Here is a 60,948-nt window from a genome sequence, read left to right as displayed (position 1 = left end):
CATTAAAATGTAACGAGCTCTTTTGGGTTTCAGAGAAAATGTAGGGAGTAAAAAGTACATTGTTTTTAGGAACGTAGTAAAGTAAAAGTTGTCAAAAATATAAATAGTAAATAAAATAAAGTACAGATTCCCTAAAAAACTACTTAAGTAGTACTTTAAAGAATGTTTTACTTAAGTACTTTACACCCCTGGAGAGAATGACATCACTCAACGGGGTCAAACACAGTCTACTAGCCTTGCTGCTGAACCTGACATCTGGGCTGAGCTGAGAGTCGTGGTGGAACAGAGGCCAGACAGAGACAGCGAGGGGGAGAATGCAGGTAATTGGCATGTTCTAAATGTGGAAGTTGATTTTTAGGTCATTATAAGGTCAGTATACTTAAGCAATGAAGCCAGAGGAGGTGTGGTATATGGCCAATATACCACGGCTAAGGCTGTTTTTATGCACAACGCGGAGTGCCAGGATACAGCCCTTAGCCGTGGTATATTGGCCATATACCAAAAAACCCAGAGGTGTCGTATTGCTATCATAAACTGTTTACCTAATTAGTAAAAAATGTTCTGTCATACCCGTGGTATACGGCCTGATATACCATGGCTGTCAGCCAATCAGCATTTATGGCTTAAACCACCCAGTTTAGAATGGAAAAATAAGCACAAGGAGCTTAACTGTCAGCCATGGGTGCCAGAGAACAAGGTAGAGGAGCTGGAGAGATAGAATGCAGGTAAATTTCACAGAAATATCAGTTTAAATTATACATTTATTTGAGTAATGCTTGATATGGTTTAACGTTGTTCAGTACTAACATGTTCTTTCCTGTTATGTCCAATGTAACCTAAAAATATCCACAGCACTGAGAACATTTGAACATCATGTGCACATGTGGCAAACCGGCTGTGCGCCGGTTTTGTCCGGGTTTGCGTTCCGTGGAAACAGCGCCGCTCAAAGTGAATGGCACAGATCCATATATGGCAATGGCTATTTGCATACTGCAGCTGTGATTGGTTATGGCACGAACTGAGTCGTGCCTGTGAAAGCAACAGTCCTACTCCAATGCGCTCTGCCTACAAGAACATATCTTGCACTGTTAGTTTTGCATACTGAAACAAACAGCATCGTTTTGTTTCGGGATATTACATTGAAAATGTATAATATTGCGTTGATTCGATCACAATTCCCACAGTAAAGCGAAACCTCGATAGGGTTAACTAAAAGGGAAAACGGTAGAAAGTTCAATCTTGTGCTTCTCTGCTTGGGCTCATATTTATTCTGGTCAGCTGTCCAAGTGAAGCACATGCGAAGTTTAGAGGGAGCATTGGTTATGTCAGCCCTGGAAGCTAGGGACAGCCAACATTCGGTTTCCAGGTGTTTGATGCTATTCCATTCGCTCCGTTTCAGCCATTATGAGCAGTCCTCCCCTTAACAGCCTCCACTGCGGCCAGTGAGAGGGAGAATGCAGGTAACTGATGCAGACCTTTCCCCATGTTAGTGTTTCCAGATTTCTGTGAAATATGACCACTAATTAATTACAAGTAGTTTTCCTTCCAAAAAGTGGTAATTCACACCGCTGATTTACTGCAGGAGAGACTGGTGCACTTTACAAAATAGATGGCTTCATGAGGAAGGACAATTGTGAATATATTGAAGATCATCTCAAGACATCAGTCACGAAGTTAAAGCTTGGTCGCCAATGGGTCATGACCCCAAGCATACTTCCAAAGTTGTGGCAAAATAACAAGGTCAAGGTATTGGTGTGGCCATCAAAGCCCTGACCTCAATCCCATAGAAAATTGGTGGGCAGAACTGAGCAAGGAGGCCTCCAAACCTGACTCAGTTACACTAGCTCTGTCAGGAGAAATGTGCCAAAATTCACCCAACTTATTGGGGAAGGCTACCCAAGACTTTTGACCCAAGTTAAACAATTTAAAGGCAATACACTCAATTAGTATTTGGTAGCATGTAAACTTCTGACCCACTGGGAATGCGATGAAAGAAGTAAATCCTTCTCTACTATCATTCTTAATGAAGACTGGGAATTTTTACACACCTTTAACCAATATATTTAAACTTCCATCTTCAACTGTATAGTACACGCTTGTAGGTAAATTTTTTTTATATATAAACAGAATCAATTAATAGTATTGTATCATCAAGGGGGGGGCAATCCACAAGAAAGAAATTGCACAGACCAACATTTTATTGATGACTTCAGCATTACAAGAGCTGGTGTGTGTGTGTGTGTGTGGGGTTCAGTATCAAATGATAAATAACAGTACTCAGGGTTGGACAGTGCTCGACAAGTGCCTAAAGGCTTCTCTAGATCACAGGAACATTCTAGAACTCTGCATTTGAGTTCTAGAACATTCTATAAACACAGCCATTCTAGAATGCCTCTGTTCCGGAACATTCTAAATTAGAAGAACACAGTTCTAGAAGACCAGGCCGAGCATGCGCTCAGTGGGAGGTCCCTAGTCTTCTGACTCTCCAGGGCTTCTGATGTCGTCTATCTTCAGGATCATTTTGACTACCTGTGTGGCCAGAGAGATCTGCTGCTTCTTCCCATGAAGAGTCTCAATAACATGCTGCTGCTTCATGTCTGGGGGAGAGAAGAGGGTCAACATCAATAACATTTATTTAGGAAAAGATCTAATGCTTTATATCAAGGATGTCAAACTCATTCCATGAAGGGCCTAGTGTCTGCTGGTTTTTCCCTGTCAATTGAAGAGAACCAGGTGAGTTCCTTACTCACTAGTAACCTTAACTCATCAAAGTACAAGGAATGAGCAAAAACCCAGACACTTGGCCCTCTGTGGAATGAGTTTGACACATGCTTTATATTAAGTGTTTGGTATATCCAAATATTTTATTACATTTCCCACATTGTGATTCTATCCTTACCGTTGGTGTTGAGGTGCAGACAGTCGATGCCCAGGGCTGGGTTGGACTCCGTGACCTGCCTAGCACGGACCTCAGTCATGGTCTGGATGGAGTTGAGCCCGCTGTTCTCTGCCAGGGCCATGGGGATCACCTCCAGGGCATCAGCAAACGAACGCATGGCATACTGCTCCAGAGATGGGCACTGCAGAAAGAGTAGAGGGAGAGATGAGCACACGGCTTTGTTTCAGATAACTGATCAGGCTATTACTGTTACAGAGTCACGCTACAATACAAGGTTTTAGCTTTCAGAAACTATTCATACCCTTTGAATTTTTTCAACAACAAAAAAAATTGTTACAGCCTGGATTTAAAATGGATTAAAATGTAGACGTGTCACTGGCCTAGACCCAAAACCCCACAATGTCAAAGTGGAATTATATTTTTCTACATTTGTACAAATGAAATAGAAATGACAAGCTGAAATGTATTGAGTCGATAAGTAGGCAAGCCTAAATAAGTTCAAGTCACATAAGTGTGCAATAAGTGTTTAACAAAATTTGAATGACTCATCCATCTCATCCCGATACCCCACACACACACAATTATCTGTAAAGTCCAGATTCACCCACAAAGACCAGGCATTTTTCAATGCCTTGCAAAGGGTACATATTGGTAGATGGGTAAACATAAAAACAGAATGAGCATGTTGAAGTAACACCATCCGAAGTTAATCAATACAATTTGCCCCAAACATACAACACCACTGAGAACCACTCTCCATATTTTCAAGCATAGTGGTGGCTGTGTCATGTTATGGGTATGCTTGTAATTGTTAAGGACTGGGAAGAAAGGATAGAAAGAATGATTACTAAGAGTTAGTTTTTGTTTGAAAATGGCTGTCTAGTCATGAACAATAACACCTTCACATAGCTTGAATATTTTATTTATTAGGGGCAAATGTTGCACAATCCAAATGCAACTTACCCAGAAAGACTCACAGCTGTAATCGCTGCCAAAGGGGATTCTAACATGTATTGTCTCAGGGGTTTGAATACTTATCTAAATTAAGATTTTCCACTTTTTTTTTGTAAATGTAAAATGTAAAAAATAAAATAAAAAAGATCACTGACAAAAACAAGACAAACCCATTTATTCCCACTTTGTAACAACAAAATGTGGAAAATGTTTAGGGCTGTGAATACTTTCTAAAAGGTACTGTAGATGTTTGACCGGTGTGTTAATGGTGTACACTGTACCTTGTCAGCGGCCTGGTTGACGGCGAGGGCACAGGCGATCTCAGAGGCTCCGCCCCCGTACACGATGCGGTTGTCCCTGACCAGGTTACGGATGACACACAGTGCGTCATGCAACGCGCGCTTAGCCTCCTCAATGATCTGACAGGGAAAATAAATAAATAAATGGGACAGTTAATGCTGGGCTGCAATTAAAGCACACCGACAGCTCTCCAGGACCAGAATTGTCCACCCGAAAGAGATACCAATGATTGGGAATCTCTGAACTGTCTACATAAACCGATTATCAGTCCCCTTAGCATCATCTCCAACAGTCAACACTAGCAGTCCACCCACCATCTTGTTTCCTCCGCGGATGAAGATGGTGACTGCCCTGGAGTTCTTGCACTCCTCGATGACCAGCATGCGGTCCTTGGTGGTGCCGAAGCAGATCTCCTTGACGACACCGGCTGAACCCAGCTTCTCGGCGGTCAGCTCAGAGAACCGTGGCACGATGCGGCCTCCTGTCGCTATGGCAATCAGCTGAGGCAGGGTGAAACGGAGGTTAGCAACACAGGAATACACGGAGGGAAAATAAACTAAAATTTTGCAGCTGAATGGCATGATGTCCGCGTGTCTCACCTCGATCTCAGGCCCCCCGACCCAGCGGATGGCGGGCAGCTCATTCTGCAGCAGCAGGTGGTTAGCCTCGTCGTCGAAGCCCCACTGGCAGATGGCCAGGTTAGCGCCAGTATCCTTGATCTGGAAGAGGTTACAATGACATATTTTCACTTTTATTTATGACATTCAGTTAGTTTAGATTATATTTAATTAAACGAGGGTCCTTCATATACACATCTTCCAGTTAGTATGTTCCTGTCATTCAGTCAGCCTATCTCTACAACACAGCTGCTAAAGGTAAGTTATAAAAAGGTTGTGTGACTGACCTGTTTGATCATCTCCAGGAACTTGTCCTTCTCGTACTTCTGCAGGGCCTTGTATTCCTCCACACAGGTCACGTCCAGCTTGTGCTTGGTCTTGGGCTTAGGGGGCTCAAACGGGCAGGTCAGGATGGCCATCTTTGTGTCTTTCAGGAGCTGAGGGGAGAAGGAGTAAAGGAGATGGTTGTAGAAGATAAACTGGATGATTTACCTTGCTAAATACAAAAGGGAGTGCTTCAGACTTGGATGGGCTAAAATAATTGTTCCTAGGCCGTCATTGAAAATAAAGAATGTGTTCTTAACTGACCTGCCTAGTTAAATAAAGGTAAAATAAAATGTAAAAAATAAAATCTACAGAAATTGTCAGCTCTCTCACAAGCCCCATGTAAGACGAAGATCCTAGATGAGAGGTGAGAGAGCCGTGGTGCTGTATCCCCTGTCAATGTCAGACCACTCCACAGGGGACAGAGTGTCTGGTGTAAGGGAGGGGAAGAGGAGTAACACACTGCATCCTAGGTTTACATCGGAGGTGACAGCATAGGCGTGCTAACACTATGGCTGAGGCACCGCTGCCGTCTTGTTGTGTACCTTGGGCATCTGAGGGTGGCTGAACTCCTTGTCTATGATGACTCCCTTGATGAGCTGGGTGTCCTCCAGTTTGCCTCCCACCTTGCCCTCCATCTTGATCAGCTCAAAGTCCACGTCCTTACGGTTCATGTCCGCCACCGTTAGGACGGCGTTCACCGCGATCTCCGCCATCTGTCTGTGGCAGCGGTTGATCCTGAAAGAAGGAAGATGGGGAGAGAAATGTGTTTGAGACCTAATGAAACCAACAGTCAGGTTCATAAATTATACACGTATGCCATCACATCTGGGCCAAACCAATTTGTGCAAAGAGCTCAAAACGCTACACCACGTTGCCATGCCAATAGCTAGCTGGACCATAACTGACATTTCTGAAAGTTGTCATGAAAACCACACACACAAAAAAAAAGCACCAACTTCCAGTGAAACTCACACTTTGGAACCTAGTGTGGTCATGGCGGTCTGGATGAGCGGCTCTGTGTTGCTGGGGTCGTAAGGAAAAGTCTCGCTAATCTTGTCCAGCTGCGCGATGGCAATCTTGGCAGCCTGGTCGTAACCGTCAGAGATACGGATGGGGTGGATGCCCCTGTCCAGCAGCTGCTCTGCCTCCTCCAGGAGAGCACCAGCCAGCACTGGAGAGGGAGGAGGGGGAGTTTGTTTGGATGAGTGTACCAATATGATTCTGCATTGATTAACAATTGTATCATAGAAAGAATTGCAGGTAATGTGCATGGCCTTCAGAAATTGTCAGCTCTCTCACAAGCCCCATGTAAGACAAAGATCCTAGATGAGAGGTGAGAGAGCCGTGGTGCTGTATCCCCTGTCAATGTCAGACCACTCCACTGGGGACAGAGTGACTGTTGTAAGGGAGGGGAAGAGGAGCACTCTGCAATTTTAATCCTATGTCTGGATTGGCAGAAAAAAAACGTAACCAGGAGTAGTCTACCATCCAATGTTTTTTTTTTTTAACTAGACAAGTCAGTTAAGATCAAATTCTTATTTACAATGACAGCCTACTAACAGGGTAGAGATGCAATAGACCCCAATTGTTTAATTAATAAGCTAATGAGTCAAAGATCAATCTGGGAGACTCAAATATATAGGGGACCATACCAACGACTCCGGTGGTCCCGTCTCCGATCTCGTCGTCCTGAGACTTGGAGAGCTCCACCATGAGCTTGGCGATCTGGTGGTCCACATCCATCATGCTGAGGATGGTGGCTCCGTCGTTGGTGACAGTCACCTCCCCATCCCTGTCAACCATCATCTTGTCAAGGCCTAATGAAAGAGGAAAAGTGAAGGTGGGAGGTTAAATGTACTTCCAAGATGAATGTGTAGCCGTAGGTAGCTGTTACTGTGTTAAGTAACCAGAGTTGTAGAGCACACAAAAATACTAGCAGTGGCTTTATCACAGCGCTGTGAATGAATAAGCTTCGGTGTGGCTGTTTGGGTTTACCGTTTGGTCCTAGTGACGTCCTCAGCGTCGAGGCAACCGCCTTTGCTGCCATGATGTGAGACTGCAAAACACAAAAGCAAATCTGGTGGATTTCTTCACTGCGGCTGAGGGAGGGATGCTGCGGGAATGATCAACTAGGTAGATGGCCAAGTCCGTGCAAATTAATATTTGACAACTTGACGTTGGTCAAACTCTCAGTCAAGAAGCAACTGACAAACCTTTCATCTAGATTAGACCGCTAACTGTGGCTAAGCTACTTAGCTAGCGAACTAGTTAACGTTAGCTGCATGACAGCATACGCACGTTCAGCAAAACCAAACTATGAATTGCACTTTATTTATTATTCATCATAACTAAGTGAGAAAACACATAACGTATGATAACATTAACTAGTTAAATGATTCCATTGTTTATTTGACAACCAGCCGCGACTCACTGGCCTCTTCAGAAAATAAGCACATGGGCAGACTTAGCATGCCGTAGCTAATCGGCTAACTAGCTAACTTGTACAACATAAATTAAAGATACCATTTGATTGGCTCAGAATGTTAACTATAAATCCATAACAACTAAACGTACTTGTTAGCCAACTAAACTAAGTGGGTCTGAAGTTGCAAAGTGTTTTGCAAATGTGGCTTGGTAAGATGCTGAACCATTAATGAAGTGCCATGCTAGCTAACGGGACCTGCTAAATCCATTGTACCTTCAGTGCATCAAGGCCCGATAAGCGAGTCTTCTTATCCTGGTCTTTGATGATGATGAACGGCCGTCCATACTCATCGAACGCGAGCTGCCCCATAGCGGACATTTTGGGCTGAAAGACGGCGACACTTCAGAAGTGTCCAATGGCTGAAATTCAGACTATTATCGGTGAAAAAGTGGAGTGTTGCTGAGCACTTGGTCGCACGGGTCTGCCGGCGACTTCTGGAAGGATCTCAGGGCGGGGAGGGCGAGACAAAGTGGGGAGGGGGATGTTGATTAGATGTTTTTTTTTTTTACTATATTATGAACATAGATTTCAGTTGCCTTTTATACAATTAACGGTTTGAGAGAGATGTTGTGCATATAATGTTTTAATTTACTTTATTTTCCAAATCCCTCCTATTATCCCGTAGTTATTCCAGTCTCGCGATTCTATCACTCTAATCTCGCGGTGTAGTCGAGACGTCTTTGGTGCTAAAGTTGAAAAGTGTGTTGAAAATATTGTATCAAGGAGTTTAAAACTCCGTAACTGTATTTGTTTTATAATGTTTTGGGGTGAATACGTATATATTTTTAGCAAACTATCAGACAGCTAATTTTGCAGTTTCACTGGTATCGTCAAGCTCTTTCCCAGCTAGAGTAAATTGTCCAGAAAAGTGAAATCAATATGTGGCTTGTGAGCTAACGTTAGTTAGTGCCATTTTTGTCTGTCAGTTCCACCAAATAAATTATATCGGACTCCACCACTGAGTTTAGTAGCTGGTCAGTGTCCGGAGCTGGAAGACTGGCACTCAGGAGTTTTAACAGCTATCTTGCCTGTCAGTCCTGATAAGCAGAGAGATGTTCTCCAAAAGCATCCTCATATCAGAGAAAAGCAGTTCGTGTTATGTTAACCGTTAGATAAATAAATGGACACAAATCCACGTGCATTAGGACAGCCTGTTCCTTCCTGGTGTATGTCGTGCGTCACAAGTGACGTAACTTCTGGGTAGGATTTGTACAGTGCTGAACGTGTTCAAAGGTTTATACAATGTTACGAAAGGAATTCCACTGGGATCTGCTACGAGCTCTTCAACTTTCCGATCGTGTAGGTAAGACGCATGAAATGTACTCAGTCCTGGATGATCTATTATGGAATTCAGTTTTACTTGGCTCTGTTTTTAATCTGTTGTCGAGTTGAAATGGACGGATCAGTGTCAGTACGGATGATGCTTCTCAGTTTCTGCACAATGTTCCTATTGTCATCAACAAAACAATGTTGCCACAACAATTTATAGATTTGCTTGCAATAACGTAAAGTTTCACTGACTTTTGTTGTTTCCACTTGTCCAGCAGAATGCCTTGTGAGTTAAAGCCTCGGTTCCTGGTTCTGTACGGGTCTCAGAAAGGCCAGGCCCAGTCCATAGCCGAGGGGATAGCTGACGAGGCCGAGGAGAGGGGACTGTTTGCTGATATCTGCTGCTTGAGTGAAGGACACAAGGTAAAGTTATCAAAGACAAAATAGTGTCAACCTGCCCTTCATGGCATGCATTCCAATGCAGGCACAACACCTACAATGGGAAACATCGCCAACAATCGATCTGCTAAGGAAACTTAACTAGGCCTATGTATGAGTGTATTTGTGGTAGATGTTGTTACTGGCCTCTTCTATTCTCATGTGAATAACTGATCCTGTTTTGTGTATCCCACCCTCAGTTTAACTTGGAGAAGGAGAGTTCTCCTGTGGTGTTCGTTGTGTCGACCACAGGGGATGGGGACCCACCAGATACAGCCCAGAAGTTTGTCAAGAGAATCAAGAAAAAGACCCTGCCCCGTGACCTCTATGCACACCTCTGCTATGCTTTTTTAGGTAAAGAAGAATTGTGTGTCTCAGACGAAATGCCTAGTGCTGAGATAAATTGCTACTATGGCTTTAAAATAAGATTTATTTTTCTCTGCTCCAGCTCTGGGCGATACAAACTATGCAGATTTCTGCAAATGTGGGAAGACTATTGACAGCCGTCTACTGGATCTTGGTGCTAAACATTTCTATGCAACAGGACATGCAGACGACGGTGTAGGGTAAGGCCCAAGGTTTTTGAATTGGGAAAATAATACATATACTAAAATAATACTGCATGTCTACATGTTGATGTATGAGAATCACTTTAAATCCTGGCACTCACCTAAGAATCTACAGGAGGCACTCACCTAAGAATCTACATGTTGATGTATGAGAATCACTTTAAATCCTGGCACTCACCTAAGAATCTACAGGAGGCACTCACCTAAGAATCTACATGTTGATGTATGAGAATCACTTTAAATCCTGGCACTCACCTAAGAATCTACAGGAGGCACTCACCTAAGAATCTACATGTTGATGTATGAGAATCACTTTAAATCCTGGCACTCACCTAAGAATCTACAGGAGGCACTCACCTAAGAATCTACATGTTGATGTATGAGAATCACTTTAAATCCTGGCACTCGCCTAAGAATCTACAGGAGGCACTCACCTAAGAATCTACATGTTGATGTATGAGAATCACTTTAAATCCTGGCACTCACCTAAGAATCTACAGGAGGCACTCACCTAAGAATCTACATGTTGATGTATGAGAATCACTTTAAATCCTGGCACTCACCTAAGAATCTACAGGAGGCACTCACCTAAGAATCTACATGTTGATGTATGAGAATCACTTTAAATCCTGGCACTCACCTAAGAAGCTTTAAAGTAGGGTACAATGAAAGTGGCATGAATAGAGACAGACTTTTAATGTGCTTTCCCCACGTACCTCCTGTCACCTCGTTTGTGTTGTGTGGCACGTTATCTTTCGGTTCCATCACACTGCTTATCTCTGAGTCTGAATAGTCGTTGCTTTCTGTCCAGGCTTCAGTTGGTAGTGGCCTCTTAGGGGCTGTCTCATGTTAATAGTTTAGCTCTTAATCCAAACTGTGTGTGTGTGTGTGTGTGTGTGTGTGTGTGTCCAGGCTGGAGTTGGTGTTGGACCCCTGGCTTGAAGGACTGTGGGAGGCGATCAGAGGAGCGTTATCCAAGATGGCCGCCCCTCAGCCTGAGAGAGATGGCCATGTTAGGGACCAGAGAGTATCGTTGAACGAAACGCCTGAATCGTCAGCAACAGACATCAAACTCCACTTCCTGAGTCTCAACGAATCAGAATCCCAGATCACCAAATCCCTCACAACAGCAGCGAGTTCTAAGACTGATTCTTTGGCTGTTTTAGCATCAGAGACCGGGAGCTCAGTTACAGATCTCATAACGGTGTCAGCGACCGACAACACTGGGACTGCTCTTAAACTTGATAGTGTTGTCTCTGAACGCAAGTCAGTGTTGACGACACAGAGTGGACAGACTGAGGCTCCCCCTGCTGTTGTAGAGGCCTCTCTGACACGCTCCTTGCCTCCGCTGTCTGAGTTGGCCCTTAACATCCCAGCTCTGCCTCCACCCTACCTGGATGTCATGCTTCAGGAAGCCACCATAGAAGAAGAGGTGGGTTGTCTCTCAACTCATATTTGTTTGATTTTCTAACATCACTAACTCCTCATATCCTGTCCCTTCCCAGACCAATGCTCCGGTCAGTAAGGAGACTCTTCACGAGGTTCCCATCTCCAGGGCAGTCCAGCTGACCAGAGACGACTCAGTTAAAACAGCCCTTCTGATCGAGATGGACATCTCAGTGAGTGGCCGTCCCACTCTTACAACATGGTTTTTCATATAGAGACCAATAGATCGGTCAATAGATCGAAATGGTGGTTAAAGTAGTTTCTTTACTCCATCCTCTCCTTTGTGTACCCAGTCCCACCCTATGGCCTACCAGCCTGGGGACTCGCTTGAAGTGCTCTGCCCTAACAGAGCCTCCGAGGTGGGGGAGCTGCTCCGTAGACTGGGCCTAGAGGATCAGAAGAGCAACCGCATCCAGCTCTCACTACGAAAAGAAACCAAGAAGAAAAGTATGCTGTGCTTTTCTTATAGTCTCTATATACTATATAGCTCTAGTGATGACATTAAACAAATATATTACAACTCTATGTAACTACACACAGTATATGTAATTGACGTAAAATGTGACCCAGTGTTGTTTCCCTCCAGCTGCTCAGATCCCCTCCTACATCCCAGAGAACAGCACTCTGCGCTACCTGCTCACCTGGTGTCTGGAGATCAGGACTGTCCCTAAGAAGGTCCCTTCTCCTTTCACTTCCTATACCTGAACTAGCCAGTCCAGAACCTGTCTGTAAAAGTTTACTGCACTGCAGTAAGATAGACACTCTAGGTCCTTCTGAGCGTGTGTGGCAGACAGCTAAGGTTGCAGTGTTGGCAGGTACAGTATGGTGCAGGAATGATGCCTGGGTGCCAAGTCTGTCTCTGCCTCAGCCAACTTGCCATTGTCTTGTTTGTCAAGGTGTCAATGTAACATTGTAACAATGTAACAAGTTCCAGCAGTCCAGAGGAAACTACAAATATGAACTATTTTTTTTAAGTTACATTTTTTTAATACATTTTTTAATTAGGCAAGTCAGTTAGGGACAAATTCTTATTTACAATGACGGCCAAAACCGGGCGACGCTGGGCAAATTGTGCACCGCCCTATGGGACTCCCAATCACGGCCGGTTGTGATTCAGCCTGGATTCGAACCAGGGTGTCTGTAGTGATGCCTCTAGCACTGAGACGCAGTGCCTTAGACCGCTGCGCCCCTCGGGAGTCCAAACTATACTATCTGGGACAATAGGTTCTGTGCTATGTGGTGTATAATGCTACTTAGTATTTTCTCAGGCGTTCCTCCGTTCCCTGGTGGAGTGTACAGGAGACAGTGGTGAGAAGAGGAGACTACAGGAGCTGTGTAGTAAACAGGGATCAGCCGACTACAACCTCTATGTCAGAGACCACAACCTCGGCCTATTGGACCTGCTCACGGCTTTCCCCGCCTGCCAGCCCCCTCTCAGCCTCCTCATAGGTCAGAGCACACTCCCTCTCCTGTCGGTCATAATGTATGAGCTAATCAGAGGGCATTGTTTAGCTTTTACACGTCACAAAACATGTCTCTAGTTTCTAATGGTCAATACAGTGAGCGTATCTAAGTGGTGTACTGGTATTTCTCATCTAACCAGCAGAGGGCAGTATAGCCTCAGTGAATGCAGGTTCAATATAATTTTACATAGAGCGTTTTCCCTCAACTTACATCTTTCTTTTTTTCCCCCTTCTTTTTTGACCCAACTTGGATGTTTTACAAACATTTTACTGAATCCTAAATTACCAAACCAATGTTCCTGCATGGCTTCAATCAAGTCTTGATCTATAGGACTGCAAAAAGGAAATAGTTTTATTATATATTATATTAATTTTGCAACCCATCAGTGGTTCCATCTTGTCTCACCATTTGGTCACCCCTGACACACACAACTATTGGCTGTAGACAGTTAGACTTTATAGTGTCTCATGGCATAAAGCCTAGACTCGCGCTGAGGATTACTTATGTACATTTGTTTGAAGCCAGTTGGAAATGCCCTTTCCATCAGATCAATACATATTGTACATAAAAGTAATCTAATACTCATAAAAAATACTTAGACTAGAACTGTGTTATGTGTCCCATTTGCACTTGTAAGTTGCAATGTCCTCCTACAAAGAGGCTGTGTCACGACTTAATGTCCAGTGTTGTGACACAGCCCTTATGGTAACATATAAGTCTTTAGCTTATATCTCCCTCACTAACTTTAAGCATCTCCCTCACTAACTTCAAGCATCTCCCTCACTAACTTCAAGCATCTCCCTCACTAACTTCAAGCATCTCCCTCACTAACTTCAAGCATCTCCCTCACTAACTTCAAGCATCTCCCTCACTAACTTCAAGCATCTCCCTCACTAACTTCAAGCATCTCCCTCACTAACTTCAAGCATCTCCCTCACTAACTTCAAGCATCTCCCTCACTAACTTTAAGCATCTCCCTCACTAACTAAGCATCAGCTGTCAGAGCAGTTTACCGATCATTGCACCTGTACACAGCCCATCTGTAAATAGCCCACCCAACTACCTCATCCCCATATTGTTATTTATTTTTGCTATGTTGCACCCCGGTATCTCTATTTGCACATCATCATCTGCACATCTATCACTCCAGTGTTAATGCTAAATTGTAGTTACTTCGCTGCTATTGGCCTATTTATTGCCTTACCTCCCTAATCTTACAACATTTGCACACACTGTATATAGACTTTTTCTATTGTGTTATTGACTGTACGTTTGTTTATTCCATGTGTAACTCTGTTGTTTTTGTCGCACTGCTTTGCTTTATCTTGTAAAGGTGAAATAAAAAAACAGCAACACCTTTTCAGTAGAAGAACCGGGCGATGCAGAAATGTGGACATATTTAAATGGGGACATACGTACCCTGGTGAAGAATGTACTGGTGGAAGAGTTTTGGGTCCACTAGCTGTTGCTGGGATCCTGTCATAGACTATCCTACTATATTTCACAGGGGCATAGCTACGGAGCTGTGGAGGGCAGGGCAGGCCACAGGTTAACGATCGCTACATCTCTGACTGTGTCTGTGTTAAAACACATTTACTGGCCTCGTGGTGTCCCATTAGGTTTGACTGAGTGAGTTTAAGGTGGAGTAACACTCTTTGCCTAATTATTATCTTTCCTGTGGCATTGACTCTCCTAGCTACAGATGCTGTGGAATATAAAGGGTAAAGAGGTGATTTGTAATTGTAATCCACTTTGTGGTTATTATTTTTCCTCTTTGTGTAGTGGACAGAAATGAGATGTCACTCCGAGAGTGAAATATCTCCGACACTACTATAAAAGATGAAGGGAATATCTTGTGACATGCATCAGATTCCTTCTTCCAGTGATGTCATGTGACCCCCCCCCCCCCCCCCCCCCCCCCGTTGTCTGTGATAGAAAGTTTACTGTCAGAACTCGGAGGCCGGGCTGTAGACCATCAGGGAGGGAATGAGACGGTTAATGACCATGTTAAACCTGTAGATGAGAATGGCAGGGGGAGATTACAGCAGTGCCTGGGGGTTATGGGTACACCAGGTGTCAGTGATGCATCCTGACCCGTTTCCTGTAGTAGAGAAAAAAAAAGTCAAAAAAGTGCAAGAAAGGCAAGGGTGTTATCTTTCACTTTCGTGAGGACAACAACTAGTTTTCCCCTTGGTTATATTAGCCAGATGGTCAGCCCCATTATTATTCCTTTCAAACATTGGTCACTTGCGAGTACAGGAAGGCAGAGTTGTCTGCTGTCTTTCCTGTAGTAGAGTCAGTGATGCATCCTGACCCGTTTCCTGTAGTAGAGCCAGTGATACATCCTGACCCGTTTCCTGTAGTAGAGTCAGTGATCCATCCTGACCCGTTTCCTGTAGTAGAGCCAGTGATACATCCTGACCCGTTTCCTGTAGTAAAGCCAGTGATACATCCTGACCCGTTTCCTGTAGTAGAGCCAGTGATACATCCTGACCCGTTTCCTGTAGTAGAGCCAGTGATACATCCTGACCCGTTTCCTGTAGTAGAGCCAGTGATACATCCTGACCCGTTTCCTGTAGTAGAGCCAGTGATACATCCTGACCCGTTTCCTGTAGTAGAGTCAGTGATACATCCTGACCCGTTTCCTGTAGTAGAGCCCAGGTAGTCCAGCTGTTCTGGTTCTCTCTCCTCTCTAGTTGTATTGGTTACATTTTAGGGTTGAAGTGAATAATGGTTTGAGGGTATTTTAACACATAAAAACTGAGATTGTAGTAGATCTTCTTCACCCGCCCTAACCATTACATTTGACATATTTAGCAGACTCTTATCCAGAGTGACTTACTTTTTCATACTGGTCTCCAATACCCTGGTATTTCAAGCACCGTGCTCTACCAACTGAGCCACACCATACCCAACTATTATAGCTCTTCCTGTACCATATTCCTCAGAGGCCTCGTTCCCAGACTCCAAATTACCTCAAAAGAGGGCACCTTCAAATGCTGACATTGAAATATGGTGGACATGAACTATCTCCATCCTACATGCACCACGTCTACACTCTGGGGATATGAAAAAAACGACATGATTTTATGAATACAGAAGTATGCTCTAAAATAAACGTGTGTGTGTGTGTGTAACAAGGAAATAGGACCTGGAGGTTGGGTGGGTGGATCTCAACTCTGAAGTAGGCCGCCCCCTCAGCTCCTTTACGCCGTTGTCAGTGATCTACACAGAAAGGTGACACGATGGATGCCTCCTTACGGTAATATCCTCTCACCTGATGCATTTTCCTTTTTTATTTCAGAACATTTGCCCAAACTGCAACCAAGACCGTACTCCGCGGCAAGGTAAGCTGTTGTACTAGGGCGGCAGGTAGACTAGTGGTTAGAGCGTTAGGCTGGTAAGTGAAAGGTTGCTGGTTACACTACCTGAGCCTGCTAGTTGAAAAATCTGTCAATGTGCCCTTGAACAAGGCACTTAACCCTCATTTGTACTGGAACAAGATTATGGTATACAGTCACTTATTTAGCCTCTACGTACTGGAACAAGAGTCGGCTATGGTATACAGTGGTGGAAAAATTACCCAGCTGTCATACTTGAGTAAAAGTAAAGATACCTTAATAGAAAATGACTCAAGTAAAATTTTACTTGAATTCGTCTAAAAGTATTTGGTCTAAAATATAGTTAAGTATCAAAAGTAAATGTCATTGCTAAAATATACTTAAGTATTAAAAGTATAAATCTTTTCAAATTCCTTATTTTAAGCAAACCAGATCGATCAGAGGCAGTAGGGATGACCAGGGATGTTCTCTGTTTAGTGAGTCCTACAGACCCGAGACAGTAGAGATGACCAGGGATGTTCTCTGTTTAGTGAGTCCTCCAGATCAGAGGCAGTAGGGATGACCAGGGATGTTCTCTGTTTAGTGAGTCCTACAGACCCGAGGCAGTAGAGATGACCAGGGATGTTCTCTGTTTAGTGAGTCCTCCAGATCAGAGGCAGTAGGGATGACCAGGGATGTTTGGTTGATAAGTGCATCAATTGTACTATTTTCCTGTCCTGCTAAGCATTCAAAATGTAACTAGTACTTTTGGGTGTCAAGGAAAATGTCTAGAGTAAAAAGTACAATATTTTCTCAAGGAATGTAGTAAAGTTAAAGTAGTCAAATACCCCACAAAATGACTTAAGTAGTACTTAAAAGTATTTTTACTTAAGTACTTTACGTATACAGTCACTTATTTACCCTCTTCGTACTGGAACAAGATAGTACCTTCATATATTTTCTCCACTATTTCTCCTAATCTGTTACTCTATCACTTCCCCTGTCTCCCCCCCCCCCTCCTCCTCCTCCTCCTCATCCTCCTCCCCCTCCAGCTCCAGTTTAAGACATCCAGGTCGGCTGCACTTTGTTTTCAACGTCATAGAGTTCCCAGCATGCGCTGGGAGACCCGTGGGGAGGCGTGGCCTGTGTACTGGTTGGCTCTCTGACCTAGTTGATCCCATCCTGGTGCACCCTGGGAAGGCTCAGTCCTCCAGCACCCCACCTCTCCCTAAGGTGAGTAGAGGAGTCACCTGTGTTTAGGCGTGTGTGTGCATATAAACTTAACATGTAAAGTGTTGGTCCCTTGTTTCAAGAACTGAAATAAATGTTATTTCTCTCATTTTGTGCACCAATTAGTTTACATCCCTGTTAGTGAGTATTTCTCCTTTAAAAAGATAATGCAAATGTGGCATATCAAGAAGCTGATTAAACAGCATGATTATTACACATTATTATGTGCTGGGGACATTAAAGGCCCCTCTAAAATGTGCAGTTTTGTCACACAACACAATGCCACAGGTGTCTCAAGTTTTGAAGGAGTTTGCAATTGGCATGCTGACTGCAGGAATTTCTCTACCATAAACTGCCTCCAACATTGTTTTAGAGAATTTGGCAGTACGTCCAGCCAGCCTCACAACCGCAGACCACGTGTAACCACGCCAGCCCAGGACATCCACATCCGGCTTCTTCACCTGAGGGATCGTCTGAGACCAGACACCCAGACAGCTGATGAAACTGTGGGTTTGCACAACCGAAAGATTTCTGCACAAATTGTCAGAAACCGTCTCAGGGAAGCTCTTCTGCAAGCTCGTCGTCCTCACCAGGGTCTTGACCTGACAGCAGTTCAGCATCGTAATCAACTTCAGTGGGAAAATGCTCACCTTTTATGCCACTGCTCTTTATGGATGAATTCCGGTTTCAACTTTACCGGGTAGATGGCAGACAGCATGTATGGCGTTGTGTGGGCGAGTGGTTTGCTGATGTCAGTGTTGTGAACAGAGTGCCCCATGGTGGCGGTGGGGTTATGGTATAGGCAGGCATAAGCTATGGACAACGAACACAATTTAATTTTATCGATGGTAATTTGAATGCACAGAGGTACCGTGATGAGATCCTGAGGCCCGTTCTCGTGCCGTTAATTCACCGCCATCACCTCAGGTTTCAGCGTGATAATGCACGGCCCCACGTCGCAAGGATCCTGGAAGCGGAAAACGTCCCAGTTCTTCCATGGCCTGCATACCCACCAGACATGTCACCCATTGAGCATGTTTGGGATGCTCTGGATCTATGTGTACGACAGTGTGTTCCAATATCCAGCAATTTCGCACAGCCATTGAAGAGGAGTGGGACAACATTCCACTGGCCACAATCAACAGCCTGATCAACTCTATGTGAAGGAGATGTGTTGTGCTGCACAAGGCAAATGGTGGTCACACCAGATACTGACTGGTTTTCTGATCCACACCCCTACCTTTTTTACAGGTATCTGTGACCAACAGGATCTGTATTCCCAGTCATGTGACATCCATAGAATAGGGCCTAATTAATTTATTTAAATTCACTGATTTCCACATGAACTGTAGCTCAGTAAAACCTTTTGAAATTATACGAGTGTATAGGTGTGACACACCCATAAACACTTTTTTGACCTTTGACCTCAGGTCCATGTGTGTGTGCGTCAGAACTGCTCCTTCCGCCTGCCCTCTGACCTCTCCAAACCCTTCATCATGATTGGACCAGGCACCGGGGTTGCACCCTTCATTGGATTCCTACAACAAAGGTACAGCCCACAAAAATGGAGGATTCGTAGTAAGCAGGCTACTGTTGTGTTTTAAGTGATGCTTGTTTATCTGGTCAGTGAGTAGAAGTATTTGTTTGAGTTGTGAAGGCCAACTCCTGTGTGAAGTTTTATCTCTATGGCTCAAGAACAACGACATGAAATCACCAGGCTGCTATAACAACCGTGATGCAACAGGAGTGTGTTAAATGTTTACTGTTCAAGTACACCATCAATGTGTAATATTAACAATTTATTAAGTGATGTCATGTGTAAGTAACGCAGAAACGTATGTGTCCAATAAGTCTGGTGGTAATTCGAGGTCGATCGATAATGTTTTTTCAACACCGATACCGATTTATTGGAGCGCCAAAAATGCATTATTTTTTATTTTATATATATATATATATATACTTGTAATGATGACAATTACAACAATACTGAATGAATAATATAATACATAATATAATACATCAATAAAATCTATTTAGTCTCAAATAAATAATGAAACATGTTCAATTTGGTTTAAATAATGCAAAAACACAGTGTTGGAAAAGAAAGTAAAAGTGCAATATGTGCCATGTAAAAAAAGTTAACGTTTAAGTTCCTTAATCAGAACATGAGAACATATGAAAGCTGGTGGTTCATTTTTCCCAGTTCTTTAATATTCCCAGGTAAGAAGTTTTAGGTTGTAGTTTTTATAGGAATTATGACTCGTCGACTATTTCTCTCTCTACCATTTTGTATTTCATACAGTTGAAGTTGGACGTTTACATACACTAAGGTTGGAGTCATTAAAACTAGTTTTTCAACCACTCCACAAATTTCTTGTTAACAAACTATAGTTTTGGCAAGTCGGTTAGGACATCTACTTTGTGCATGACACAAATAATTTTTCCAACAATTGTTTACAGACAGATAATTCACTGTATCACAATTCCAGTGGGTCAGAAGTTTACATACACTAAGTTGACTGTGCCTTTAAACAGCTTGGAAAATTACAGAAAATGATGTCATGGCTTTCGAAGCTTCTGATAGGCTAATTGACATCATTTGAGTCAATTGGAGGTGTACCTGTGGATGTATTTCCAGGCCTACCTTCAAACTCTGCTTCTTTGCTTGACATCATGGGAAAATCAAAATAAATCAGCCAAGACCTCAGAAAAAAAAATGTAGTCCTCCACGAGTCTGGTTCATCCTTGGGAGAAATGCCCTCTGGTCTGATGAAACAAAATAGAACTGTTTGGCCATAATGACCATTGTTATGTTTGGAGGAAAAAGGGGGAGGCTTGCAAGCCGAAGAACACCATCTCAACCATGAAGCACGGGGGTGGCAGCATCATGTTGTGCCGGTGCTTTACTGCAGGAGGGACTGGTGCACTTCACAAAATAGATAGCATCATGAAGATGGAAAATCATTTGGATATATTGAAGCAACATCTCAAGGCATCAGTCAGGAAGTTAAATCTTGGTCACAAATGGGTCTTCCAAATGGACAATGACCCCAAGCATACTTCCAAAGTTGTGGTAAAATGGCTTAAGTCAAGGTATTGGAGTGGCCATCACAAAGCCCTGACCTCATTTCTATAGAAACTTGTGGGCAGAACTGAAAAAGCGTGTGCGAGCAAGGAGGCCTTCAAACCTGACTCAGTTACACCTGCTCTGTAAGGAGGAATGGGCCAAAATTCACCCAACTTATTGTGGGAAGCTTGTGGAAGGCTACCTGAAACGTTTGACCCAATTTAAAGACCATGCTACCAAACACTAATTGAGTGTATGTAAACTTCTGACCCACTGGGAATGTGCTGAAGTAACTCATTCTCTCTACTATTATTTTGACATTTCACGATCTTAAAATAAAGTGCTGATCCTAAGACAGAATTTTTTTTTACTAGGATTAAATGTCAGGAATTGTGAAAAACTGAGTTTAAATGTATTTGGCGAAGGTGTATGTAAACCTCCGACTTCAACTGTATACCTTTGACTAATGGATGTTCTTATAGGCACTTTAGTATTTCCAGCCTAATCACGGGAGTTGATAGGCTTGAATTCATAAACAGCGCTGTGTTTCAAGCATTGCTAAGAGCTTCTCGCAAACGCAGTAAAGTGCTGTTTGAATGAATGCTTACGAGCCTGCTGCTGCCTACCACCGCTCAGTCAGACTGCTCTATCAAATATCAAATCATAGACTTAATTATAATAAACACACAGAAATGCGAGCCTTTGGTCATTTAATATGGTCAAATCCGGAAACTATCATTTCGAAAACAAAACGTTTATTCCCTCATTGAAATACGGAACCATTCCGTATTTTGTCGAACAGGTGGCATCCCTAAGTCTAAATATTGCTGTTACATTGCACAACCTTCAATGTTATGTCATAATTATGTAAAATTCTGGCAAATGAATGACGGCCTTTGTTAGGAAGAAACACAGTTCCCAACGAGCCAGGTGGCCCACACTGCTGCATAAACCCCGCCTCTGCTCGCACTGAACGCAAGAGATGTGACACAATTTCCATAGTTAATATCGCCTGCTAACATGCGTTTATTTTAACTGAATATGCAGGTTTAAAAAATGTTTACTTCTGCGTATTGATTTTAAGAAAGGATGTTTATGGTTAGGTACATTTGTACAATGAATGTGCTTTTTTTTTTTTTTGCAAATGCGCTTTTGCTAAATCATCAGCCATTTGGCGAAGTTTGAAGTAGGCTGTGAATCGACGATAAATGAACAGGCACCGCATTGATTATATGCAACGCAGGACAAGCTAGTTAAACTAGTAATATCATCAACCATGTGTAGTTAACTAGCGATTATGTGAGGATTGATTGTAACAGGTGGTCAGCCTGCCACGCAGTCTCCTCGTGGAGTAACAGGTGGTCAGCCTGCCACGCAGTCTCCTCGTGGAGTAACAGGTGGTCAGCCTGCCACGCAGTCTCCTCGTGGAGTAACAGGTGGTCAGCCTGCCACGCAGTCTCCTCGTGGCGTAACAGGTGGTCAGCCTGCCACGCAGTCTCCTCGTGGAGTAACAGGTGGTCAGCCTGCCACGCAGTCTCCTCGTGGAGTAACAGGTGGTCAGCCTGCCACGCAGTCTCCTCGTGGAGTAACAGGTGGTCAGCCTGCCACGCAGTCTCCTCGTGGAGTAACAGGTGGTCAGCCTGCCACGCAGTCTCCTCGTGGAGTAACAGGTGGTCAGCCTGCCACGCAGCCTCCTCGTGGAGTAACAGGTGGTCAGCCTGCCACGCAGCCTCCTCGTGGAGTAACAGGTGGTCAGCCTGCCACGCAGTCTCCTCGTGGAGTAACAGGTGGTCAGCCTGCCACGCAGTCTCCTCGTGGAGTAACAGGTGGTCAGCCTGCCGCGCAGTCTCCTCGTGGCGTAACAGGTGGTCAGCCTGCCGCGCAGTCTCCTCGTGGAGTAACAGGTGGTCAGCCTGCCACGCAGTCTCCTCGTGGAGTAACAGGTGGTCAGCCTGCCACGCAGTCTCCTCGTGGAGTAACAGGTGGTCAGCCTGCCACGCAGTCTCCTCGTGGAGTAACAGGTGGTCAGCCTGCCACGCAGTCTCCTCGTGGAGTAACAGGTGGTCAGCCTGCCACGCAGTCTCCTCGTGGAGTAACAGGTGGTCAGCCTGCCACGCAGCCTCCTCGTGGAGTAACAGGTGGTCAGCCTGCCACGCAGCCTCCTCGTGGAGTAACAGGTGGTCAGCCTGCCACGCAGTCTCCTCGTGGAGTAACAGGTGGTCAGCCTGCCACGCAGTCTCCTCGTGGAGTAACAGGTGGTCAGCCTGCCACGCAGCCTCCTCGTGGAGTAACAGGTGGTCAGCCTGCCACGCAGCCTCCTCGTGGAGTAACAGGTGGTCAGCCTGCCACGCAGCCTCCTCGTGGAGTAACAGGTGGTCAGCCTGCCACGCAGCCTCCTCGTGGAGTAACAGGTGGTCAGCCTGCCACGCAGCCTCCTCGTGGAGTAACAGGTGGTCAGCCTGCCACGCAGCCTCCTCGTGGAGTAACAGGTGGTCAGCCTGCCACGCAGTCTCCTCGTGGAGTAACAGGTGATCAGCCTGCCACGCAGTCTCCTCGTGGAGTAACAGGTGGTCAGCCTGCCACGCAGTCTCCTCGTGGAGTAACAGGTGGTCAGCCTGCCACGCAGCCTCCTCGTGGAGTAACAGGTGGTCAGCCTGCCACGCAGCCTCCTCGTGGAGTAACAGGTGGTCAGCCTGCCACGCAGCCTCCTCGTGGAGTAACAGGTGGTCAGCCTGCCACGCAGCCTCCTCGTGGAGTAACAGGTGGTCAGCCTGCCACGCAGCCTCCTCGTGGAGTAACAGGTGGTCAGCCTGCCACGCAGTCTCCTCGTGGACTGCAATATAATCGGCCATAATCGGCATCCAAAAAGGCCTATTACAGATTGTTATGAGAACTTGAAATCGGCCCTGATTGATCAGTCTAACTCTAGTGGTAATGTGACAAACAGAGCTGGGATTAACACTAGTTCTCCAATGAAACTACGTGTAAAGAGGTAATGAGCTCTAAACGCCAAGCGAAGGTCCATTGTGTGTTCTACCTCCTAATGGCTAAAGGAGTAGTCTGCAGTTAACACATCCATGTTTTTGCTTATAAATTGATGATATGTAAAAGTGATTTAAACTTAAATTGTTTTAAGGTTTTGTAAATGGCTCAGTTCAACTGTCGTACCCCGTCAGAACCCAAAATATAAGCTTGTTTTATTTACTCCAATGTTTGTAAACGATGCAAATATAAACAAATGCTTAATAGCCTCATAACATGGTTAAAACTATAATGTTGATGTCGTGGATGGTCAGTCCTTGCATCCATAGCTGTGTCTATGAATTTGAGAGTGGTTAACTTTCTCTAGCCCCATCCCTCACCTTTTTACAGAAACAATGTATTGTTTCAACTGCGGATTGCCCCTTTTTTAATGTCAGTATTTGGAGCGAGTAAAGCTGATCCTAGATCTGAGCCTAAGGGCAACTTCCCCCACCTGAGGTAATAAGTCAAGCGTTTCCAGAGATGTTGGCTGTCTGTCTGGTGTTTTATGACTTTGGGAATACGGAGACGTATTGATTTGAATGTGAAGAGGTCTGTAGGCCGTCTGTGTCAATGTAAATCATAGCTGGTCATTACTGGGAAGTGCACCGCGGCTCAGACACGGTCACGCCACCTGCCAACTATGAGTGTGCGTGGTTGATGAATGGCTCATGTTGCTAGGTTCAGCTACACTGACCTGTCAGCGTCGCCATGGTGCATTTTCTCCCCTGACATCACTACACAGTTGTGCCCTCCTTTTCAGGGCACCTTAGTTGACATAGTTTTCAAGCTTTTATATTTTCTTGTTTACCTATCAACTAAAGAAATCCATGTTTCTTGGCACAACTCAAGATTTAGCCTAGACCCAGAGTGGTAGCTTTCCAGTCTCTTTTAGTTGAGTAAAAATCAGTGCAGTCAGGATGGTCAGTTCTTGTATGGAATCCCATGTATCCCATCACGATTTACATGAGGTGTCCTCTTGCATGTGAAAAGTTTATCAGATTAGCGATGACATATCGGTCACGGTCTTTTCAAACCTGATTTGATGTAACGGGGACTTTCCACTTTATAGCAGCCTTCACTAACATGTAGGTACATAGCAGCCTTCACTAACATGTAGGTACATAGCAGCCTTCACTAACATGTAGGTACATAGCAGCCTTCACTAACATGTAGGTACATAGCAGCCTTCACTAACATGTAGGTTTATAGCAGCCTTCACTAACATGTAGGTACATAGCAGCCTTCACTAACATGTAGGTACATAGCAGCCTTCACTAACATGTAGGTTTATAGCAGCCTTCACTAACATGTAGGTTTATAGCAGCCTTCACTAACATGTAGGTACATAGCAGCCTTCACTAACATGTAGGTTTATAGCAGCCTTCACTAACATGTAGGTTTATAGCAGCCTTCACTAACATGTAGGTTTATAGCAGCCTTCACTAACATGTAGGTACATAGCAGCCTTCACTAACATGTAGGTACATAGCAGCCTTCACTAACATGTAGGTACATAGCAGCCTTCACTAACATGTAGGTACATAGCAGCCTTCACTAACATGTAGGTTTATAGCAGCCTTCACTAACATGTAGGTTTATAGCAGCCTTCACTAACATGTAGGTTTATAGCAGCCTTCACTAACATGTAGGTTTATAGCAGCCTTCACTAACATGTAGGTACATAGCAGCCTTCACTAACATGTAGGTTTATAGCAGCCTTCACTAACATGTAGGTTTATAGCAGCCTTCACTAACATGTAGGTACATAGCAGCCTTCACTAACATGTAGGTACATAGCAGCCACATAGCAGCCTTCACTAACATGTAGGTACATAGCAGCCTTCACTAACATGTAGGTACATAGCAGCCTTCACTAACATGTAGGTTTATAGCAGCCTTCACTAACATGTAGGTACATAGCAGCCTTCACTAACATGTAGGTACATAGCAGCCTTCACTAACATGTAGGTACATAGCAGCCTTCACTAACATGTAGGTACATAGCAGCCTTCACTAACATGTAGGTTTATAGCAGCCTTCACTAACATGTAGGTACATAGCAGCCTTCACTAACATGTAGGTTTATAGCAGCCTTCACTAACATGTAGGTTTATAGCAGCCTTCACTAACATGTAGGTACATAGCAGCCTTCACTAACATGTAGGTTTATAGCAGCCTTCACTAACATGTAGGTTTATAGCAGCCTTCACTAACATGTAGGTACATAGCAGCCTTCACTAACATGTAGGTACATAGCAGCCTTCACTAACATGTAGGTACATAGCAGCCTTCACTAACATGTAGGTACATAGCAGCCTTCACTAACATGTAGGTACATAGCAGCCTTCACTAACATGTAGGTACATAGCAGCCTTCACTAACATGTAGGTTTATAGCAGCCTTCACTAACATGTAGGTTTATAGCAGCCTTCACTAACATGTAGGTTTATAGCAGCCTTCACTAACATGTAGGTTTATAGCAGCCTTCACTAACATGTAGGTTTATAGCAGCCTTCACTAACATGTAGGTACATAGCAGCCTTCACTAACATGTAGGTTTATAGCAGCCTTCACTAACATGTAGGTTTATAGCAGCCTTCACTAACATGTAGGTACATAGCAGCCTTCACTAACATGTAGGTACATAGCAGCCTTCACTAACATGTAGGTACATAGCAGCCTTCACTAACATGTAGGTACATAGCAGCCTTCACTAACATGTAGGTACATAGCAGCCTTCACTAACATGTAGGTACATAGCAGCCTTCACTAACATGTAGGTACATAGCAGCCTTCACTAACATGTAGGTTTATAGCAGCCTTCACTAACATGTAGGTACATAGCAGCCTTCACTAACATGTAGGTACATAGCAGCCTTCACTAACATGTAGGTACATAGCAGCCTTCACTAACATGTAGGTACATAGCAGCCTTCACTAACATGTAGGTTTATAGCAGCCTTCACTAACATGTAGGTACATAGCAGCCTTCACTAACATGTAGGTACATAGCAGCCTTCACTAACATGTAGGTTTATAGCAGCCTTCACTAACATGTAGGTACATAGCAGCCTTCACTAACATGTAGGTACATAGCAGCCTTCACTAACATGTAGGTTTATAGCAGCCTTCACTAACATGTAGGTTTATAGCAGCCTTCACTAACATGTAGGTACATAGCAGCCTTTACTAACATGTAGGTACATAGCAGCCTTCACTAACATGTAGGTACATAGCAGCCTTCACTAACATGTAGGTACATAGCAGCCTTCACTAACATGTAGGTTTATAGCAGCCTTCACTAACATGTAGGTACATAGCAGCCTTCACTAACATGTAGGTACATAGCAGCCTTCACTAACATGTAGGTTTATAGCAGCCTTCACTAACATGTAGGTACATAGCAGCCTTCACTAACATGTAGGTACATAGCAGCCTTCACTAACATGTAGGTTTATAGCAGCCTTCACTAACATGTAGGTTTATAGCAGCCTTCACTAACATGTAGGTACATAGCAGCCTTCACTAACATGTAGGTACATAGCAGCCTTCACTAACATGTAGGTACATAGCAGCCTTCACTAACATGTAGGTTTATAGCAGCCTTCACTAACATGTAGGTACATAGCAGCCTTCACTAACATGTAGGTACATAGCAGCCTTCACTAACATGTAGGTACATAGCAGCCTTCACTAACATGTAGGTACATAGCAGCCTTCACTAACATGTAGGTACATAGCAGCCTTCACTAACATGTAGGTTTATAGCAGCCTTCACTAACATGTAGGTTTATAGCAGCCTTCACTAACATGTAGGTTTATAGCAGCCTTCACTAACATGTAGGTACATAGCAGCCTTCACTAACATGTAGGTACATAGCAGCCTTCACTAACATGTAGGTACATAGCAGCCTTCACTAACATGTAGGTACATAGCAGCCTTCACTAACATGTAGGTACATAGCAGCCTTCACTAACATGTAGGTACATAGCAGCCTTCACTAACATGTAGGTACATAGCAGCCTTCACTAACATGTAGGTACATAGCAGCCTTCACTAACATGTAGGTACATAGCAGCCTTCACTAACATGTAGGTACATAGCAGCCTTCAGTAAGCCCCGGTGATTGGCTGTGGAAAGGCAGCTTCTCGTTTTCGAAGTACTTTTCAACACAGACATTTTCTCTGCATAAAGCTTTTCCCTGTAGGAAGAAGTTGGGTGAAACGATCTGTTAGTGTACCCTTGTCTCTCGCTCTCGGTCTCTCTGTCAGATTTTAAAACCTGTCACGAAGCGTTGTGCAGTACCTGATTTTAAGATTCCAAACAAGGTGTCTACCCCTGATGTCGTGCTTTGATAAGAGATAACAACGGCCAATTTGACAACAGGACGCTGTATCACCAACAGCCATTTTGAAAGCAGGTCGCCAACAAAGCTTGAATGCCCTCTTTTTTTTTAGCAACAAAGCAGCATTGGGACATTTAACTTCTTCTCCCTCTCCCCTCACTCTTTCCTCATCGCTCCCTCTCCCCTCCCCTTCTGGCATCCTGTCTTCCTTTGTCAATCGATGGATGTTTTGAAAATGACTTTGTTCCACTTTGTAACTGCAGAAGAGAGGGAGCGAAGGAGCTATGGAGAGAGGGAACAAAGGAGAGAGGGAATGAGGGGGAACGGTTGAAACATCATAACTCGGTGGGATCTGGCGACCTCTGGCTGTCTGACATTGATTAGTCTTCTGAGCTTAAGGGTGTGTAATTCATTGAAGTTAGTTTACCGGATGAACGGTTGTTGTATTTGGTTATTGTAAACGACTCTATAGTTTCTCCACATTCAGCTGAATGCATTCAAAATCGAGCATGCTAATGTCATTGTAATTTCTTCATACTGGTTCAGTGATCATAGCTCAGTGGCCCTTCCTGGAATTGTCACGTACAGGCACATATTATCACAGTCTCCTAAAACTCTCATAACACCGCTCACACAGAGCATCAAAACCCATTCAGCATGAACAAGGTCAGAGGAAATAAAACCATTACTGAGTTTACCAAGACTTCATTCCTGCTGAATCACAGTTTCTTCTGCTCCTTGTTCATCAGAGAAGCATTGAGAGGCAACCGCCTCCTTTGGACCCAGAATGGAGTGATAGGTTCTGATTCTGTGGCACTGTTTCTCTCACTTCCTGTCGTCTGGGCAGAGATGTGATTTTGGATTTAGAGGGATGGACCGTGTGGTCTGCGCAGAGATGTGATTTGTATTCAGAGGGAGTGGTAGTGTGGTCTGGGCAGAGATGTGATTTGTATTCAGAGGGAGTGGTAGTGTGGTCTGGGCAGAGATGTGATTTGTATTCAGAGGAAGTGGTAGTGTGGTCTGTGTGGCGCAGTAAAAGCCAGGCTATTGATATTGATCCCTGTGGGTTGAGGAGGAGAGGGGAGGGTTGAGGAGGGTTGCCATGAGGAGGGGAGGGTTGGGTTGGGGAAAGAGGAACCCAGTTAAATATGTTTACAGATTAATTTTTTTAATCAGAAAATGTAAATTGTGGATGATGTCACTTGTTTGGTCTGCTCTCTGCTTACCCAATGTATTCATCAATGAGACTGGAATGTTCAGGGTCTTCATCAATGAGACTGGAATGTTCAGGGTCTTCATCAATGAGACTGGAATGTTCAGGGTCTTCATCAATGAGACTGGAATGTTCAGGGTCTTCATCAATGAGACTGGAATGTTCAGGGTCTTCATCAATGAGACTGGAATGTTCAGGGTCTTCATCAATGAGACTGGAATGTTCAGGGTCTTCATCAATGAGACTGGAATGTTCAGGGCATTCATCAATGAGACTGGAATATTCAGGGTCTTCATCAATGAGACTGGAATGTTCAGGGTATTCATCAATGAGACTGGAATGTTCAGGGTATTCATCAATGAGACTGGAATGTTCAGGGTCTTCATCAATGAGACTGGAATGTTCAGGGTCTTCATCAATGAGACTGGAATGTTCAGGGTCTTCATCAATGAGACTGGAATGTTCAGGGTATTCAGAAACCTTATCCAGTCAATGTTCTCCAGCATCATCTGGCGGGGCTGTAGATGGCGGGGCTGTAGATGGCGGGGCTGTAGATGGCGAGGGTGTAGATGGTGGGGGTGTAGATGGCAATGGCGAGGGTGTAGATGGCGAGGGTGTAGATGGCGAGGGTGTAGATGGCGAGGCTGTAAATGGCGAGGGTGTAGATGGCGAGGGTGTAGATGGCAATGGCGGGGATGTAGATGGTGGGGGTGTAGATGGCGAGGGTGTAGGTGGCAGCGGTGGAGGTGTAGATGGTGGGGGTGTAGGTATAGATGGTGGGGGTGTAGATGGTGGGGGTGTAGATGGCGAGGGTGTAGGTGGCAGCGGTGGAGGTGTAGATGGTGGGGGTGTAGATGGTGGGGGTGTAGATGGCAGCGCACTGGCTCAGCGTTTTGTGTCTTTGTGCCACCTCTGTGCAAAGGATTCTGGGAGCCCTGACAGACTTGTTGGCCACAGGAGGAATCACTTTTATAAGTGGGGCTGACGTGCGGAGGGAGGTGTGTACACGCGCATGCACGCACGCACGCACATACACGACAATGAGCTAAAGTCGTTGTTTTAGTTGGATCACAATACACCGTAGATTACATCTCTTTAGGAGCATGTTAACTTCCTGTCCCCATCATAATTGTGACTCTGTACTGTATAGACGTTGTAGGGAGATACAACAGTATCACTGCTCCCTTTTAATGTCTGTTGTGACGAGGACTCTGTCCATTCTTCTGTGTTTTTATTGATTGGGCTTTGAGGTCTCCTCCAGTGTGTGTGTGTGTGTGTGTGTGTGTGTGTGTGTGTGTGTATATATTTTAAATGTTCTCCTTTTGTTTTTCTCTTTCAGGGAGAAGGAGAGGGAGGAAAACCCAGAGGCGGAGTTCAGTGAGACCTGGTTGTTCTTCGGTTGTCGCCATAGAGACCGAGACTTCCTGTTTAGGTGAGTGTCATTTTGACCAAAACGTTGGATCTTTCCAAAATGGCACCCCATTCCCTATGTTGTACCCGACTCCTGACCTGGGCCTGCATAGGGTTTCTGGTCGTAGTCCACTGTATAGGGAGTATGATCTCATTTCGGAAGCACCCAAGTGAAGCACCCACATGGGTGAACTCAGACTTTTCCTCCAATCAGAGTGCAGACTTTTCCTCCAATCAGAGTGCAAAGTGAGCAGAGTGTCGAAGGCGTTCCACAGGGACGCTGGCCCATGTTGACTCCAATGCTTCCCACATCTGTGTCACGTTGGCTGGATGTTCTTTGGGTGGTGGACCGTTCTTGATACACACGAGAACCCGTTGAGTGCGAAAAACAGTGTTGCAGTTCTTGACACAAACCAATGCACCTGGCACCAACTACTATATCCTGTTCAAAGGCACTTAAACCCTTTGTCTTCACCCTCGGAATGGAGCACATATACACAATACATGTCTCAAGGCTTAAAAATCCTTCTTTAACCTGTCTCCTCCCCTTCATCTACACTGATTTGAAGTGATTTTAACAGGTGACATCAATAAGGGGTCATAGCTTTCACCTGGGTAATTTTTTAAAATTGTATTTATTTATCCTTTATTTAACTAGGCAAGTCAGTTAAGAACAAATTCTTATTTTCGATGACGGCCTGCCCCGGCCAAAACCGGATGACGCTGGGACAATTGTGCGCCGCCCTGTGGGACTCCCAATCACGGCCGGTTGTGATACAGCCTGGAAACTAACCAGGGTCTGTAGTGACGCCTCTAGCACTGAGATGCAGTGCCTTAAACCGCTGCACCACTCGGTAGCGCAAGTTCACCTGGTCAGTCTGTCATGGAAAGAGCAGGTGTTCCTAATGTTTTGTCCGCTCAGTGTCCATATGCCATTCAGCAATTCCAATACAGAAGACGTGAAAACATTTGTATTTCAAATCAAACTGAACTTACTTAACTGAGAGGAATGCAGAACGTCCAAACTATCACCTTAAATGACTTGTAGCACTACAAGGCCAGTACACCAATCAAAGCACTGCATCCTTAGTAGATGAATTTGTCCCGGAAATCATGAAAGAACAGATCAAAGAAATATCCGCCTGTATTTGTTTATTTGCTTCCATCTCTTTGTTAAATACATCCTCACAGCCAGGTATCCTGGCCTGATGGTTGTTTGTTCACAGTGTAGATCTCTCTATCTCCGGGACTTCGACCTAACCCGACTTTGTCCGGTCAGTGGGGGTCTGAAACGTGAACTGATAGAAAAAGAATGCATTCCCTTTGATGCTAAATATATTCTGTGGCCCTAGGCTAAACCCTGGTATCCTGGGTGTGACATTAACATTGCTACACAATGTTCTCCTTAAAAAGCCCTAATCTACCCCAAAACTTAACATATGCGTTAGAGGGTGACACCAATCTGACCTACAGTCAGATACTCAGACCCCCTAATGTTTGCAGTTTCCACCCGTTTTCTCCCTTACCCTCCTTATGGTTCCCTCCCTTTTTTCTCTCTCTTATCTCTCTTTTCATGGATTGTGATTTCGGTGCAGAGGGAAAGGGGGTTTGCTCAGCTCTTGTTAAGGACCAGATTGGCACCACCAGACCAGGGCTGTTTTCTCTGTCAATACACACCAGGGTTTGACTGAGAGCTGAGGCCAGACAGAAGAGCTCAGCTCAGTGGGGTCTGAGTGGACCCCTGGTACCAGGATGTTAACCTTTCAAACAGAAATCAAAGTCTCATTGTATTGGCTGACATTCAACAGAGAAGGGAGGGAAGGACAGAAAGGAGGAGAAATGGGAAATGGCAATATGAAAGTCTCTTATCTAGAGAGAATATTTTTTCTCTGTTAGCATCTTTCCCCTGGATGTTTCTGTTAGACGTGACATCTTTCCCCTGGATGTTTCTGTTAGTTAGCATCTTTCCCCTGGACGTTTCTGTTAGACGTGACATCTTTCCCCTGGACGTTTCTGTTAGACGTGACATCTTTCCCCTGGATGTTTCTGTTAGACGTGACATCTTTCCCCTGGATGTTTCTGTTAGACGTGACATCTTTCCCCTGGACGTTTCTGTTAGACGTGACATCTTTCCCCTGGATGTTTCTGTTAGACGTGACATCTTTCCCCTGGATGTTTCTGTTAGACGTGACATCTTTCCCCTGGACGTTTCTGTTAGACGTGACATCTTTCCCCTGGATGTTTCTGTTAGACGTGACATCTTTCCCCTGGACGTTTCTGTTAGACATCTTTCCCCTGGACGTTCCTGTTAGACGTGACATCTTTCCCCTGGACGTTCCTGTTAGACGTGACATCTTTCCCCTGGACGTTTCTGTTAGACGTGACATCTTTCCCCTGGACGTTTCTGTTAGACGTGACATCTTTCCCCTGGATGTTTCTGTTAGACGTGACATCTTTCCCCTGGACGTTTCTGTTAGACGTGACATCTTTCCCCTGGACGTTTCTGTTAGACATCTTTCCCCTGGATGTTTCTGTTAGACGTGACATCTTTCCCCTGGATGTTTCTGTTAGACGTGACATCTTTCCCCTGGACGTTTCTGTTAGACGTGACATCTTTCCCCTGGACGTTTCTGTTAGACGTGACATCTTTCCCCTGGACGTTTCTGTTAGACGTGACATCTTTCCCCTGGACGTTTCTGTTAGACGTGACATCTTTCCCCTGGACGTTTCTGTTAGACGTGACATCTTTCCCCTGGACGTTTCTGTTAGACGTGACATCTTTCCCCTGGACGTTTCTGTTAGACGTGACATCTTTCCCCTGGATGTTTCTGTTAGACGTGACATCTTTTAAGGGGGTGTGTTATTCGTGTTGTTCTTTGATCACCAGGAAGTGAACCCTCATCGCTGCTCTTTTTGATTCTGTCTGTGACCTCTTCCTCCCCCTCTTCCTGTTTTCTCTCTTGTTTTTCTGGTGTTTAACATGCTTGGTAAACTAGGGATTAGTTTGCAGCTGTCAGAGGTAAAAGAGAATTGTTCATACATAGTCATCCAGATGAATAAATGTCATAAGATAAACATGGTGATGTTGTTGCATCAATGTGTGACATTCAACCCAGTGAAGGACAAAACAAGAGAGAGAAATGTACAGTAAACACTATGTCTCCTTCGCTCACCTCTCCTGCAGTATTTACTGCATTTATTCTCATTCCTGTCATGGCCTTCATATTTTATTAAAACTAGTTCTAAAAAGTATCCCTGCTACTGCAAAACATTATGTGAATACCTTCACCCAAGTTCCCTCTGTTTCCAGACAACATCCCATATGTCTCTGTCTGTCTGTCCGCCGGTCCATCCTGTCAACCTTGGGTAAGGTTCTTCACTGGCCCAGAAAACAGTCAACTTTATCGTGCTGTTGCTATATACACAAGGCCCTGTTAAACATTGAGGCGGAATACACAAACAAGCAAGTAATGGACACAGACACACAGACAAGGTTGCAGCAAGGCTAGGTGGATTGATTGTAAAAAAAATATGGTTATCAGAGGGACTCAACCTTATGAAGTCTATATTTGTCCATTTCTCTTGCGCTGAATAAGGTGCATCGGCTAGCCTGTGTGTTTATGCGTAGGCTTCCACACCACTTGGATGGATATTATTATTATTATTATTTTGGAAATGAAAAACAGTGACATGGTGAAATATATGTGTAAAATAACTCATGGTCTCTCTCGCTCTCTCTTTCTCTCAGAGAGGAGCTGCAGGGGTTTGTGGCCAATGGAACCCTCACCCATCTGAAAGTGTCTTTCTCACGGGACACTCCGGAAGGAACAGAAACACAGACCGAGACGAGACCCAGATACGTCCAACACAACCTGCTCAGCCATGCCAAAGACATCGTCAACCTCCTCCTCAAGGAGAATGGATACCTCTATGTCTGCGGGTGAGCTCAGCTTTGATGATGTCAATAGGGAAACAATGGAACAGTATGGTAGATGGCGATCATTATCTTAGTAGATGTGGATCACTGGTTTTACTGTCTGCCTTTTGCTCACACAGTGATGCTAAGAACATGGCTAAAGATGTAAACGACACCCTGATAGAGATGGTATCAGCAGAGCTTCAGCTGGATAAACTGGACGCCATGAAAAGACTGGCCGGACTCAGGGAGGAGAAACGTTATCTTCAGGACATCTGGAGCTGAAAGTATTCACAACCTTGACTTTTTCGAAGAAAAAAAAATTGTGTTACAAGTTGGGATTGAAATGTATGTAATTGTCAGGCCAGCATCCCAGAGTCACCTCTTCACTGTTGACGTTGAGACTGGTGTTTTGCAGGTACTATTTAATGAAGCTGCCAGTTGAGGACTTGTGAGGCGTCTGTTTCTAAAACTAGACACTAATGTACTTGTCCTCTTGCTCAGTAGTGCTCCGGGGCCTCCCACTCCTCTTTCAATTCTGGTTAGAGCCAGTTTGTGCTGTTCTGTGAAGGGAGTAGTACACAGTGTTGTACGAGATCTTCAGTTTCTTGGCAATTTCTCACATGGAATAGCCCTCATTTCTCAGAACAATAACAGACTGACAAGTTACAGAAGAAATGTATTTGTTTCTGGCCAGTTTGAGCCTGTAATCGAACCCAAAAATGCTGATTCACCATATACTCAACTAGTCTAAATAAAGCCAGTTTTATTGCTTCTTTAAGCAGAACAACAGTTTTCAGCTGTGCTAACATAATTGCAAAAGGGTTTTCTAATGATCAATTAGCCTTTTTAAAATTATAAACTTGGATTAGCTAACACAACGTGCCATTGGAACACAGGAGTGATGGTTGCTGATAATGGGCCTCTGTACGCCTTTGTAGATATTCCATAAAAAATCTGCCGTTTCCAGCTACAATAGTCATTTACAACATTAACAATGTCTACACTGTATTTCTGATCAATTTGATGTTATTTTAATGGACAAAAATTGTGCTTTTCTTTCAAAAACAAGGACATTTCTAAGTGAATTCATTTTCAATACATTACCAAACATTTCTAAAAACATGTTTTCACTTTGTCAATATGGGGTATTGTGTGTAGATGGGTGAGAAGAAAAATATATTGAATCCATTTTGAATTAAAGCTAACAACAATGTGGAATAAGTCAAGGGGTATGAATACTTTCTGAAGGCTCTGTATTTTATGTCTTAGACAGAAAAGGTTCATGTCATATTACTTGGCCATTCGTTTCCATTCAGCAACACGTAAACTGACAACATGGATTGGGTTGCATGCTGTTCGTCTTGCCTCACAGGACCTGACTATAAACGTCATAAACTGACTGCAGAAGATTTGATTTTCAAACTTTCAAGTACTATAGTTGTTTTTATTGTAGTTTTACGCAAGACTAACACGCTGCCTGTTATACGACTCACACACCTCTGTTTGACTCTGGAGTCCTGCCGTGTCGCACCATGAGATCAGTCTCGCTATCCCTGGAAGACATCTTGTCGACTTGAGATTATGGAAGAACACCAAGGTACACCAGAGACCATACTTTGTCTGTACAAGCTAAATGAAAGCTAGGTGAAACTGCCTTAAATCATGAGTTAACAAATGTTACACATTTCACATGCTTGTCTTACTGTGTACAAAATCCCAAAATACACTCACTCAAAAAGCTTGTATTTTATTATGGATTAGCTGCTGCCAAGGCAGAAGCTACTCTTCCTGAGGTCCAGCAACATTAAGCCAGTTCAAATTAAAGGCATTACATTTCATAACACTTTTCACAACACATTAAGCGTGATTCCTCAGGCCACTACTCTACAACAAAACAAAATCTGTTTGTGTGTAGTGCGTATGTTCTCATGTGTGCGCGTGTCTGCCTGTGTCTTCACAGTTCCCGCAGTTCAATAAGGTCTACTTTTATAATAAATTAAAAAAATCTGATTCTACTGCTTGCATCAGTTGTGGAGTAGAGTTCTATGTAGTCATGGCTCTATGTGGTACTGAGTGCCTCCCACAGTCTGATTTTGACTTGGGGATTGTGAAGAGACCTTTGGTAGCATGTCTGGGTGTCTGAGCTGTGTGCTAGTAGTTTAAACAGACACCTCGGTGCATTCAGCATGTATATACCTCTCACAAATACAAGTATTGATGAAGTCCATCTCTCCTCCACTTTGAGCCAGGAGAGATTGACATGCATGTTATTAATGTTAGAAGCCGTGCTGCCCTGTTCTGAGCCAATTGTAATTTTTCCGAGGTCCCTCTTTCTGGCACCTGACCACACGACTTAACAGTAGTCGAGGTGCAACAAAACTATGGCCTGCAGAGCAGCACTTTATTATAGACAGACTTCTCCCTATCTTAGCTACTGTTTTATCAAAATGTTTTGACCATGACAATTGGTCACCTAAACCTGCTCAATTTCCACATAATTTATTACAAGATTTCTAAAAGGGTGTTAGCAGGAATGTTTCTAAACTGAGGGCTGTGTCTCAAACGGTTCCCTATTCCCTGGTTTGAGCACTACGTTTGCCCAGGGCTCATAGGGAATAGAGGTTTAGGGTTCAGTGAAGAATTTGTAGCATATACAATGCTTTTAGTTTTCGTTTCTATATTCAGGATATTCTCATTCCCGTTCTGAAACGAACTGCAGCTCTTTAAGTTTTGCAGTGATTTCACTCGCTGTAGTAGCTGGCGTGTATAGTGTTGAGTCATCCACATACATACAGTCGTGGCCAAAAGTTTAAGAATGACACCAATATTAATTTTCACAAAGTCTGCTGCCTCAGTTTGCATGATGGCAATTTGCATATACTCCAGAATGATATGAAGAGTGATCAGATGAATTGCAAAGTCCCTCTTTGCCATGCAAATTAACTGAATCCCCAAAAAACATGTCCATTGCATTTCAGCCCTGCCACAAAAGTACCAGCTGATATCATGTCAGTGATTCTCTCGTTAACACAGGTGTGAGTGTTGACAAGGCTGTAGGTCACTCTGTCATGCTGATTGAGTTTGAAATAACAGACTGGAAGCTTCAAAAGGAGGCTGGTGTTTGGAATCATTGTTCTTCCTCTGTCAGCCATGGTTACCTGCAAGGAAACACGTGCCGTCATCATTGCTTTGCACAAAAAGAGCTTCACAGGCAAGAATATTGCTGCCAGTAAGATTGCATCTAAATCAACCATTTATCGGATCATCAAGAACTTCAAGGAGAGCGGTTCAATTGTTGTGAAGAAGGCTTCAGTGTGCCCAAGAAAGTCCAGCAAGTGCCAGGACCGTCTCCTAAAGTTGATTCAGCTGCAGGATCGGGGCACCACCAGTACAGAGCTTGCTCAGGAATGGCAGCAGGCAGGTGTGAGTGCATCTGCACGCACAGTGAGGCAAAGAGTTTTGGAGGGTGGCCTGGTGTCAAGAAGGGCAGCAAAGAAGCCACTTCTCTCCAGAAAAAACATCAGGAACAGACTGATATTCTGCAAAAGGTACAGGGACTGCTGAGGACTGGGGTAAACTCATTTTCTCTGAGGAATCCCCTTTTCAATTGTTTGGGGCATCCGGAAAAAAGCTTGTCCGGAGAAGACAAGGTGAGCGCTACCATCAGTCCTGTGTTATGCCAACAGTAAAGCATCCTGAGACCATTCATGTGTGGGGTTGCATCTCAGCCAAGGTAGTGGGCTCACTCACAATTTTGCCCAAGAACACAGCCATGAATAAAGAATGGTACCAACACATCCTTCGAGAGCAACTTCTCCCAACCACCCAGGAACAGTTTGGTGATAAAAATGCCTTTTCCAGCATGATGAAGCACCTTGCCATAAGGCAAAAGTGATAACTATGTGGCTCTGGGAACAAAACATCGATATTTTGGGTCTATAGCCAGGAAAGTCCCCAGACCTTAATCTCATTGAGAACTTGTGGTCAATCCTCAAGAGGCGGGTGGACAAACAAAAACCCACCAATTCTGACAAACTCCAAGCATTGATTATGCAAGAATAGGCTGCCATCGGTCAGGATATGGCCCAGAAGTTAATTGACAGCATGTCAGGGCGGATTGCAGAGGTCTTGAAAAAGAAGGGTCAACACTGCAAATATTGACTCTTTGCATCAATTTCATGTAATTGTCAATAAAAGCCTTTGACACTTATGAAATGCTTGTAATTATACTTCAGTATTCCACATTAACATCTGACAAAAATATCTAAAGGCACTGAAGCAGCAAACTTTGTGAAAATTAATTTTTGTGTCATTCTCGAAACTTTTGGCAATGACTAGACGCACTGGCTTTAATCAAGTTAGTAAAAATTGAGAAAAGTAAGGGGCCTAGACAGCTGCCCTGGGGAATTCCTGATTCTTCCTGGATTATGTTGGAGAGGCTTCCATTAAAGAACACCCTCTGGGTTCTGTTAGACCGGCAACTCTTTATTCACAATATAGCAGGGGTGTAAAGCCATAACACGTACGTTTTTCCATCAGGAGACATCAATTTCTCTCAGCCAATCATCAGTCATTTGTGTAGGTGCCTTGCTTGTTGAATGTCCTTTCCTATAAGTGTGTTGAAAGTCTGTTGTCAATTTGTTTACAGTAAAATAGCATTGTATGTGGTCAAACACAATTTTTTCCAAAGGTTTACTAAGGGTTGTTAACAATGTGATTGGTTGTCTATTTGAGCCAGTAAAGGGGAGCTTTGCTGTTCTTCACTAGCGGAATTACTTTGGTTTCCCTCCATGCCTGAGGGCACACACTTTCTAGCAGGCTTAGATTGAAGATATGGCAAATAGCAGTGGCAATATCGTCTGCTATTATCCTCAGTAATTTTCCATCCAAGTTGCCTGCTTGAAAGGTCTGATGTATTTCTGATGCTCACTGTATGATGATAATATTGTATGAAGATCTGGTGGGTGAAACTTATCTTGGCACGGGTACACGACCAGATGAAACCTATTCAGAGAGAACAATCAAAGATAATGAGTTTTGATTGATTAGGGATGATTTTGTTTTAATTCAAGAATCATTTAATCGTTCAAGGTGACTTTCCTCACTAGATGAAGCTGTAGCAGGCGGTTAGTTAATTGAAGGATTTCCGCTATGGGCCTCCACCCAAGTTTCAAGTTTTATTAGTTGTATGTATGGGATAAGCATGGTATACATCCAACGAAATGTTTACTGCAGGTTCCTTCTCGACAATGCAACAACAACAAGAAATAGTCCACAAAAAAAATCATTATTAATCTTTATTTTAAAATGGTGTCATATTGAGACCATCTCTTTTTCAAACGAGCTCTCCACAGTACCCGTGCCAATTAAATACTAAATTACAAAACATGACAATAAAAAAAAACGATCTTCACTTGGATCATTCTCCACTGTTTTAAGTGCAGCAGACATTCAAACCTGAGCCTCTCATGCAACCCTTTTTTTTCCCTCCCCAATTTCGTGGTATCCAATTGATAGTTACCGTCTTGTCTCATCACTGCAACTCCAATATGGACTCAGGAGAGGCGAAGGTCGAGAGCCGTGTGTCCTCCGAAACACAACCACACTACTTCTTGACACAATGCCCACTTAAGCCGGAAGCCAGCTACACCAATGTGTTGGAGGAAACACTGTGCACCTGGCAACCGTGTCAGCGTGCACTGTGCCCGGCCTGCCACACTAGTGCACGATGGGACAAGGACATCCCTGCCGGCCAAACCCTCCCCTAACCCAGATGATGCTGTGCCAATTGTGCACCTCCCCATGGGCGTCCCGAGCCTGGATTCAAACCCAGAATCTCTAGTGGCACAGCTAGCACTGCGATGCAGTGCCTTAGACCATTGTGCCACACCCAACACATTCAAACCTGAGCCTCCCCTGCAACACATTCCACCCTGAGCCGCCCCTGCAAAACATTCCATCCTGATTCTCCCCTGCAACACATTCAAGCCTGAGCCTCTCCTGCAACACATTCAAGCCTGAGCCTCTCCTGCAACACATTCAAGCCTGAGCCTCTCCTGCAACACATTCAAGCCTGAGCCTCCCCTGCAACACATTCAAGCCTGAGCCTCTCCTGCAACACATTCAAGCCTGAGCCTCTCCTGCAACACATTCAAGCCTGAGCCTCTCCTGCAACACATTCAAGCCTGGGCCTCTCCTGCAACACATTCAAGCCTGAGCCTCTCCTGCAACACATTCAATCCTGAGCCTCTCCTGCAACACATTCAAGCCTGAGCCTCTCTTGCAACACATTCAAGCCTGAGCCTCTCCTGCAACACATTCAAGCCTGGGCCTCTCCTGCAACACATTCAAGCCTGAGCCTCTCCTGCAACACATTCAAGCCTGAGCCTCTCCTGCAACACATTCAAGCCTGAGCCTCTCCTGCAACACGTTCCACATATGTATAAAGCATAAAAACCCAAAGCAGCTCTCCCTAAGTCAGAAGCCACCCTTGGAACCTCCAGCACTAACCAATCTTGTGCTCTTGTATTGTGTTCTATTGTTGTGACCTTGACGAGGGTTGTCAGATACATCAGAAGTTTCTACAGGAGTGCTTTGTGAATAAACAAAAAGCAATGCTGCTCTCTTCTTACATACAGAGAGGCCCAACCCACCTTTTGATGTGATACAAAAGGGTGAGTTATAAAATGATCACGAGTAAGAATCTAAGGGCAGAGTGGAAAACAGAATCTAGAGATGTGGAATCTGTAGCTGATGTCTCTGTAATCTAAAACAGAGAAGTGGCAGAGAACGTCCTTTCTATTATCGAGAAGACAGACATGGTCTATTTATGCAAAATAATCACATTTTGATCTTCAATTTCTTTACCAGCTTAGTAACATGCGTTTTAAATGCCAATTCATCATCTAGCCAGATACCAAGATATTCATGAGAGGGAACTTGTTCAATTTGTCTTCCGTTCAGGCTAGTAATTTCAAGGTTACTTAAATCCAAGTTATGGGACCTAGGAAATAGCATGTGTTTTGTTTGCCTTAAGCACTAACTTAAGATCCAAGAGTGTATTCTGTAGTGCCTGGAAATCAGACTGCAAATGGGAAAGGCTTGATTTACAGTAACAGTACTGTCTCATCAGCATAAAAACTTACTGGCAAGAAAAAGTATGTGAACCCTTTGGAATTACATGGATTTGTGCATAAAGTGGTCATACAATTTGATCTGATCTTCATCTAAGTCACAACAACAGACAAACACAGTCTGCTTAAACTAATAACACACAAACAATTATACATTTCTGTGTCTTTATTGAAGAAAAATTCACAGTGCAGGGTGGAAAAAGTATGTGAACCCTTGGATTTAATAAGTGGTTGACCCTACTTTGGCAGCAATCACCAAACATTTTCTGTAGTTGCGGATCAGACCTGCACCGTGGGCAGGAGGAATTTTGGACCATTCCTTTTTACAAAACTGTTCAGTTCAGCAATAGTCTTTGGATGTCTGGTGTGAACTGCTCTCTCGAGGTCATGCCACAGCATCTCAATCGGGTTGAGGTCAGGACTCTGACTGGGCCACTCCAAAAGGCGTATTTTCTTCTGTTGAAGCCATTCTGTTGTTGATTTACTTCTGTGTTTTGGGTTCTTGTCCTGTTGCATCATTGAACTTCTCTTGAGCTTCAATTGGCGGGCAGATAGCCTAACATTCTCCTGCAAAATGTCTTGATAAATTTGGGAATTAATTTTTCCGTCGATGATAGCAAGCTGTCCAGGCCCTGAGGCAGCAAAGCAGCCCCAAACCATGATGCTCTCGCCACCATACTTTACAGTTAGGATGAGGTTATGATTTTGGTGTGCTGTGCCTTTTTTTCTCCACACGTAGTGTTGTGTGTTCCTTCCAAACAACTCAACTTTAGTTTCATCTTTCCACAGAATATTTTTCCAGTAGCGCTGTGGAACATCCCATTGCACTTTTGCAAACTTCAGAGTGTTTTTTTGGACAGCAGTGGCTTCTTCAGGTGGTGTCCTCCCATGAACACCATTCTTATTTAGTGTTTTACGTATCGTAGACTCTTTAACAGAGATGTTAGCATGTCCCAGAGATCTCTGTAAGTCTTTAGCTGACACTCTAGGATTCTTCTTAACCTCATTGAGCATTCTGCTCTGTGCTCTTGCAGTCATCTTTGCAGGACGGCCACTCCTAGGGAGAGTAGCAACAGTGCTTAACGTTCTCCATTTATAGTCAATTTGTCTTAGCGTGGACTGATGAACATCAAGGCTTTTAGAGATACTTTTGTAACCCTTTCCAGCTTTATGCAAGTCAACAATTCTTAAACTTAGGTCTTCTGAGATCTCTTTTGTTAGAGGCATGGTTCACATCAGGCAATACTTCTTGTGAATAGCAAACTCAAACTTTGTGAGTGTTTTTTATAGGGCAGGGCAGCTCAAACCAACATCTCCAATCTCGTCTCATTGATTGGGACTCCAATTCGTTTTTGGAGAAGTCATTAGATTAGGAGTTCACATACTTTTTCCAACCTACACTGTGAATGTTTAAATTATGCATTCAATATAGACAAGAAAAATGCAATAATTTCTGTGTTATTAGTTTAAGCAGACTGTGTTCGTCTATTGTTGTGACTAAGAAGAAGATTTGATTTATGCAGTTTATGCAGTAAACTATGCAATTTATGCAGAAATCCAGGTAATTCCAAAGGGTTCACAAACTTTTTCTTGACAATGTACAGTGGGGCAAAAAAGTATTTAGTCAGCCACCAATTGTGCAAGTTCTCACACTTCTCACACAAAGATGAGAGAGGCCTGTAATTTTGATGTTCAGGGGTACGAGGTAATTGAGGTAGATACATTACATGGCCAAACATATGTGGACACGTGGTCATCGAACATCTCAAAATCAATGGGCTTTAATATGGAGTTGGTCTGCCCTTTGCTACTATAACAGCCTCCACTCTTCTGAGAAGGCTTTCCACTAGATGTTGGGAACATTGCTGAGGGGACTTGCTTCCATTCAGCCACAAAAGCATTAGTGAGGTCGGGCACTGATGTTGGGCGATTAGGCCTGGCTCACAGTCGGCGTTCCAACTCATCCCAGTGAATGCTGTGAAAGGACAGCTGACATCATAGGACAGTCTGTGTGACAGCTTGGAGAGACAGCTGACCGGAGGGAATAGACCCCACTGGGGCTGTCATGGGCTAGTTACCCATGTTGGCAGTCTCCGACGCTGCTTCAGTATGTTGGAGACACCCGCTAAGTGCTACTGAAAGTCAACAAAGGAACATACCCTTAGAGCCTGCAAGAGCTGGGGCGCAAGATGGCTCAACGACTGATCACACGGTTACGGACCCAGGAACGGAAACGACTATGAGTAGAAACACAGCACATGAGACAACCATAACAGGATGAAAATCAAGCCAAGCAAATCTCGAAGCATCTCCATAGTCAAGGGACAGCTTAAAGATGTGAGGTTCTGCATTGGAGATGACCCGATACCAACAGTGTCTTAGCAACCCGTCAAGAGCCTGGGTAGATGGTACAACAAAAGCCTCCGGGATAAAGATCAAGTGCAGCAAGTAAGGCAGGACATCGCCGACGGTCTAGAGAACATCAACAAGACCCTACTGCCTGGGAAGCTCAAGCTTTGGTGCCTACAGTTTGGACTTCTCCCCCGGGTAATGTGGCCACTCACCGTCTATGAGGTCCCAATAACAACAGTGGAGAAGATGGAGCGAACCATTACCTCATACGTGAAGAAATGGCTGGGTGTCCCACGATGCCTGAGTAATATCGGCCTCTATGGCAAAGGGGTCCTTGAACTACCTCTTACAAGTCTAACGGAGGAGTACAAGTGCTCTAAAGTAAGACTTCAGATGACATTGAAGGACTCCAAAGACCAGACCATTAGCAAGGCTGCACCTCCCCTACAAACTGGACGGAAATGGACATCATCCAAGGCTGTGCAGCAAGCAACATCAGCCCTGAGACACCAAGACATTGTGGGGAATATCCAGCATGGAAGAGGAGGCTTTGGCCTGGTAGCAAGCAAACCAACGTTCCATAAGGCAACAACATCTGAACGCAGGAAGCTGGTGGTCGAAGAGGTGCGCAGACAGGAGGAGACTGCAAGAAGTGCAAAGGCTGTCTCTCTTACTAAACAAGGGCAATGGACATGGTGGGAAGGCCTGGAGAGGAGAAAGATCAACTGGAGTGAGTTTTGGCAGATGGAGGCAAGCAACATCAGCTTCATCATAAGAGCTGTTTATGATGTGCTTCCATCACCATAAAACCTACATCAATGGTATGGCGAGGACTCGACCTGCCGCCTCTGCCCAGCTCCAGCGACTCTCAGGCATATAATGACAGGTTGCAAGACCAGCCTCTCACAAGGCCGCTACACCTGGAGGCACAATCAGGTCCTCAAGAGCCTGGCTGCAGCACTTGAGACCAAGAGGAGTGCAACCAATTAATTACCTCCAAAAACAAGCAATCCCGTCAAAACAACAACATTCATCCGAGAGGGACAGAAAAGGCCCAAGCATCCTCCTAAGAAGCCAGAAACTGGACACCTAGCCATGGCCCGGGACTGGAAGATGCTTGTCGATATTGGCCAGCAACTCATTTTTCCACCCTGAGATTGCTTCTACCAATGTTAGGCCAGACATGGTACTCTGGTCCCCTTCACGAAAGGCTGTGTACATCATAGAGCTCACAGTCCCGTGTGAAAACTCTGTTGAAGAGGCCTACGAGCGTAAGAAACTGCGTTACACAGAGTTGGCAGCAGACACAACTCAGCGTGGCTGGAATGCAAAAGTCTGGCCAGTTGAAGTGGGATGCAGAGTATTTGTGGCTTCTTCCACCATCAGGTTGCTGAAATAACTTGGAATCCATGGACAGGCTCTGCGGCAGACCGTCAGAGCAGATTCTCAAGCAGCTGAAAGAGGCAGCCAGTGGATCTGGATCAAACGGAAGGACCCTTGCTTGGCTATATGACCCCCCACCCCCACCTGAGAACCTAATTCAGATCCCTCCAACTTGAGGAGGGCATATGAGGTATGCGATCAGCTGTGGGGCTGGCTCAGGGAAGAGGACGCCCCTGCCTTGCATAGTCCCGTGGGACATCTTAATTGGTCATGGGACACAAGCTAAAGCTTGATCACCCTTTAGCTGGCCACCTTTGATGAGGGTGTTAAGTGATTAAAGGCCGAAACACCCACTGATTCGAAGGCACACTACTGAGGATGTGTCCCAAAATTGACATCTTAACCCAGTCTAAGAAATAAACCTCCCATGCCACTCTGTCAACATCACGTCAAATCTCATGCGAGTGCATTCCATCTATTGGCACAATGGACAGTTTTTAACATCTCGTCCCGTGTTTTATGATTCCTTCAGAAAGTATTCAGACCTCTTGTCTTTTCCCACATTTTGTTAAGTTACAGCCTTATTCTAAAATTGATTGAAGTACTTTTTCCCTCATCAATCTACACACAATTCCCCATAATGACAAAGTGAAAAGAGGTTTTTTGAATTTTTTTGCAAACTTATTTACATAAGTATTCAGACCCTTTGCTACGAGACTCGAAATTGAGCTCTGATGCATCCTGTTTCCATTGATCATCCTTGAGATGTTTCTACAACTTGACTGGAGTCCACCTGTGGTAAATTCAATTGATTGGACATGATTTGGAAAGGCACACACCTGTCTATATATAGGTCCCACAGTTGACGGTGCATGTCAGAGCAAAAATCAAGCCATGAGGTCGAAGGAATTGTCCGCAGAGCTCCGAGACAGGATTGTGTCAAGGCACAGATCTGGGGAAGGGTACCAAAACATTTCTGCAGCATTGAAGGTCCCCAAGAACACAGTAGCCTCCATCATTCTTAAATGGAAGAAGTATGGAACCACCAACTCTTCCTAGAGCTGTACGAAAGGCCAAACTGAGAAATCAGGGGAGAAAAGCCTTGGTCAGGGAGGTGACCAACAACCCAATAGTTACTCTGACAGAGCTCTAGAGTTCCTCTGGAGATGATGGACAACAATCTCTGCAACACTCCACCATTCAGGCCTTTATGGTAGAGTGGCCAGACGGAAGCCACTCCTCAGTAAAAGGCACATGACGGCCCGCTTGGAGTTTGCCAAAAGGCACCTAAAGACTCTCAGACCAGGAGAAACAAGATTCTCTGGTCTGATGAAACCAAGATTGAAATCTTTGGCTTAAATTCCAAGCGTCACGTCTGGAGGAAACCTGGCACCATTCCTACGGAGAAGCACGGTGGTGGCAGCATCATGCTGTGGGGATGTTTTTCAGCGGCTGGGACAGGGAGACTAGTCAGGATCGAGGCAAAGATGAACGGAGCAAAGTACAGAGAGATCCTTGATGAAATCCTGCTCCAGAGCGCTCAGGACCTCAGACTGTGACAAAGGTTCACCATCCAGCAGGACAATGACCCTAAGCACACAGCCAAGACAACACAGGAGTGGCTTCGGGACAAGTCTCTGAATGTCCTTGAGTGGCCCGTCCAGAGCCCGGACTAGAACCCGATCAAACATCTCTGGAGAGACCTGAAAATAGCTGTGCAGCATTGAAAGGATCTACAGAGAAGAATGGGAGAAACTCCCCAAATACAGGTGTGCCAAGCTTGTAGCTTCCTATCCAAGAAGACTCGAGGCTTCAATCGCTGCCAACGGTGCTTCAACAAGGTACTGAGTAAAGGGTCTGAATACATATGTAAATGTGATATTTCAGTTTTTTTTATATTTTATTTTAACATTTGCTAACATTTCTAAAAAACAGTTTTTTGCTTTGTCATTAAGGGGTATTGTGCATAGGTTGATGAGGACATTTTAGAATAAGACTGTAATCTAACAAAATGTGGTCAAGCAGTCTGAAGTTCTTTATGAATGCACTGTAAAGTGTATGTGAGTTAGCCATGTATTTTTTATTTAAAAAAAAATAATTTCACCTTTATTTAACCAGGAAAGCCTGTTGAGACGAAGTTCTCATTTACAACTGCGACCTAGCCAAGATAAAGCAAAGCAGTGCGACAAAAACAACAGAGTTACACATGGGATAAACAAACGTACAGTCAATAGCATAATAGATAAAATCTGTATACAGTGTGTGCAAATGGAGTAAGGAGGTAAGGCAATAAATAGGCCAATAGTGGCGAAGTAATTACAATTTAGCAATTTACACTGGAGTGATAGATGTGCAGCTGAGGATGTGCAAGTAGAAATAATGGTGTGCAAAAGAGAGAAAAACAAATATGTGGATGAGGTAGGTAGTTGGTTGGATGGGCTATTTACAGATGGGCTGTGTACAGCTGCAGTGATCGGTAATCTGCTCTGACAGCTGACGCTTAAAGTTAGTGAGGGAGATATAAGTCTCCAACTTCAGTGATTTTTGCAATTCGTTTCAGTAATTGGCAACAGAGAACTGGAAGGAAAGGTGGCCAAAGGAAGCATTGGCTTTGGGGGTGACCAGTGAAATATACCTGCTGGAGCACGTGCTACGGGTGGGTGCTGCTATGGTGACCAGTGAGCTGAGATAAGACTAAGGGTTTTACCTAGCAAAGACTTATAGATGACCTGGAGCCAGTGGGTCTGGCAACGAATGTGTAGCGAGGACCAGCCAATGAGAGCATACAGGTCGCAGTGATGGGTGGTACAGTATATGGGGCTTTGGTGACAAAACGGATGGCACTATGATAGACTACATCCAATTTGCTGAGTGGAGTGTTGGAGGCTATTTTGTAAATTACATCGCCAAAGTCAAGGATTGGTAGGATAGTCAGTTTTACGAGGGTATGTTTGGCAGCATGAGTGAAGGAGACTTTGTTGCGAAATAGGAAGCCGATTCTAGATTTAATTTTGGATTGGAGATGCTTAATATGAGTCTGGAAGGAGAGTTTACAGTCTTGCCAGATACCTAGGTATTTATAGTTGTCCACATATTCTAAGTCAGAACCGTCCAGAGTAGCTTGTCGGGCAGGCTGGTGCGGGCAGCGATCAGTTCAAGAGCATGCATTTAGTTTTACAAGCATTTAAGAGCAGTTGGAGGCCACGGAAGGAGTGCTGTGTGGTATTGAATCTCGTTTGGAGGTTTGTTAACGCAGTGTCCAAAGAAGGGCCAGAAGTATGCAGAATGGTGTCGTCTGCGTAGAGGCGGATCAAAGAATCACCCACAGCAAGAGCGACATCATTGATATATTCAGAGAAACGAGCCGGCCCTAAAATTGAACCCTGTGGCACCCCCATAGACTGCCAGAGGTCCGGACAACAGGCCCTCCGATTTGACACACTGAACTCTGTCTGAGAAGTAGTTGGTGAACCAGGCGAGGCAGTCATTAGAGAAACCAAGGCTGTTGAGTCTGCCGATAAGAATACGGTGATTGACAGAGTCGAAAGCCTTGGCCAGGTTGATAAAGACGGCTGCACAGTACAGGCTTTTGTCGATGCCGGTTATGATGTTGTTTAGAACCTTGAGCGTGCCTGAGGTGCACCCGTGACCAGCTCGGACACCAGATTGCATAGTGGAGAAGGTATGGTGGGATTCAAAATGGTCAGTGATCTGTTTGTTCACTTGGCTTTCGAAGACTTTAGAAAGGCAGGGCAGGATGGATATAGGTCTGTAACAGTTTGGGTCTAGAGGCAGGGCAGGATGGATATAGGTCTGTAACAGTTTGGGTCTAGAGTGCCCTTTGTAGGGGTGAAGTGACTAAGCAACAGGATAGATAATAAACAGTAGCAGCAGCGTATGTGTTGAGTGTGTGTGTGGGCATCAGTATGCGTGTGTGGGCGTATATAGTGTGTGTGTTGGGATGAGTGTGTGCCCAGAGTAAGTGCAAAAAAAAACAAGGGTCAATGCAGGTAGTCCCGGTAGCCATTTGATTAGCTATTTATCAGCCTTGTTTAGCAGTCTCATGGCCTGGGGGTAGACGCTGTTCGGGAGGGTCCTGTTGGTTCCAAACTTGGTGCACTGGTACCGCTTGCCGTGCGGGAGCAGAGAGAACAGTCTATCAAAACATTTGACCTATTTATGAGATCAGACCCAAGGTGGAGAATGTTGTACGGCTGGACAAATTGGAGGAATTTTGAACACAGTTCAGTTAATATCAGAGCAGATTGGGACATTGTCAGTACGTCTCGGACACCTCCTTTCTGCTGACCCACTTTGTCAGAGGAGTATAAAATCAATAGTGGTAGTTTGAAACCATTGTCTCTGGGACTTGTAGCCTGGCTGCCCTGGTCTCTTCCTTCTTTAGCCAACTCATTTTGTTGTTGTCATGACAACGTATGAGCGATCTATGGGTCATACGGAATGCTACAAGTTATGAGTCACAGTCAATGCTACTAAGAGGAGGAAGAAGAGGACCATCCTACTTTCAGAGTAAGTAATGATGTAATGAAACAATAAAAAAGTAGTTTTTAGACAAAACCATACTCAATATGGAACCCTGACTTGTTCACTGGATGCGCTACCTTGTCTCGGATCTGCTGTTTTCGACCCTCTCTCTCCCTCGCTACCGCACCTGCTGTCTCCCCTACTGAATGCTTGGTTATGAAAAGCCAACTGACATTTACTCCTGAGGTGCTGACCTGTTGCACCCTCTACAATCACTGTGATTATTATTTGACCCTGCTGGTCATCTATGAACGATTGAACATCTTGAATTATGATCTGGCCTTAATGGCCATGTACTCTTATCTCCACCAGGCATAGACAGAAGAGAACTGGCCACCCCACAGAGCCTGGTTCCTCTCTAGGTTTCTTCCAAGGTTTCTACCTTTCAAGGCAGTTTTTTCTAGCCACGGTGCTTCTATTTCTGCATTGCTTTCTGTTTGGGGTTTTAGGCTGGGTTTCTGTATAAGCACTTATAAAGAAGGGCTTCGTAAATAAATGTTTTATTTGATTCTCACCCCCTTCTATAGACTTGCACTGTAATGATGACGACTTCCGGAGGACGTCCTCCAACCTATCAGAGCTCTTGTAGTATGAACTGACATGTTATCCATCCAATCTAAGGATCAGAAAAGGAATATATTACTGAAAGCATAAGCTACAGCTGGCTAACACAGCAGTGCATAAAATGTAGTGAGTAGTTGACTCAAAGAGAGAGAAAGACAATAGTTGAACAATTTTGAACAAATGCATTTCTACAAAAAAATAATAAGAATCAGCAGAGAGAGAGGGAGCTAGCTATATTTTGTATTTTTTTCTTAGTTTTCCTTTCACATAGTTATCAAATGCAGATAATTTAGCCTACATAAGAACCTGACTCAAACAGAGAGGAAGGATATTTATGTTAGTTATCTGGCTAAGGCTATACAACACTGCAATTTATTGCCAACGGGGCCCACCGGTGTAATTGATAAACTGCTTGCTGTACACTGTAGCGTGTGATTGTACACCTGGATTGGATTGTGGGTTTACTAACGTATGTATTAGTTCTAGTTTGTTGACTATAACGTTAACACGGTGACAACGATGTAGGCTGTTTAGCGGTTATGGTACGAGGCTGCTATGAAAGTGAACTGTGTGTGCAGGTGATCGGGTGTGTATTCATTCCAACGATTCTGTTGCAATTTTTTTTTAATTGGAACAAATGGAATTAAAACATGGAGGGATCTACTTGATTTTGTCCAATAGAAACTCTTATTTTAGTTTTGCTTGGACTAATGATTACACGCCAGATCATCCAGATGCTGGCAAATGTCCAATGCGTTATTGAATGTGTCACTGTCTGGCACCTTGATTACTCCTATTTGTCTCTCGACCTGTGCACCTAGCTACGTTATAAACTTTAATTTAGCCTCCTCGTGATTGGTATAGGGCAAATTCAAATATCACGTTACATTGAGCTGCGTGAATGGAATATGAATGACAGTTATCCAATATGCTGTAATAGAATTAAGGCTATCCTCCATTATAAAAAATATAAAAAATCTTCCTTCCTATTCTTAAATGGCACCGACCTACATTGGTCACCAAGGTCATTGTACTGTATAGACATCACTACAGAATGAGGAGAGGTATTTGGTGTTTTCATGCATGTTGGTTTAATCAGAATCTAGCTAGCATTCAGGGTCAGGGAGGAATTACAGGATGTATTCATTGATCCACAATCTACTATCATCCAGCTATAATTGTCAACCCAAGGCTGACATTTTTACCGGGGGGGTAACTCTGGTAACTAGAGGACAATTCTTCCTTCTCTGCTAAAGGACAAAAGAAAAGTTTAGCAATCGGTTAGATGTCTGCAAAAAGGTGAGAACGTTTTGTTTGTTTTAGTGAGAGAACGAAGAAGGCCTCAGGCTCTTCTCCACACACACACACACACACACACACACACACACACACACACACACACACACACACACGGATACTTAAGCTTGATAAATGGCACCAAGCTCACTCAGTGTGTAATAAACAAGAGGGGAAAACTTTCATTAAGTTTGGCCTTGTCTTTTCCTAAACAAAACACCCCCTGAATGACAGTGTCGCTGCTGAGTGTTTTTGGGGAGGCAGGCGCATCACCCCTTATTTACCTAGCCTATTAGCATCCTCACGTGAAGACCGAGAGCCCTGCGAATCAGCAGTAACGACGGATGACATTTTTAAATGACAGTTTCTTAATACATAAGGTTCAAGGTTTCTTTTTCCTCGCAGTGAGAGGCAAAGAGGAAGAGAGGTAATCAGAATAAATCAGACTGAGGGAGGGAGAGCGAGCCAGCCAAGCGCTAGCGAGGACTGGAGAAGAGTGCTATGATGGATCTGCCTAGTTAAAACTAGTGTAAATGAAGCAGAAAGATGTGTGTGGATGGTAATGACTGTCATTAGGTGGAAGTGGAGAGTGGGGCAACGTGGGGGATGTAGTTGGCTTCTCTAAGGGTTTTTAGGGGGGGTACAAGAGGTGTGCATCTGTACAAACTCCAATCCAATACAGTGGGTGCATATGTGGGATATTGGTTGCTAGATGGTGTCAATCTCTCCCATTGATTTGGTGATTTAAGCCTGTAGTTTTCTCCTGTTGCTCAACTGCTGGCCTTGTATTCCCTTTATCAAACCTCTATCAGGAGGACACAAGTTCTCAGACTGAAGTGGAATGGGGAAATGTTGTCTACTCTGCCTGCTGCTCCAACATAATGGTGTCTACTCTGCCTGCTGCTTCAACATAATGGTGTATACTCTGCCTGCTGCTCCAACACAATGTTGTCTACTCTGCCTGCTGCTCCAACATAATGGTGTCTACTCTGCCTGCTGCTCCAACATAATGGTGTATACTCTGCCTGCTGCTCCAACATAATGGTGTCTACTCTGCCTGCTGCTCCAACATAATGGTGTCTACTCTGTGCCTGCTGCTCCAACATAATGGTGTCTACTCTGCCTGCTGCTCCAACATAATGGTGTCTACTCTGCCTGCTGCTCCAACATAATGGTGTATACTCTGCCTGCTGCTCCAACATAATGGTGTCTACTCTGCCTGCTGCTCCAACATAATGGTGTCTACTCTGTGCCTGCTGCTCCAACATAATGGTGTCTACTCTGTGCCTGCTGCTCCAACATAATGGTGTCTACTCTGCCTGCTGCTCCAACATAATGGTGTCTACTCTGTGCCTGCTGCTCCAACATAATGGTGTCTACTCTGTGCCTGCTGCTCCAACATAATGGTGTCTACTCTGTGCCTGCTGCTCCAACATAATGGTGTCTACTCTGTGCCTGCTGCTCCAACATAATGGTGTCTATTATGCCTGTTGCTCCAACATAATGGTGTCTATTCTGTGCCTGTTGCTCCAACATAATGGTGTCTATTCTGTGCCTGTTGCTCCAACATAATGGTGTCTACTCTGCTGCTGCTCCAACATAATGGTGTATACTCTGCCTGCTGCTCCAACATAATGGTTTCTACTCTGCCTGCTGCTCCAACATAATGGTGTCTACTCTGTGCCTGCTGCGCCAACATAATGGTGTCTACTCTGTGCCTGCTGCTCCAACATAATGGTGTCTACTCTGCCTGCTGCTCCAACATAATGGTGTCTACTCTGTGCCTGCTGCTCCAACATAATGGTGTCTACTCTGTGCCTGCTGCTCCAACATAATGGTGTCTACTCTGTGCCTGCTGCTCCAACATAATGGTGTCTACTCTGCCTGCTGCTCCAACATAATGGTGTCTACTCTGCCTGCTGCTCCAACATAATGGTGTCTATTCTGTGCCTGCTGCTCCATCATTTAAAACAAACAGCAACATAGAAACAGCCCTATCCAGCATAACTCTTGAGAGAGCCAACTCTCTCTGATTTTCAACACACACTGATTATCACTTCAGCATCTGTCAAGAAAGACCAGAGGCAACAAAAAAAGCCATTGTGTTATTAGGTTTCCTGCTCTGCTCTCCTTTCCACTGTGGAAACCTGAAAATTAATGTTTTCTATTCCAGGGCTTCGTGTTTATCGACGGGAGATACCTCTGGCCAACATCTAGCAGAGCGAAACGTTTGTTATAATTGATGATGAGTTCCGTAACAAGTCCCATCTCCCTACTAAGCTTGTGAAGATTGTTTACATCGGTGACATTATCACACTGTGATAATGCATTAATGCAGTAGGCGACAACCACTGTAACATGATGTAGTTTGGTCTTAAAATATTGCGACGAGGGAAATACAACTCCTCACAAGGAAGTAGGATTCATCTCTCAGAAATCAAACACTATTTTACTTTCCTCATAACTTGTGTGACATAACAGTGTTATAGGCAGTCATAACACCTGATGTTAGCATTCATCATCTATAGCCCTCAAACTCAACTTTGGACATGGAAGTCCTGATTTAGGCCTGGGACATCAGTTCCACTGCATTGTTTCATCGTTCCCTCTCTAATCAGGGACTGATTTAGACCTGGGACATCAGTTCCACTGCATTGTTTCATTGTTCCCTCTCTAATCAGGGACTGATTTAGACCTGGGACATCAGTTCCACATTGTTTCATTGTTCCCTCTCTAATCAGGGACTGATTTAGACCTGGGACATCAGTTCCACATTGTTTCATTGTTCCCTCTCTAATCAGGGACTGATGTAGACCTGGGACATCAGTTCCACTGCATTGTTTCATTGTTCCCTCTCTAATCAGGGACTGATTTAGACCTGGGACATCAGTTCCACATTGTTTAATTGTTCCCTCTCTAATCAGGGACTGATTTAGACCTGGGACATCAGTTCCACTGCATTGTTTCATTGTTCCCTCTCTAATCAGGGACTGATTTAGACCTGGGACATCAGTTCCACATTGTTTCATTGTTCCCTCTCTAATCAGGGACTGATTTAGACCTGAGACATCAGTTCCACATTGTTTCACTGTTCCCTCTCTAATCAGGGACTGATTTAGACCTGGGACATCAGTTCCACATTGTTTCATTGTTCCCTCTCTAATCAGGGACTGATTTAGACCTGAGACATCAGTTCCACATTGTTTCACTGTTCCCTCTCTAATCAGGGACTGATTTAGACCTGGGACATCAGTTCCACATTGTTTCATTGTTCCCTCTCTAATCAGGGACTGATTTAGACCTGGGACATCAGTTCCACATTGTTTCATTGTTCCCTCTCTAATCAGGGACTGATGTAGACCTGGGACATCAGTTCCACTGCATTGTTTCATTGTTCCCTCTCTAATCAGGGACTGATTTAGACCTGGGACATCAGTTCCACATTGTTTAATTGTTCCCTCTCTAATCAGGGACTGATTTAGACCTGGGACATCAGTTCCACTGCATTGTTTCATTGTTCCCTCTCTAATCAGGGACTGATTTAGACCTGGGACATCAGTTCCACTGCATTGTTTCATTGTTCCCTCTCTAATCAGGGAAGATTTAGACCTGGGACATCAGTTCCACATTGTTTCATTGTTCCCTCTCTAATCAGGGACTGATTTAGACCTGGGACACCAGTTCCACTGCATTGTTTCATTGTTCCCTCTCTAATCAGGGACTGATTTAGACCTGGGACACCAGGTGGGTGCAATTAATTATCAAGGTAGAACAGAAAACCAGCAGGCTCTGGGCCTCGTAAGGTAAGAGTTGAATAACCCTAATAGTCTACAGTAGAGTGTATTCTAGTGTCATGTAGGCCTATGTTATATATCTGTCCCAAACGATGACGCAAATTGAAACTAAATATGTATTTATCTCTCAGAAACAAATTCTGCTCTCCAACATATTGCATTTTTTTTCATAATTCTACATAATAGCAAGTAATACCACTAAACTCAGCAAACCCAACACACAGCAACAACTCACGTAGTCTCAATAACATTCTGTGGTACGGACACTCAATCATCATTAGTCAAAGACAAAACCCAAATGAAACATAAATCATTTTAGCGTGTCTAAACTTTGGGCAGCGAGCGGTAGTCAGATGTGTGTTTCCCAGGATTGACGCCATCCTGCGTATTGACAGACAATGACTTATGCAAATGACTGATTAATTGGATTTCAGAGAGATGAGTGTGTTGGACAGTGAGGGACGTGCTCAGACTGAGGGATGGACTCTGTGTGTGTGTGTGTGTGTGTTGTGTCTATTTGAGAGAGAGAAAGAGTATTAACTTCCAGTTAGGTTTTGATGAACATCCGTTCTCATTTCCACTCAACAAACTGCTTTCCCCTCCTTCAAAGTGTCTTCAAATGGACTCTATTTTAAAACCCTGCCAGCAGAGCTATGTGCTCTGTAGACCCCAGCGCAGCTTGCTATCTCTTTGTAGACCCCAGCGCAGCTTGCTATCTCTCTGTAGACCACAGCGCAGCTTGCTATCTCTCTGTAGACCACAGCGCAGCTTGCTATCTCTTTGTAGACCCCAGCACAGCGTGCTATCTCTCTGTAGACCCCAGCACAGCTTGCTATCTCTCTGTAGACCCCAGCACAGCTTGCTATCTCTCTGTAGACCCCAGCACAGCTTGCTATCTCTCTGTAGACCCCATTGCAGCTTGCTATCTCTCCATAGACCCCAGCACAGCTTGCTATCTCTCTGTAGACCCGAGGGCAGCTTGCTATCTCTAGGTATACCCCAGCACAGCTTGCTATCTCTCTGTAGACCCCAGTGCAGCTTGCTATCTCTCCTGCTCTTTTTCCTCTCTCTCTTCTCTTTCATAAGTGTATAAACAGCTAACAGTCCAGTGTAATCCTGACCATTCCCACATAAACAGCTAGGAGAGGAGACTCATAGTCATCAAGGACCAGCTTAATGTCCAAGGCAGAGACAGAGAGAAAAGAAGAGATTGAGAGGAAGGAGGAGAGTGTGGGAGGGCGGATATCAGACTCATCAAGACTGGTTTCATGTCCAGAGAGGGAGACTGAGAAGAGAGATGGGGGGGGTGAAGAGACCGAGGAAGAGAGAGAGGAAGGAGAAGGAAAGAGAGATGGGGGGGGTGAAGAGACCGAGGAAGAGAGAGGAAGGAGAAGGAAGGAGAAGGAAAGAGAGATGGAGGAAGATGAAGGAGGGAAAGGGATGGGGGATAGACAAAGAGAGAGAGTGAAACAGAAATTGGGGATAGAGAAACAGGAAGAGCGAGAGAGGGGAGAGAGAGAAAGAGAAGGAGAGATAATCGGAGATGGAGGATAGAGAGTGAAACAGAGATTGGGGATATAGAGACAGAGGAAGAGAAGGAAGGGGAAGGAGAGATGGGGGATAGAGGAAGAGAGAGAGAGCATGAAGGATGTTTAGAGGTGAGAGTAGAGGCTGTTTTAAACACACTATCCCTGTCCTGTAACTCATCAGTGTGTTTACTGGACAGCAGGAGGGCAACATAGTTCCACCTGGGTGGGGTGGAACACCACCTACCCTCCTCTTCCTTCACATCTCCCCTGCAGAGATACATTTCTCCCCTGCGGAGACACGCGCACGCACCACATGCACGCACACACAGTGGTCAGAAGATGGTATCTGACTGTTACTATGACTGCAGAAGTCAGGAGAACCGTTGCTAAGTGATCTCTAAGGTAACCGGTCACGACATGCTCTCTGGATCACTGTGACCTTAACAGAAAGCATGAGAACATGTTCAATCTCCATCATAGTTTGGAGAAAGCAGTGGAGTATTTTTCACGGGATATTATGGATGCATTAATGATGTATAACTAATCAAACACTGTAGAACATCTGGATTGTATAATTTCTACATCAACAGTTTGGCAATATACAACAAAGACTATTACCAGACACACACAGTTTCTGTGAGTTGTATCTGCATAAGACATTAATAGTGGAATATACGGTGCATTCAGAAGGTATTCAGACCCCCTGACTTTTTCCACATTTTGTTACGTTACAGGCTTATTCTAAAACAGATTAAATAGATCCCCCGCCCCCTCATCAATCTAAACACAATACCCCATAATGACAAAGCAAAAACAGATTTTTAGACATTTTTGCAAATGTATAGAAACCACCCCCAGGAAATATCACATTTCATAAGTATTCAGACCCTTTACTCAGTACTTTGTTGAAGCACCTTTGGCAGCATTGAGTCTTCTTGGATATGAAGCTACAAGCTTGACACACCTGTATTTGGGGAGTTTCTCCCATTCTTCTCTGCAGATCCTCTCCGGCTGCACATGGGGGATAGATAACATCTCTCCAGAGATGTTTGATGGGGTTCAAGTCCGGGCTCTGGCTGGGCCACTCAAGGACATTGAGAATTGTCTCGAAGCCACTACTGCGTTGTCTTGGCTGTGTGCTTAGTGTCGTTGTCCTGTTGGAAGCTAAACCTTCGCCCCAGTTTGAGGTCCTGAGTGCTCTGGAGCAGGTTTTCATGAAGGATCTCTCTGTACTTTGCTCGGTTCATCTTCCCCTTGATCCTGACTAGTCAAAATCAAATAAATCAAATCACATTTTATTGGTTACATACACGTGTTTAGCAGATGTTATTGCGGGTGTAGTGAAATGCTTGTGTTTGTAGCTCCAACAGTGCAGTAATATCTAACAAGTAACATCTAACAACACACACAATATCTAACAAGTAATATCTAACAACACACACAATATCTAACAAGTAATATCTAACAACACACACAATATCTAACAAGTAATATCTAACAATCCACACAATCTAAAGTAAAGGAATGGAATTAAGAATATATAAATATTTGGACGAACAATGTGAGATCTGCATAGACTAAGATGCAGTAGAATAGAGTACAGAAAACATATGAGATGAGTAATGCAAAATATGTAAACATTATTAAAGTGACTAGTGTTCCAATTATTAAAGTGGTCAGTGATTTCAAGTCTATGTATATAGGGCAGCAGCCTCTAATGTGCTAGTGATGGCTATTTAACAGTCTGACTGCCTTGAGATAGAAGCTGTTTTTCAGTCTCTCGGCCCCAGCTTTGATGCACCTGTACTGACCTCGCCTTCTGGATGATAGCGCGGTGAGCAGACAGTGGCTCAGGTGGTTGTTGTCTTTGTTGACAACAAGGGCTCCGGGGCTCCCGAGTGGCGCAGGGTTCTTAGTGCTGCATCTCAGTGCTAGAGACGTCACTACATATCCTGGTTCGATTCTAGGCTTTATCAGAACCGGCTGTGATTGGGAGTCTCATAGGGCGGCGCACAATTGGCCCAGTGTTTTTCAGGGTTTAGCCGGGGTAGGCCAACATTGTAAATACGAATTTGTTCTTAACTGACTTGACTAGTTAAAAAAATACAGTGCCTTGCGAAAGTATTCGGCCCCCTTGAACTTTGCGACCTTTTGCCACATTTCAGGCTTCAAACATAAAGATATAAAACTGTATTTTCTGGATCTCTGAATGATCCAATGTTGACCTAAATGACTAATGATGATAAATACAATCCACCTGTGTGTAATCAAGTCTCCGTATAAATGCACCTGCACTGTGATAGTCTCAGAGGTCCGTCAAAAGCGCAGAGAGCATCATGAAAAACAAGGAACACACCAGGCAGGTCCAAGATACTGTTGTGAAGAAGTTTAAAGCCGGATTTGGATACAAAAAAAATTCCCAAGCTTTAAACATCCCAAGGAGCACTGTGCAAGCGATAATATTGAAATGGAAGGAGTATCAGACCACTGCAAATCTACCAAGACCTGGCCGTCCCTCTAAACTTTCAGCTCATACAAGGAGAAGACTGATCAGAGATGCAGCCAAGAGGCCCATGATCACTCTGGATGAACTGCAGAGATCTACAGCTGAGGTGGGAGACTCTGTCCATAGGACAACAATCAGTCGTCGTATATTGCACAAATCTGGCCTTTATGGAAGAGTGGCAAGAAGAAAGCCATTTCTTAAAGATATCCATAAAAAGTGTTGTTTAAAGTTTGCCACAAGCCACCTGGGAGACACACCAAACATGTGGAAGAAGGTGCTCTGGTCAGATGAAACCAAAATTGAACTTTTTGGCAACAATGCAAAATGTTATGTTTGGCGTAAAAGCAACACAGCTCATCACCCTGAACACACCATCCCCACTGTCAAACATGGCGGTGGCAGCATCATGGTTTGGGCCTGCTTTTCTTCAGCAGGGACAGGGAAGATGGTTAAAATGGATGGGAAGATGGTTGGAGCCAAATACAGGACCATTCTGGAAGAAAACCTGATGGAGTCTGCAAAAGACCTGAGACTGGGACGGAGATTTGTCTTCCAACAAGACAATGACCCAAAACATAAAGCAAAATCTACAATGGAATGGTTAAAAAATAAACATATCCAGGTGTTAGAATGGCCAAGTCAAAGTCCAGACCTGAATCCAATCGAGAATCTGTGGAAAGAACTGAAAACTGCTGTTCACAAATGCTCTCCATCCAACCTCACTGAGCTCGAGCTGTTTTGCAAGGAGGAATGGGAAAACATTTCAGTCTCTCGATGTGCAAAACTGATAGAGACATACCCCAAGCGACTTACAGCTGTAATCGCAGCAAAAGGTGGCGCTACAAAGTATTAACTTAAGGGGGCTGAATAATTTTGCACGCCCAATTTTTCAGTTTTTAATTTGTTAAAAAAGTTTGAAATATCCAATAAATGTCGTTCCACTTCATGATTGTGTCCCACTTGTTGTTGATTCTTCACAAAAAAATACAGTTTTATATCTTTATGTTTGAAGCCTGAAATGTGGCAAAAGGTCGCAAAGTTCAAGGGGGCCGAATACTTTCGCAAGGCACTGTATATATATTCTTGGCCTTCCTGTGACATCGGGTGCTGTAGGTGTCCTGGAGGGCAGGTAGTTTGCCCCCGGTGATGCGTTGGGCAATGTATTTGCCGTACCAGGTGGTGATACAGCCCAACAGGATGCTCTCAGTTGTGCTTCTGGGAAGGTTTGTGAGGATTTTAGGTGCCACGGTCTCCCTGTTCTGTGAAGGGAGTAGTACACAGAGATCTTCAGTTTCTTGGCAATTTCTCGCATGGAATAGCCATCATTTCTCAGAACAATAACAGACTGACGAGTTTCAGAAGAAAGGTCTTTGTTCCTGGCCATTTTGAGCCCGTAATCGAACCCACAAATGCTGATGCTCCAGATATTCAACTAGTCTAAAGAAGGCCAGTTGAACCGCTTCTTTAAACAGTACAACAGTTTTCAGCTGTGCTAACACAATTGCAAAAGGGTTTCCTAATGATCAATTAGCCTTTTAAAACGATAAAC

At 44.2% G+C, this 60,948-nt stretch overlaps 2 protein-coding genes and 2 non-coding genes across 7 annotated transcripts; 1 reads left to right on the top strand and 3 right to left on the bottom strand.

The window, feature by feature from the left end:
* Positions 1 to 2,176: 2,176 nt before the first annotated feature.
* Positions 2,177 to 8,065, bottom strand: LOC110489569 (T-complex protein 1 subunit epsilon). The gene is made up of 11 exons (XM_021562300.2): positions 7,796 to 8,065; positions 7,093 to 7,153; positions 6,750 to 6,914; positions 6,070 to 6,268; positions 5,640 to 5,832; positions 5,058 to 5,207; positions 4,753 to 4,872; positions 4,468 to 4,653; positions 4,135 to 4,272; positions 2,900 to 3,080; positions 2,177 to 2,597 (listed from the first exon to the last, which is right to left on the bottom strand). Exons 1-11 carry the CDS (start codon positions 7,898 to 7,900, stop codon positions 2,470 to 2,472), a joined length of 1,626 nt encoding a protein of 541 aa, XP_021417975.1. The 5' UTR covers positions 7,901 to 8,065; the 3' UTR covers positions 2,177 to 2,469.
* On the bottom strand, positions 5,411 to 5,544 carry LOC118938970. The gene has a single exon (XR_005036364.1). It is a non-coding gene; the product is annotated as a small nucleolar RNA SNORA49 (small nucleolar RNA).
* Positions 6,380 to 6,513, bottom strand: LOC118938971. The gene has a single exon (XR_005036365.1). It is a non-coding gene; the product is annotated as a small nucleolar RNA SNORA49 (small nucleolar RNA).
* A 670-nt stretch (positions 8,066 to 8,735) lies between the features above and the next one.
* Positions 8,736 to 34,799, top strand: LOC110489568 (methionine synthase reductase). Of its 4 annotated transcripts, none has more exons than XM_021562295.2 (15): positions 8,736 to 8,885; positions 9,127 to 9,274; positions 9,490 to 9,643; positions 9,738 to 9,855; positions 10,771 to 11,290; positions 11,364 to 11,477; positions 11,598 to 11,751; positions 11,891 to 11,979; positions 12,573 to 12,753; positions 16,073 to 16,115; positions 17,141 to 17,321; positions 18,749 to 18,867; positions 30,308 to 30,400; positions 34,127 to 34,318; positions 34,435 to 34,799. In XM_021562295.2, the coding sequence occupies exons 2-15, from the start codon at positions 9,131 to 9,133 to the stop codon at positions 34,577 to 34,579; spliced, it is 2,247 nt and encodes a 748-aa protein (XP_021417970.2). In that variant the 5' UTR covers positions 8,736 to 8,885; positions 9,127 to 9,130; the 3' UTR covers positions 34,580 to 34,799. The 4 variants fall into 4 exon arrangements, with proteins under 4 accessions (XP_021417970.2, XP_021417971.2, XP_021417974.2 ...); XM_021562296.2 differs by having other exon boundaries at positions 8,740 to 8,885; positions 9,130 to 9,274; XM_021562299.2 differs by having other exon boundaries at positions 8,757 to 8,881; positions 9,130 to 9,274.
* The last annotated feature ends 26,149 nt before the right edge of the window (positions 34,800 to 60,948 follow it).

Source organism: Oncorhynchus mykiss, chromosome 15 (assembly GCF_013265735.2).
Source record: "Oncorhynchus mykiss isolate Arlee chromosome 15, USDA_OmykA_1.1, whole genome shotgun sequence".
Lineage (NCBI taxonomy): Eukaryota > Metazoa > Chordata > Actinopteri > Salmoniformes > Salmonidae > Oncorhynchus > Oncorhynchus mykiss.
The sequence above is the reverse complement of the archived record's forward strand: the minus strand, read 5'-3'. Positions and strand labels throughout refer to the sequence as shown.

What these genes read in the sequence shown, in the direction of transcription:
- LOC110489569 (XM_021562300.2), bottom strand. Translation starts at nt 7,900, where the DNA reads ATGTCCGCTATGGGGCAGCTCGCGTTCGATGAGTATGGACGGCCGTTC. An exon ending in CGGGCCTTGATGCACTGAAG is followed by an intron (nt 7,154 to 7,795) that starts GTACAATGGATT and finishes TGTGTTTTGCAG; the next exon opens with TCTCACATCATGGCAGCAAA. An exon ending in GACGTCACTAGGACCAAACG is followed by an intron (nt 6,915 to 7,092) that starts GTAAACCCAAAC and finishes CTCTTTCATTAG; the next exon opens with GCCTTGACAAGATGATGGTT.
- LOC110489568 (XM_021562295.2), top strand. Translation starts at nt 9,131, where the DNA reads ATGCCTTGTGAGTTAAAGCCTCGGTTCCTGGTTCTGTACGGGTCTCAG. An exon ending in CCTCTGCTATGCTTTTTTAG is followed by an intron (nt 9,644 to 9,737) that starts GTAAAGAAGAAT and finishes TCTCTGCTCCAG; the next exon opens with CTCTGGGCGATACAAACTAT. An exon ending in CATGCAGACGACGGTGTAGG is followed by an intron (nt 9,856 to 10,770) that starts GTAAGGCCCAAG and finishes GTGTGTGTCCAG; the next exon opens with GCTGGAGTTGGTGTTGGACC.